At 40.5% G+C, this 72,089-nt stretch overlaps 1 protein-coding gene across 1 annotated transcript; it reads right to left on the minus strand.

Annotated features, from left to right (window-relative positions):
- Positions 1-4,727: 4,727 nt before the first annotated feature.
- UBXN2B (UBX domain protein 2B) lies at positions 4,728-19,811 on the minus strand. Its single transcript, XM_059815274.1, has 9 exons — positions 19,689-19,811; positions 17,464-17,564; positions 14,911-14,982; positions 13,605-13,764; positions 13,024-13,101; positions 11,515-11,624; positions 10,899-11,036; positions 8,415-8,576; positions 4,728-6,233 (listed from the first exon to the last, which is right to left on the minus strand). The coding sequence occupies exons 1-9, from the start codon at positions 19,809-19,811 to the stop codon at positions 6,071-6,073; spliced, it is 1,107 nt and encodes a 368-aa protein (XP_059671257.1). The 3' UTR covers positions 4,728-6,070.
- Positions 19,812-72,089: the final 52,278 nt, after the last annotated feature.

A 72,089-nucleotide genomic window follows, 5' to 3' on the forward strand; every position in this document is an offset into this window, starting at 1 on the left:
ATCACAGAATCACTAAGGTTGGAAAAGACCTGTAAGATCATCAAGGCCAACCATCAACCAACAAACACCACCATGCCCACTAAACCACGTCCCACAATGCCTCATCCGCACGTTCCTTGAACACCTCCAGGGAGGGTGACTCCACCACCTCCCTGGGCAGCCTGTTCCAGTGTTTCACCACTCTCTCAGTAAAGACATTTTTCCTAATATCCAGCCTGAACCTCCCCTCGCGCAACTTGAGGCCATTTCCTCTTGTCCTGTCACTCGGGAGAAGAGGCCAACACCCACCTCTCTGCAACCCCCTTTCAGGTAGTTGTAGAGAGCCATAATGTCTCCCCTCAGCCTCCTCTTCTCCAGACTGAACAACCCCAGTTCCCTCAGCTGCTCCTCATAAGACTTGTGCTCCAGACCCCTCACCAGCTTCGTCGCCCTTCTCTGGACACGCTCCAGCACCTCAATGTCCTTCTTGTAGTGAAGGCCCAAAACTGAACACAGTATTCGAGGTGCGGCCTCGCCAGTGCCAAGTACAGGGGCATGATCACCTCCGTACTCCTGCTGGCCACACTATTTCTGATAGAGGCCAGGATGCCGTTGGCCTTCTTGGCCACCTGGGCACACTGCTGGCTCATATTCAGCCGACTGCTGACCAACACCCCCAGGTCCTTTTCCACCAGGCAGTTTTCCAGCCACTCCTCCTCGAGCCTGTAGCGTTGCATGGGGTTGTTGTGACCCAAGTGCAGGACCCGGCACTTGGCCTTGTTGAACCTCACACAATTGGCCTCAGCCCATCGATCCAGCCTGTCCAGATCCCTCTGCAGAGCCTTCCTACCCTCCAGCAGATCAACACTCCTGCCCAACTTGGTGTCGTCTGCAAACTTGCTGAGGGAGCACTCGATCCCCTCATCCAGATCATCAATAAAAATATTAAACAAGACCGGTCCCAAAACTGAGCCCTGGGGGACTCCGCTTGTGACCAGCCACCAACTGGATTTCACTCCATTCACCATGACGCTCTGGGCTCGGCCATCCAGCCAGTTTTTTACCCAGCAAAGAGTGCACCTGTCTAAGCCACGAGCCGCCAGCTTCTCCAGGAGAATACTGTGGGGAACAGTGTCGAAGGCTTTACTGAAGTCCAGGTAGACAATGTCGACAGCCCTTTCCCTCACCCACTAGGCGGGTCACCTGGTCATAGAAGGAGATCAGGTTGGTCAAGCAGGACCTGCCTTTCATGAACCCGTGCTGGCTGGGCCTGATCCCTTGGTTGTCCTGCATGTGCCCAGTGAGCGCCCTCAGGATGAACCTCTCCATAATCTTCCCCGGCACCGAGGTCAGGCTGACAGGCCTGTAGTTCCCCAGATCCTCCTTCCGGCCCTTCTTGTAGATGCGTGTCATGTTGGCAAGCCTCCAGTCATCCGGGACCTCCCCCATTAACCAGGACTGTTGATAAATGATGGAGAGCGGCTTGGCAAGCTCCTCCGCCAGCTCCCTCAGCACCCTTGGGTGGATGCCATCAGGCCCCATAGACTTGTGGGTGTCCAGGTGGCATAGCAGGTCTTTAACTGCTTCCTCCTGGATCATGGGGAGTTTATTTTGCTCTCCAACCTTGTCTTCCAGCTCAGGGAGCTGAATACCCTGAGGATAGCTGGTCTGCCTGTTAAAGATTGAGGTAAAGAAGGCATTAAGTACCTCAGCCTTTTCCTCATCCTTCGTGACAATGTTCCCTGCCGTATCCAGTAAAGGATGGAGATTGTCCTTGGAAATGTTTCTAGCCTTTCAATACGAAACACACAGCAGAATTTCACAGAATCACTAAGGTTGGAAAAAACCTGTAAGATCATCAAGGCCAACCATCAACCCAACACCAACCCAACGTCCACACGTTCCTTGAACACCTCCAGGGAGGGTGACTCCACCACCTCCCTGGGCAGCCTCTTCCAATGCTTCACCACTCTCCCAGTAAAGAAATTTGTCCTAATATCCAGCCTGAACCTCCCCTGGCACAACTTGAGGCCATTTCCTCTTGTCCTGTCGCTAGTCACTTGGGAGAAGAGGCCAGCACCCACCTCTCTGCAACCCCCTTTCAGGTAGTTGTAGAGAGCGATAAGGTCTCCCCTCAGCCTCCTCTTCTCCAGACTAAACAACCCCAGTTCCCTCAGCCGCTCCTCATAAGACTTGTGCTCCAGACCCCTCACCAGCTTCGTCGCCCTTCTCTGGACACGCTCCAGCACCTCAGTTTATTAATTGTAAGTATGACTGGACAAAGGCAAAGTAAATTGCTTTCCAAAAACTAAGCCATCTTAATTTTACCCTGTTGTCTCAGTAGCAAAACCCAAATAAATTTGGTTTAATTAAAACAAATCTTACAGAAAGCCAGCATAACAATAAGAATTAAACAGAAAAACAGAGGATACAGAAGTTCATTTTCAAGGTTGGTTCATTCCAGTAGTTCAACTATTGAAAAATGTGGTTTAATTTCACTTTGAAAATACTGAACTGAGCTTCCAGCTTTGTACAAGCTTCTAATTCTTGTTATGCTTTTCTCTACCAAACAGTCCTATAATAGTTTCCCCCCCCTTCTTTGAAGTAACTGCCCACTTTAAATCACCTCATCGCTCTGTTTTCTTTCTGATAAGCTACCTGTTTTGAGCTCTTCTAAGACACTTAATTCAGCATTTCCATTGATTTTTTTTGGTCCTATCTCTAAAGTTCTTAAGGAGGACCAGCACCATGAACAGTATCAAAACCACCAATAACAAACACACGGATTAACATCATCTTCCAGTCACAAAGTCAACTCTGTAAACCTCAAAGGGGTGTAAATAGTTGTGCTGCATTGTTCTCCTACTGTCATCTAACTCCTTTCCAGGGCCAGTGCTTTCCAGGCTATTAGTGTCTCTCACAGTTTGTTCCAGATTTGTAACTTGGTATTTAGCTGTATTAAGGATGCAATTGATCTGATTGCTACAGTTCACTCAATGTTCATCCTAGTTGCTGCCTACTGTTGTTTATCATTGCACTAATCTTTGGGTTTTCAAAGTTTATTTTCAAATAATTGGTAAGCAGCTGAATAGTACCAGTCCTACTTTTAATCTCTTCAGGAACCCATTCCAACTATATCCATCCTGTAGAAACACCACAAGCTTACTGCTTTTGGTGTGCCATGAATTCAGTATTTATTATTCCAGACTCTTGCTGCTCACTGTCTCATCTGCTGATAGAACAGCGCATGCCTATGCTGAGAGGCCTGTCAGGCTTAATCAGCATGAGCAAGGGGAAGGTGCATCTCTCAGTCTATTCTCCCTGCACAGAACAATACAATTTAAAGATCATGGGAGCTTTAGCTTAGTGCAAGCAACTAAGGAGGGAGCTAGTAATAGCACCTCTGAGTGCTTGCATGCTCTTCCTTGGTTCATTTAATATTGGACAGATTTTCACCAAAGAGTGAGAAACAGCATGAGGTAGCTGTTAATATATGCCAATTGTACAAGTGTGTCCAGTAGTCTGATTAAAGCAGAATGTTTACAAACGTCTCAATGTGCTCCTGAAAAAAAGAAGAACCCAAAAACTAACAAGCCTGATTCTAATAATTTATTCTAGATAAAAACAAAGAAGCAAGTAGTATCCAAAAGAAAAAAAAAAAGCACAAGTATTAAGGTCCAGAGAGATTTTCTTAAGAGAAAACATGCAGTTTTGGATTATTTGGCTCTTGTGTGATAAAGGATTTCTGGGAAAGACAAGCAGAGGTGAAGCCTGAGCCTTTCATAAGCTGCCTACAAGAGCAAGTGACAGGTTTATTACCTGTATTTCATGGAAGCTAAGAGGAATTCCCAAGAAGCTCAGCAGCCTTGCTGTGATGGAAAGATCATCATCCTCTACCAAGCTCCTTCTCCCTTGTTGCAGTCTCCCTTCTCCCTTTTAACTAGTCTTAACTGCATATACACATAGGTCTGTACTCAAAGAACTGTTTCGTGCCAAAAATGCCAAGATGTTAGCTACCCAAGTGAGAATTTAATGTTAATAAAAGGTATGACATAAAATTATGAGACAGTTTTAAAGTACTGAGAAGCAGTGAAATATTTAAAAATGAGCATTGATACATTTTCTTAGTGCTTGACAAAATAATGTCAACTACTGGGACCCCCAGTTACTCTCAGCTGCTACTGAACACTAAAATTTACCAGCTATTTGAAACAAAGAGATTGTGATAATATGCAGTTGTGGTTTTTGGCATAATAAGAGGGGAAAAAAACCAATTTAGTTAACCACTGTCCTTCATACATCAGTGTTTAATTAATAATGGTCTTCAGAAGTCGTAAGCAATGTAACTTTACCTATATTGTGACCTGAAATATGCCCAAACCACAGACTGCCCAAGATCAATATCACAACACTGACTTCGGCCTTGCATATATAGAGAGAAGTGTTACTATATAGTATATGCATAGCAAGTGCCCATTCCTTTCCGTTTAGGCTTAAATATTTGGCACGCAACACAATCACCACTTCATCACAACATAAATTGGGAAGAAAACAAGAAGTGTTGCCTATGGTCTTTTTTAGCTTAAAACTTTAATTACTTAGCATGTGAAATGAATTATGATTAAAATCATGCAGATACTCAGATTACAAAACAAAATACTTCAAATACAATTGCACGTTTAAAATTTACTCAGTCAAATACCTACTTTGAGGTAAAAATGTAAGATTAATCAAATATACTAGGCAATTATAAGCTTACCATAAATAAATAAGCATTGATATTTTCAGAATAAAACAATCAGTGAAAACAGCATTTTTAACACATATAACGGTACAAGAGGTACAGCCCATTTACCCTCCTTCAGAGTGTGACTACTCATCTGATATAAAGCCACAGATACTATAAAACCGCATACCACTAAAACACAGCAGCCAGTTTGCCCACAACATAAGATTCCTACCTGCATACTGCAGCGTAGGGTCAAGTCATTTGAAAAAATATATAATCTCAAAGATTAAGGGGTTTAATTATACAGCTTCCAAACAAGTATAGTGAAAGCTGCACAACCAAATCCCCATTGAACATTACAAAATGCCTTTGGCCAAAATTCCAAATATAAAGACCTGAAATTCAGGTCAAAAATACACGACCAATTAACATGTCTACTTTTGTGCATGCAAGTGACAGCATAAACAAGTTTTGTGTTTGTGCACCTTGGTGTTTTTTGTTTGGGGTTATTTAAGTAACTGTTCATGTGAAGAATCATGTAGCTGCACAGGGTTCAACTGCATATTCAGGTTCAAAGTGACCACAGGCCTACTCTCATGAAATCTAAATCACAGCATTTCTCCAGATGACAGTGGTCTTTCCCATTTCTCTAACTTCAAGAAGAAAAACATTCATACTTATTTTCACCACAAGTAGAACAACTAGAATACAAGTAAGAACAATCTATTATAGTCTGCAATAGATGAGGTTTGCATCTCCTGAACTGATTCACTCACATGAGCAACGATACAGGGAAAATTACATTAAAAACTAGAATATAAACATTATACTGCACCATGAGACACTACAAACAGAATATACAAAAATTATATTAGGGCATTAATTATCTATCAACCTATTAAACAAAACACCTTAGTATTAATACAGCTTGGAAGGTAAACATAGCCTACAGGCTAAGTTTTCAAATGGCTGTTTGTCAATGCAGCATAAAACATTTCCATAGTGCAAATCTTACCAACTGTACGAAAGATACTGTCCCCTTCAGAAAAATGCTTCTCCACCCACCCCGCTCAAAATAATGAAGAGTCATAAAGTCATATCTCATTTCACATTTAGTACAAGATGTGGTTTGAAACATACTAACATAGGGAAGCTTAATTTTAACACTGAAAAAAGGTTGAACAATGTTGAGAAATTAAAACAAAAAAATTAGATATGCTATAGCTGGAAGACATGAAACCCAAAAATCTGATCTGTGAAAGTGGGGGAATAAAAAGACACTGATCTTTCCTTTTTTTCATCTGTTGGAAACATTGTATGACAATACAGCATGCTCCCTACATTGTACCAACAACTGTAAGATTACTTTAATTGCTGAAGAATCACAGTGTTAAGTATATCTGCTTCTTGTAGTGTCAGGCTTTCATCTGTTAGCTCTTTATTTGGAAAGGTAGTCACAAGAACAAAATCAGTTGTTGCAAATGCTGGACGAGACTGGATAATGAAATCTCGAATATCCTTAATCCTGTGGAAAGGATACGGACATGAAAACTGTGTATGATTCCATTTTGACATAAACCTCTGAACATTAGGATGATCAGAGAATACAAAACCTTCTAACAGACTAAACTATTTAATATGTCCTATTGATTTTACATTTCCAGATATGGATCAAATGGTTGTAGCCTAGAATTTTTTGCTTCTTGCATAAAAAAACCTGAAAAATTAAAATGAATGTTGTTTTATCAAATAACAGAAATAAAATTTGTAACATAGAAGTATATTGCAAACTGATACTTGGCACAGAAAGCCAAGTAATTTCAACACCAGCTGTCAAAAATGTAGCCAAAAAGGCTAAATTATTAATGGAAGGAGGAATCTTAAAATATATGGTGACAGTGATGAGAAAGCAGAGGGGAATTATTAATGTATTTCAATAGCAAGAGGTTTCCCCTACTTTCACTTGGCACTGAACTTCTGAACAATAGTTCATAAAACAATCACATCAACAGTGTAACAAGAATAATGTAGTTTTATAAGACATGGATGAAAAATAAATAAGATTTTAGAGATAAAAACCTGATATTTGACGTTTCTCTCCTAAGACAGTAAGTTGAGAACCAATCTTTGACGATCTATTGTAACTAAAAAGTAGGCAGATTTACTGTAGCCAAAAAAGGAGGGACTTCAAGTTTCTATCAGTCTTCAAGGCTTATGACACAAGCAAGGCACTTTAGTAGCTGATTTTGATCATACATATGGCAAGGATAACTAAAAACATTCACATCCAAGAGAAAGTTAGTATTGATTAAAATAAGCTTCTGTCAACACACCCTTGGTTACAGATGTCACTGGGAAGTTTACCTCTTCTAGCTTTTCCTGCAGACGGAAGAAAAAACATCATGGCTACAGAGGCTCCCAATAAGCACTACTGTTTATCTAAGTCACTTCTCCAGCCGGTGCTGTGAAGAAAAGATCTGGGCCTGTACTATCAGTGTACATTATCAGGTCTGCTAAAATATGAAAAATTATTGCTGTATCTTCCTCCCTATGGGCATCTCAGCTAAAATTGCCCCATTGTGGTCTGTGTATGTTGTCAGGTGAAGAAAGCTGCACATAGGCTCTGCCCTTATTCTGAGCCAGAGGGAAAAAAGGGAACAGGTGAACGCTCCATATAACAATATTAACATGGAATTGGGTCCATGCTAAGACCACCTCCAAGGCAAGATTCAAGCTCAGTTTCAGCTGTGTTCTAACACAATGGTGCAGATTTCAGATCAGGGCTGGCTTGAGCTCTGCTTGCTGTGAAGTGCAGGTGGACCTACTGCCCAAATCTCTGCCCTCTGCCCAAAGTTCTCTCAGCCACGCAGTGCAAAGCAGAGCTTTACAGAACCTTGCACTAACACAACCTCTTAGGCAAATAAATAGGGTTGGCCAACACCATTTGTGGCAATGCCCCAACAATGTCAATAAACCTGATGGCAAGCTCTAATCAGCAAACTACTAACAGATCTAAAAAACCCACCAAGTTCACACGCTGACAATTCCTAGGAGATGACCATCCAAAACAAAACAAAAATTGGTTCTCAGTATTATGTTCAGCCCACGTGCCAGAATTGCAAATGAGTATGTTATGTCCATATACCCTTCTGCATATGGGCTGCAATCTACACTTACATCCTATGTCATGTTTAGTCATAGTCTCAAGCATAACAAGGTAGAAAGCTGGAGCTCTAGACTACGGGCCAAAGTATTTCTCTGCCTGTAGTGTGGACTATATTCCAATTCAGACTATACCCCAGAACACCTTGCAATAAAGTGCCTTCACAGGGTCATCCAAGTCAGCCACATGCTCCTCCCAAGAACAGCCCAGGGTTGGGATGACTACATAGCGAGGCTGTCCTCATTTCAGTTGCCCTGAGAACAGTTATGGCTGGTACCATGTCCTTAGAAATCACAGGATGTAACTGGTCATGAAAGTTTGTGACTTTGCAGTTATTAAATATCTTGTGTTTCCAATTACAGAATTTTGCTTTGATAGTCAATTTATCAATACATCTATGTTATGAAAATGACACACAGCTATAACATTTAATTGGAGCTGTATTTTTCCCCTTTTTGCTGTCTTGCTGATATTCATTTAATGACAAAACACAAACTTATCAAAATAGTTATGGTTACCTGCATTGATGCAGAATCAATTTACCTGTGTGTTTGATTAAATCTTTGTATTAATCGGCTTCCATCTGCTAATCTAATTTGAATTTTAGTTGCTGGCATGGAATCATCAATCAGAACAGGCGCATTAAGAATTGATTTCTCCTCCTCCTCTGGGGAAGAAGGTGTGCTGACTATTTCAGGTGTAAGGCTAGAGGATTGAAAAAAATAAGCCAGATGTTATTAACGGCATCAAACCAGAACCGAATAATGTTTCGGTTGTCTTTTTCATTGAATGACTACCATGCATAGCTAGTACAAATGAGCAATGAAAATCCTCCCAAAGTTATCTGAAATAAGTATAAATACAGCTTTTTAAGTAGAGACGCAAATAATGCTTTTGTAGTTTCTTGTCAATTATTGCAATATTTCATATTTATTTTTCTTATAACTGTGCATATCATTACATTTGCATGACTTTAAATAGGTAATTGAGTACAAACAAAACCATCTTTGTTTATGTTTATAGAGCATGAAATGATACTAAGATTTATATATTGTACCCCATGGACTATATTAAAAAATAATCATGAACCATTACACTGCATTAAACTGACCCAAACTGCTTTACTAATTGCCTTCAGGAGCACTACTTTGTGATTCTGGGCATCCCCCACCCTTTTAGAGCACAAATGATACTGACAGTTAATTGATATCACCACATAGTAAGCTTGGAATTTTTTACATTTAGTATAAAAGTAATATAAATCTGATTGAAGATAACCATTTGGCTACTCCTTTCATTGCTTACATACCTGAGACTTCATAAACTACCAAAACAAAAATGCCACACAACAGGTGTGCACATATTCTTACATGCAGAAACTCCTCTCTTCCCTACCTATTTTCTTTAATCATCTCAGCAAGTGCTTAAGTGAAGTAGTTATTATATACAATGGTTCCCTATGTCACTCCTACCAGAGCTTACCACCTTTTCAGTTTTACTAAGCACATTTCCTCATTTTTGAAGAGATGAAATTTAGATTGGAAAAAAGCTAAAATAATTTATTGAATTAATTTACTTGCAGAAGCACACCAGTAATACCTTTTTTGGCAACAAAAGATATTACATGAATAAATGCAACAATGAACAGAAACCTAGAGGTATTTACAATGCCACAGCTAACATTAAGTCAGCTGGAAAAGATGCTATAAAGCCTATAATTGTTATGTGAAAAAGTTGATGATTGGCAGAGTTGAAGTCACATTACTGTTTACTCTTACTGACTGACTTAAGCTGAACAGAGATTATGCACTTTTGGACAAAGTAGTCTGAAATGTTCAGTCACAGGAATGAATTTTGGCACATTATGTATCAGTTCAATTGAATTGTACACATTAGAGCTTTAACAGCATCAGCCTACTCTTGCACCAGGACAGCAAATGAAACAGAACCAGGTATAAGCTTTTCTAAATCATTAAATTTCAGAGTTTTTACTACATTTATGAATTTTATACTGTAGTTGGAGTTGACACTAGAATTGGAGGAAGTGGGGGCTCCAGTCAGAGGTTGAAAGCTGAGTCCCTCCTCTCCCACAATCCAGGCTTTGCAGTATTATTTCATCCAGGGAAGCATGTATAATTTCTCTAGTTGGCTGTTTTTAAAATAACAGCTCTTACTATAGATTTTTGCAGCACCATTTGAAGTTTTAATCAAATCCTAGTAAAAGTTGAGAGATTTTGATACATCTTATTGCTCATTTATTTTGGATCAAATTTAAAAAAAAAAGAATTTATCAAATTATTTCTCTTTCTTAAAGCTAACAGACTTGCCTTGTGTAACTTACAATGAGTGACTGTTTACAAGGTTATATTTCAGGACAGTATTTCCGCTGCTTCATTTCAGAAAAAATAGCTGAGTTGCTGCCATACAAAAATACTTTCCATCTGCATTAATTCAAGCATCAGCCATATTGTTGCAATAGCATCTCCTATTCCCTTTGTGATGATCCCAGCAGTAAAACACAACATGCACTGCAGCTAAGCCAGAGCAGAGTATGTCCTTACTGGCCAGTATCACATTATGATTAAGTTCTGCCTGTTCCTCACTAAACAGGGAACTACTATTTGGGTCTGCTTCCTCTGTGCAGACAGAGTTTTTTCTCATGAAGTTTGTACAGTGCTGATCACCTTTCAGCTTCCTTTGCTCCTGTTTTAAACACAGCTGAAGTTAAAAAAAAAAATTATAGGCAAAATTATATGCAAGAACAGGCAGAGAAATCTGATAGTCATAACAAAGCACAAAGTATCTAGCAAATCTATGAGCAGTTCCAGGACTTAACTTTATTTTAAGATTGTATATAAACTTCCATAATTCCTGGTAACTCTGTGAAATCAAGGCTGAGACTTGTGGCACAGAATAATTCCATATTGCTTTTGTCATCTGATTAGCCTCTCTAACAGTCTCCTAATTGATTAAATCCACTTCTGAAATATCATATGAACACACAGCTGAAAACCTAGTGTTTTTTACCTTCCAAGTTTTTGCCCTTCTCCACTGAAAGCTTTGAATCGCAGTCTAGGCTTCACATATTCCTGTTCTTGGTGGTCTTCCATATCCAAATTAACCTGGCCCCCATGAACAAGTCGCTGCAGTTCCACAGGAATTTCCCTTAATTACAAAAGTAAAAGTTTCCCAATTACATTCTGAACTGCAATACAAAATTACACAAAAACCTTACACAGTACAGTATGAGTAGACACTATTAATATGTTTACTTTAGAAGTCATAGATGTCCAATTGTTTTATGAATTGATTTAATCCCAAAATAATAAATAAAATGAAAAACTAAAAGGAAGAAAAAAAGAAGTCAGTGATCTGACAGCCAAAACCTAGAATACACTAACAAAACATGTGAAACTTACAGCTGTCTGTAGCAAGTAGCATTCAGAGTTAAACCACCAGAAGGAACCAAAGTGTTCCAAATTTTTAAATGCCCCATACATCTGATGACAAATACAGAACATATTTTATGTGTACAGGCAAAGAAGAAGCCTGAGGCTTTTAATAATTATATACACGTGGAGAAAGCATTCTTCTTCACGTCACTTGAAAGACATACCTCAAAAAAATTTCCATTTTAACTTACCCTCTTTTAACAGACTCAAGAAACTGAGCATTTGTTGGGTCTGAATAGGATCTCAACTCTCCATCATCTAAACTGAAGCCATTCCTCCATAGTTTCAGCAAAATTTGAACCTGTGAAGCAAAAACGGTGAAATAAATAAAAAAAAAGACAGACAAATAAGGTATTTCAATTTCATATAGATTAGTTACAGAATTTTTGATCTACACTTAACGGATTCTGTAGCAGACCACAAATAAGATGCAAATGACAAAAGAACAGAGCACTGCACTGTAACTTCATTCTTAGAATCCTTTAAAAAAAGCAAATAATAATTATAGACTACTATCTACTTCAAGACCACTTTAACACTTGGGGAAAAAGAATCTCTTAATTTGCTATCCATGACATAACAGATGATATACAGTGACTGTGTAGTGATCTTCACAGTGTTCCAACTACTTTTAAAAAGCAGAAAACTTTTCTTGTTGATAAATTAAGAAATAAATCCATAAAATTACAAATTCCTGCTGATACACCAGTTACAGTGAAAACTATTCTTTCCTCAAATTATTACATGCTGAGCTCCAATGAAGTTGATGCTAGCTCCATTCAGTTCAAATGCCGAGAATCCTGAAAACCAGCCTCCTTCACTCCCTTCTTATTTTGCTGCATGCTTGTACCTCCAGCCAGAGCCTTTCACCTTCAGAGCCTGCACCTCTCTTCCCTGCAACTAATACCTTGCAGTCCAGCACATCTAGGCTTCCCTAGCCAGTAAAATTGACCTTTCCTTAGAGAGCTATCCCTGCCCCCAGTTATGGTAACCCCACGCAACAGGCTTCCAGCTTAGTGCAGCCAGCCATTACATAGAGGGTAGGATTACTTAAGGATTACTTAAGAGGGTAGAAGGTAGCAGCTCCTGGTGTGACATGAAAGCACCCCCCAGCCTGAACCACATCTTTTGGCCTGACATTTCTTGGTTTTGTTTCTAGATAAGCTTAACATTTGCTCTAGCCATTCACGTGGATGGCAAAGTGCAGAAAACTTTGCCCCTTCCCCCCCCCGCCGCCAATTCCTGCCTTTTAAGTGAGAGGAGAGAAAGGGCAGACAATTTTCCAAAAGCTTTAACCTACTGCTTCACCATTCCTGGAATACATCCATGCCCTCCAGTTTGAGATTGGCTACTTTGCAAGCCACAAGAAGAAACAATTCCTAACCTAAGAGGATTAAAATGTTAGCATAGCTAAGAGAATGTAGAACAACAGCTGGAGGAAAGTATCTGAAAGGAATGTTTGCTAAGAATTTCAAAGTAATTTACATCAGAAAATTCCACAATGGAGGCCTTAGGGGTATCCAATAAACATCTGTCCTCTGTGGACACTTTCACTTTAACAATTTCTACTTAACACATATCTAATATTTAGTTTTTCCTCAAAAACATAGTTACAGTAACACTGGCATTTCAAGCTGTGAACATGATTACGCACACATCTGTTGGAGATTCTGTTTCCTGCTACTCAGAATTTTACCTACATCTTGATTTTCTCCATATATGTATTCAGAGTGCTTTTGTGATGAGTCACCCAACCTATATCCACCACCAGAAAATGACTGGAAAAAAAAAACATAGAAAAGCTTATTGAAATAAATATCTGAAACAGTTCATTAGAATTCTTACCTAGGTGCAAATAAAAGCATCAGCAAGCTTGCTTCTGTGATAAAAAGCAAATACACTGTTCTAACTTGTTTATTTTCTAAGTGGAAAATTATACCTAGTAACCATAATCAGGCTAAGCAGGTTTTATGTGATGCTTTTCAGTTTCTAATTTGTACACTTTTTCAAACATTAGTAATTCAACAGATAAGAGATTCTGATTGGGATGCAACTGCAGTTTGTTTTTTTTTTTCAAATCAATTTAATTAAAAATAAGGCAAATAGTTTATCCCCACTTTATTTTCTAGAGCAAGCTACCTGAGCACAGATAATACACAACTGTGTTGATCAAATCCTCTGCTATTTGCAAACCACAAAAAGGAGTCTTTGCTCTCATGTGGTTAGATGAGTTTCAGAGAGACTAATGTAAATAGAGATCAAAATATCCTTTAACTTTTACCTTAGCTTTACTGAAATCACCAGATGCTCTTGAGGCTTCATCTAACGGGACAGCCCCATGTTCTTTTGCTTCCTTGAAGAGTTCAGCAACAAGTTTACTCGGATTATTAGAAGCCCCAGAAATCTGTAATCCCCTACATTCCGAGTCACCTGAATAAAATCTTCAGAATAGTAAAGTTCATAAGCAACAATGCTTTAAATGACAAGCATAATTTTCTTCTTCCCACCAAAAAAAATAATGAATGAACAAAGAGCTAAATTTGGCACAAAACCTTTTCGTTCTGATCTCAGAAATGTTCCGCTTGGTTCTGACCTTCCCAGCATTACTCCAAAGACATTTCACTAATAAAACTATCAAGCTGCCTCCTGGAACAGACCCCAGAGGTTAGGGGCCAAGGCCATATGTTTAAGTGAATGCAGTCCTGATGCAGCCATGGCTTTATACACCTCATCTTACATGAATGCCACCTGTTCCCAGAAAGACCAATTTCCTCAGTGTGTCCTGTGCATGGGACTGTGCCTGGCCTGGTTAGAACACAGATTCACAGCTAACACTACGTTGGCAGAACAAGTGTAAAACTGCTGTTGAAAACCTGAATACTGCCTCAGTTTGATCTAGTATACTTCCATTCCTGCCAATATCAGAAATGGAAAGTTTTTAATAAATTTAATTAACCTTTAAAGATATTTTTAAATCTGCAGAAACTGCTGTGAAAGCTGATTTTTGTTCTTTTTCTTCAATGCAGCCCCATTTCTTTTATGATGTCACATAACTGGCAATCCCTCAGTATCATTTCTCCTTTGTACATAAATCTGTATTTATTATCCCAATTGCCATTTATATGGAAACTCTTTAATTACTAGGTTTAAAAGAATGATAGTAGTAAGAAGATGAAACAAGAATTCTCATAAGAATTTGTAAGAATTTTCTTGAAAGAAAGGAAGGAAGTACTCAAATATTTGAGTAATGGATACACAGAACAATTCAGGATATCTGAGAAAAGGCAAAAAAGCTTTTGAGTCCTAATGTAAGTTACAACCTTTACATCCACACAGTCGTGTGTTAAGGCATCTACAGGTCCTAGATCACGACAGCCTGATTCTGCTAAATACAGTTTTACTACAGCAGTGCACAGCTAATACTTACTCGTAAGTCATCACCTAGCGTCTCTGTAGTTACTAGCTCTTTGCAGGATAGACTTAGCTCACACACATTTTGAAAAACAGGAGGGAGCAAAGTGTGAATGTCACAAAAAACCCCATTTACTTTCACAATTGTTAAATGAATTTTTTTGTTTTGAAAATACCTTTGGTTTTCTTTGTCATCGCTCATGCTTCTCTCTGGTTTTCTCAACCTTCTAAGAGAATCAATTTTAAGACTGCCAAGAGAATAAAAGAAAAAGTTTGAAGATGACTGGTGCATACACTTCACTAAGTACTTCATAGCTAACTTCTGAAACTACTTGATTTTCAAAAACTAAGGATATGAAGTTGTTGGATTTTTTTCTTCTCACCATACCGTTGTTTTGCCAAAGCACATAGCCACAAATGCTTCTCAGTGAATAAGCAGGAAAGAGCACATGTATGGCAGAGTAATTTTGCAGTAACAGTTGGACTAGATGATTGTTGTAATCCCTTCCAACTGAACTATTCTATTCTAGCATAGGTTATGCAGAATTCTGCTTTACGCCACTGGTGGTCCCACAGATAACACAGGTAATATGCAAGCTCAACAGCTGCTTCAGAATCCAGCTTACCAGAATTAATTACACATCAAATTCTTTCCACATTTTAGCTGTTTTTGTCAAGAGGCAGGTTGACTAGTGAAGTCAACATTGCCTTTCTTTGATGTCCTGAAGCCCCTGTCTATGAGGATCCTAGAAACTAAAAAGTAGTAGTTCTCACTTCTATGTTACACAATTTTAAAAATACATTAAATGGCAACATCACAAAGACTTTCAAAAGATGATTAAAATGCAGAATCAGATTCTGTTTTATGATAGGGACAGACTGATAACCTATCACAGGACAAGCTAGGGTTGTTAATTTGCAAAATGCCAGGAAAAGCTGTACAGATACATGCTTTTATCCTGTAGCACTTGATGATAAAATTCATTAATACAAGATGTATATAAGGTAGCCAACTACCATGGGAGAAGAACACACATACAACCTGCTACATGAGTAATGGAAGATCACTAGTTCAGATTTATGCAATTTGTCTGATTACCTTTGAAATCAACGTGTAGCAGAGCAGATCACTTTTTTAAGTATCATTGTTGATAAAACAATGTAATGCTATATCCCAGTGAAGGATCTGCCTCCTATTGCTTTCTCAGAAAAAAAAAGTACTGTTATGGACTTAGGTCAATGGGCACTAGAAATGCTTTAATCTCTTCTATTTTCTTCCTTTGTCGCATTGTAGGTTTTGTGAGGCTTACAGTTTTGTGCCAATAGCCTTAAGTTTCTTAAATGAGCTTACACAACGTGACAGCATATATAATATGGCATTTGTTCCAGCAGGGCCCAGAGACATTCTTCTATACCTGCAGTTGTGGCAGGCAAGTCAAGTAGATGACTATAAGAGCAGCACTATGTTCCTTGCAATTAGTACACTGCACACCTGAGAGCAAACTGAAGTCTACTAGAAAAAATTCTCATTTTGGATACCATGCAAATAGCAGCCATCTCGTCTTTCTCAGACAGATTCCAGTATGATTGCCAACAAAGAGCAAGTGTTTGCCAACAGCTATCACACTGAAGTATTCGAGATAGTGTATTGCAACTTTTCCTTCAGTTGGAGTGGGAAGTTGTAATTTCATGATATGTATTGGTAAATGGAGCCGTTTGCTTTATTTGTTTATAAACTGTGTTCTATGTAGCTGATTAGTCAACTTAGGTGGTTTTACCAAAACAAACAAACAAAATCACCAAAAAACCTATTATTTTCCAAGTGTCACGTATTGTGCTAAAATCCCTCTTCCTGAAGATCTGCATTTGCAGATGCACTTGAAGCACAGCTCTGGTGACTAAGAAGTTTTCTGCTGCTTAACCTCCATTAAAACAGAGATCCATATTGGCAGTAGCAATTGAAAGACAAGCCAAATGCAAGACTTGTTATGGCATCACTGACAGTAATGATTTAAAGACTTCTTTAAAACAATTTAAATAAAAATTAATTAAAAACTGGCAAGATTTCTTTATAAAAAATTTAAAACTACATTGAATCTTCAAATGCTATCTGAACTGCAAACATTGCAGGCCAGCAAAACTTGGGTTTATACATAAATACACGTCTTTCCTTCCACCTGCCAAAACCAGACAAATTCATTAAGAAGCCCTTCTTATTTCTCTCACCGCATGTGAGCCTACTAATGAACCTACTAAAAATCTTTCAAATGAATATTTGTCTTTTCATGTTAGTTACTTAAATAGTACTGACTTAAGTACAACACTCAAAGCAGCTCACTTGACAAGTTTCACACAAACTACTGACTTGCTGAATTTTGAAGCAGCAAAGAACTGCAGTATTTTTCTGATATAGCACATTTCCAAATTCTGTATGTGTAAATGAAGAGCAACACTGCATTTCTCTTACAGCATCTTAATTTTATCTTAGCTGAAGTGGGTTTAAAGTGTTTTGGAATACCATATAGTACAAAGGCTCCTAAATAAACACAATTTAAAAAGCATTCTGAGAAGACACAGACTACGTGTTATTACAGCGATTCACAATTCCAGATTATGAACTGCTGTAGATTGCTTTTTACAGAAGGAGGAGATCAAGTAAGTATGATAAAGTTTTGTAAGCTAATACAGTAGCTATTCAACACATTTCTGAAGAACAAAGCACGTCTTACCTCTGTGATATTTTTGTATTACTAATCTTTGTAGTTGTTGGTTTGTCAGGACACAATGACTGCCTTTTAGCTTCATCTTCATATAACTCTGCCAAGGCCAACTGTAGGAAACAGAACTCTTTTTAGAAGTCTTGTAACTCTAGAACTACACATGGAACAGAAATAAGACAAAAACTAACGCAAAGTGTGTGCATCACCAGAAAATTAGAAACATCAACATGAGAAACCCCAACTACTTATCTAAATTCAACTTCCTTTCTGCTTTATGAAAGAAACACAAAATGCTTAGTGCCACTGTGACTTGGAACTTGTGCTCTGCCTTAATTTGGTTCACAGTGCTTCACTAGCTACATTCAGCCTGTATTACAAGAGTATATACACACATATATATTAAGTATCATCTCAATAATGTTAATAAATTGAAATAAAGTTGCTAGGTATCCCTCTGATAAGACTGGGAAGCAAATAATACATTTTACAAACATTTAACATAGAAATGGAAAAAACGTAACTCGAATAAGCTTGTACTAGAGTTAAGATCCAATTCAGCCTTGCTGGCTTGAATTCAAGACATCATTGCAAATACTTTAAAAAAAAAAAAAAAGTTTTTCACAAAGGTTCCCAAATGCTGCCATATCACTGGCAAGTTCATTTTCAGGAAGTTGTGTAAGGCACATCACATGTCATTTTTAGCAATCTTATTTTTGTCCTGAATAATACCCTACTTTGTTTGTCAAATCATCCTTAATTTTGTCCCCAAACGATTTTGTTCACACTGTGCAACTGATATTAACATTTTCTCATATACACCAGAATAGGTACTAGGCTACAATTTCATTACAGTTTTATGTAGAAGGACTACACATTAAAATAAAATGAAAAATCATCCGTCCTTCAAAACACACTGCTATGAACACAGTTATTAATCCCATATTATTGTGAGGCACTTTCTGCAGGGGAAAAATGAGCTGAGGAATTATGCCCATTAAGAAAATTAAACTGAGCAATGAAACAGCTCAAGAAAACTACTGAAGACCTCCATTCTATCTGAAGATATAAGCAAGTATCTTTTAGACATGTAAAGCTGATGGGATAAGTCATACACAACAAGTCCATAAGCAGACACTAAAAGGAATAGGCAAAGATCTACCCTGTACCATCCCTAATCCAAAGACTTGAGGGATGCTGAGGGAGCGCAAAAGGGCATGGTCAGGCTTCTGTACATTCCTTATACCGCATGTCTTACACTGCCACAACAAATCAAGTACTGAGCTAGATGGATAGATGGGATGGTCAGCTACTCTGACTCAAGAGGGTACTTCTTTGGTTTTAACATTTTATCAGTAATCGATCTATCAAAAATGCCCGCCTGCTTCAGTTGACTAAAGTCCTTATGAACCAAAAGTATTAACACAGACTTTTTGCATACTGTAGCAAAGGTAATCTCAACAAGAACCTATGAAAATCCCAAACAGAAATCAAGAAAAAAAAATATCCATCTTTCTCTGTTAATTACGTACAATTAAATAAAATAGGTGCAGTTTGAGTTACTAGTAGTTTAACTTGTTTTCCAAACAACTTGTTGCTAAAATATTTTGAACCTTCATACAGTTTCAAAGTCACACACAAAAAAGGAATACTGCTAAAAGTGTTTGCAATTAAGCATTTAAGTACCAATGCCGAGTTACATTCGTGATCCCACTCTCTTGAAACTTTCCCTGTGTAAACCTGGGAAAAGATGTTGTCCTTAGTCTTACACCACATTTGCGGAGACTGACATTTTCATGTGGGGAAGGACACTCCTACCAAATAATCACGAAATACAATGGCGCCAAAATAACTTCAAGTACATTTAAAACCCAGCTACTGAAGTGTCGGGAGAGCCCTTCCAGCTCCCTGGAGAGCTGACCACCCCACACCCTGACCACCCACCGTTTCCTAAAGCGCCTAGTCCTCTTTCAGAGGCGTCCTTCCCTTGCCAGCCTCAAAAAGGGGAATAAAAGAAAGAAAAGAAGACAGCAGCCTCTGCTCAGAGGCCCGGCCCTGCCTAGCTACGGCGGGGCAGCCCCAACTGGTAAGGAGAGGGGCGGGGGAACCGCACACCGCCCGCTCCCCCGAGGAGCGGCCTGGGGGAAGACCGGGGGCGCCCCCGAGGGGACACGGCACTCCGCCCCGCTCGGCCCCGCCCCGCCGAGGCAGCGGGACGCCCATCCCCACCCGCTCACCTGCAAATCCCGGGCGCTGGGCGGGCGGCCGCCGCTCCGGGGCTGCCGATCCCGCCGGCCGCCGTCGGCCGCCGCGGACACTTCCCCTTCCTGCTGCGCGGGAGCTGCCCCGCCGTCCGCCATCTTCCGAAGGCGGTGGCGGCGGCGGCCGAGTGGCGGAGCAGGGCGGGGCGAGGCGGGGCCAGCGCCGCGAGGCTCTTCCGCCGCCAACGGCGGCTGCCATGGCAACAGGAGGGGGCCGGCCCGGCGTAGCCCCACCCACCGGGCCGTTTCCATGGGGACGGCGGGGCCCTGCCACCACCGAGGGAGCCGGCCTCACGGCGGGGACGCGCATGTGTGTCAGTGTGTCTGTCTGTCTGTCTGTGTGCCCTCAGCCTCCCTTGCCCAGGAGGGATGTTGTGCGTATGTGTGTCACCTTGTGCAGCAGGGACCCAGCCATGTCCCTCCCAGTGGGCATAAATGGGACGGTGGGTTTGCACACGGCCTTGTCTCAGCACCCGGCGATGCAGAAGGGCTTTTGTCCCCTGACAGGCCTGAGCCAGCCTGGGCCTTGGGGAAGACTGGCAGCCCTCACTCCGTGGTGCCAGCCCAATGGCCAGAGTGTGCCTGTGGCACCAGGGAATTTCTCAGTCTGCTTTTACATGCAAGGCTTTCTGCAGAACTATAAAGTACCATTGATGATGGCTAAAACCGTACTGGGTTGCTCACTGAAATGCTTAAGCAAACTCAGAGGAGAAAGCGGTAACAGCCTGGCAAATGCTGACTCTGGGTGCTCGAAGTGGTGGCTCGTGGGTGCCAAAATACCAGGCTGGTTTAAGAAGTGTGAGATTTTGTCTTCTTTCTGACTCTTACATCTTAAGCATTAAAAACTTCTAAATGTGGAAGTTGAATTTGTCACTTTAATCTTATGGGTTGAAGTACTCTGAAACTTTGGGAAAAACGCTGGCTATCTTGTCATAATTTTGTAGTCAGGTACCAAACTTGACAATGTTGCATGTCAGAAATTAAAACTAGAAACTTAGAAGTAAAAATTTATTTAAAGATCTCTGCTACCTCTAATGTGGTGGGTTAACCCTGGCCAGCAACTAAGTGCCCACCCAGTTGCTCACTCCCCGCCAGTGGGGTGGGGGAGAGAATGAGAAGAGCAAAAGCTGGCAACACATGGGTTAAAATAAAGACAGATTAATAGGTGAAGCAAAGCTGCATGTGCAAAAAAATCAAAATAAGGAATTCATTCACTACTTCTCATTGGCAGGCAGGTGTTTAGCAACTTCCTGGAAAGCAGGGCTTCACCACACATAACGGTTATCGCAGAATTACAGAATTGCTAAGGTTGGAAGAGACCTGTAAGATCATCAAGTCCGACAATCAACCCAACACCACCATGCCCACTAAACCGTGTCCCACAATGCCATGTCCACATGTTCCTTGAACACCTCCAGTGATGATGACTCCACCACCTACCTCCCTGGGCAGCCTGTTCCAGTGTTTCACCACTCTCTCAGTAAAGAACTTTTTCCTAATATCCAGCCTAAACCTCCCCTGGTACAACTTGAGGCCATTTCCTCTCGTCCTGTCGCTAGTCACTTGGGAGAAGAGGCCAACACCCACCTCTCTGCAACCCCCTTTCAGGTAGTTGTAGAGAGCGAGAAGGTCTCTCCTCAGCCTCCTCTTCTCCAGACTAAACAACCCCAGTTCCCTCAGCCGCTCCTCATAAGACTTGTGCTCCAGACCCCTCACCAGCTTCATTGCCAAACACCGTAACCACGAGCATCCCACCTTTCTCCTCCTTTCCCTGAGCTTTTGTTGCTGAGCATCACGCTGTATGGTATGGGATATCCCTTGGTCAGTTGGGGCCAGCTGTAGCAGTTGTGTCCCCTCCCAGCCTCTTGCTCACCCCCTGCCTACTCGCTGCAGCGTCAGAGTGGGAAAATTAAAACCTGGATGCTATGCAGGCACTGCTTGCTTAGCAATAGCCAAAACACTGGTGTGTCAACACTGGTTTAGTCACAAATGCAAAACACAGCATTTATGGACTGCTATGAAGAAAATTAGCTCCATCCTAGCCAGACCCAGTACAATGAGCTATTGAAATTTTGGTTGAACATTTTATGTGCTAATCTGCAGTGAAATAAAAATGAGTGCTATAGGTAAGACCTGGAATGACCCTAAATATTACTAATGAAAACCAAGTAATGTTTTCAGTTTCCCAAGAATAAATGTAAGACAAAGAAAGAAAGAAGGCAGTGAAAGAAATCCTTAACATAAATTCCCAGCAGACATTAGCATTTGCCATTTGGATTACAGGGCAAGACATCACGACAACCAGGCTGACTGCAAACATTATGTTCTTTGATATAAAACAAAGGCTTTTATGTATAACGGAAAAAAAGTATTGATAATAGTACAAATAGGAATCAATGGATCAGTTTCCAATTCGATATTTCATCAAGATGTGGATCCATAGTATCTGCACATAAATAAATCGCTGCCCTAAGTGAGGCCCATTGAGCTGACTGGCAGTTGAAAAGTTTTGTAATCCAAACTGCTGAATATGCAAGTGATTACAGTTTGCAATCAGGATTTCATCTGGAATTGTGGACTGACAACTAAAATCACTAGTTGTCTGGCATTCACACATAATGCTCGGTTACCCTCAACTAAGCCACACAGGGGGACTCTGGTGACTGTGACCTGAACACTGAACTGAAATACCTGTGAAACTGCAGCTGCAATAACCAGCTAACCATCCTCAGTTGTTTCTAGCGCCATTCAGCAAAAACACCAATCGATCTCTCTAATCAATCTTTCTAGACCCTGTTGATGATAGCTTACATTTCACCGCTGGGAACGGTGGTTAATGGAGTTGGGGTCACATGGGACCTTTTAAGTCAGACTGTTAAACTGTGCACTTAGTTTGTGCCTTTGTAGTCAGCCAAACGCTTGGCTAGTGTGTCGACAAAACGATCTGTTTCAGCCCATGAACAAGAGAAAAAGCAGTGGTCCGCTACCCAGCTCCGTCTCAAGAGTCAATGCTACCTGCTCGACACTGATGGCAGTATTGTTCTTATGGAGGATGGAGATATGAATGATTGGGGTTTTCTGCAGAATTTTTTGGGGCGTTTGACAAAGAAGAATGGCACCACTGGGGTTATATTTTTTATATATATATATAAAAAATATATTGCATATGTAGTACATTTCACATAGCTCCCATATTCTAACCTATAGAAGCTGATCATATATACTTGCAAAGAACTCTTACACTCTGCTTTATTTAGGGAAAAAACCCAACTGAATAGAACTAAGATTCCCCTTCAGTTGGCTCCTGTACTTGAAGCCTTCATACGATGAATATGTCAAGAATAAAAATGTAGTCATGTGTTGTTTCACTGAGTCTTCCTTGGATTGATACATGGTGGGCAGCTGTTGTCCACGTGAAAATATCCTGTGGTGATACAGACTGAATTAGCAGAGAGGATGTCTAAACTGTGATCGCTTTAAAAGCCAAATAACTTTATTATTAAATCAGTTTTTTATAATGAGCTGTCCCATATTTTGACAGGCGTATCTTCCCTAAACATTGGCATTATTCCTGTCTGACTCTTTCTGTGATTGCCTCCTCTTTGATTAAGGCTGCCAACAATGTTTCAAGAGATCACCTGAATACAGATTAGCACATAATTTTTTCTCAGTGAAATTTATATAGTCACAGACATCTGGAAATTTAAATCTCTCTATCCCAAGCAGCCATTTTAATTTGCATAACATTATTATTGTGACCAATGTTTTCTCACACAGCTGTAGATTCAAAACAGTTAATTACTATCTGGCAGCTCTAGTTCCTTAATTGAAATTGTTCCTGTATTTTTCTTTATGTCTGAAATACTCTTCAATTACCCTAGATATTTTCTTCCTAGAGTTTAAAACTAGCAGCATTTACAGTCTTCTATTTGGGAGTAACTCAGGTAATGGATAACAAGTCTTTTATTTTCAAAATTTCACTGCAGTCGGTGCTGTCCAGAAGCAACTATATAATTAAAATTCAAGTAAAAATAACAAAACACGATTATTAAAACTCAACCCACGCACCACCCTAAATTTTGGATGTAACTTAAGAGAGAAGAAGGAAAGAAGAATAAAGTTAGAACAAAGATAAAATTAATAGTAGCTTTCTTAGAAAGACGTTTAAAATAGAAGCATTGTAGAGGCTTTAAAAAGAATGACCAGGATAGGGATAGACAATGAAATATTTTTAGGTTTATAAATGTTAAAGGCACAACCAGTATAAAGGGCTTGGAGGCTGAGACAGAGACCTGAAACTTGACGTGATTAAATGCTCATTGAACTGAGACTGAAATAAGACTGGCAATATAATCCCAGGTCTTTGAGCTTCAAGGACTGGTCATGCCACATGAAATTTACTGTGTAAACAAAAATGACACAAAAAATTTAAGATACAAACCAATTACATACTGGCACAATGGGATTACCCCAAACCTCCGGAACATATGGGAGACCTTTTCATCTACTAGGGAGCACATAAACGTGGAAGGTAATTTTCAATAACCTACAAAACAGGAACACAGGTGTCTTCAAATAATAGATAAAAAAAATATATTTAACGTGACAAAAGTCTTGGGGTTTATATCTATCTATCTACCTAGAGAGATAGAGAGACCAGAGGGTTTAATTAGTTTACTTAGTTACGGTACATTCCTTAGCTATCTGGCAGCCTGTAATCTGCATGCAGTCTGTGGGACCTTCTGTACAATCTGCTACCTTTTTCTTGGAGGAAATAGAGAATAACTGTTTGGATTGCGTTTATTTGTCAACCACCTATTTCTGCTCTTCAAGGAAAAGCCTCCCGTCTTCAGTACTCTGAATTCGGAGTAGTAAGAACGGTCTGTCAGCAATGTTCCTAGATAAAAAGGGTTCAAAGGAAAATGTCTTCTGGCAGAACCAGGACAGCTGTTGATACTTTGATGTGGTTTTCATGAGTGTTCCCAAAACTTGAAGTTGGCTGCTGTATTTTGCTGAGTTTTCACTATATAAAACTAAGCCTTACATAGAAAATATCTTTTTCTTTTGATTTAGCTTTAGTTTAGCTATGACCTGCCAAAACAGTGAGAGATGCTGTCTGTACTGGGGATGGCCAGGATTGGATTTCCAGCAGCTCTGAACTAGGAGGGCTAGCAGTGGAAGGGAAAGCTAGAGGTAGATATTGCCATGATGTGCACTTTGTCATTACTCTGAAAAGGCACGATATCTCTGCTGAAACTCTGAGAAGTATCTGTTGTAGAGATCTGGTACTTGAGGTAGCTGGAAAAGATGTTTCAGAGTTCAGGAAAGCTTTAGGAGTGAGGTTTTTGCTGAAATCTCAGGACATCAGTAGCTCTTGAGAACATTCCACCTTTTGATACCAAATTCTTGCTAGAGCTGCTTTGACAATTTGCTGTGTCTCTCCAGCCTTTAGACTTTGAACACCTAATTTATAATTGACTTGGCTTCACATGGCATTTCTGTGGTAAATTTCCAGGCTGAAAATATAGTGGGTTTTTTTTTTCTAACAAAACAAAACTGACAGGAGAGTTTGGAGAATGAAGATCTGTAAGATAAAAACTTTTAAAGGCACTTCTGAAGTCACGGTGAAGTATAATATTTCGTGATGAGAAAACTTGTCTCTTTCTTACTTAAACACCAAATGAATAAGTACTGACAACATTTTTATTTAAATTCATTTGCTTGTTTTCTGCCAAAAATGCATAGTCCTGTAAGACTGGTTTTGTGAGTAGTGGTCAGCAGGTAATTCCCTGGTTTTATTGCTTCTCCAGGAGCTGCAGTCCCATGGAGCTTGTGCTGGAAAGGGAGGGGTGCAACAGTCAGGAGGACCTCTGTGCTTTGGGGTTGTGGAGTGAACTGTGTTAGAGGGAAACTTCCCACAGAAAATAACATAGGAACAAGAAAAGGTTTCGGGTGAACACAATGGGTTGTCATGGCCCATGGTCACAATATACCAGCTGTTTTGCAACTGATAACATTGTATGATAAATCAAAGGAAATTTCTTAGGGGCCGAGAGATTCACATTTTTATTTTAAAAAAAATCACCACCAAAGCAAACAGAACATAGTCCATTAAAAATATATCAGTATTACTAATTTCTAAAGTTCTACACTTCTCAAACTCAGTATGTTAAAATACTTTAATAGGCTTTTTGTTGTTGTTGAGGTCTAATGTTCTGCCATTTCATCATCACTTCAACCTAGAATTTCTTTGGCTTAACTCTGCAATTTGTGTTGGATTTTGTTATAGACATTATATTACAATAACTGCAAAACAGCAACAGTGTCTTCATTTTCCCATGGCTTTTTGGTTGTCTCCAAATGTTTCATCACTGTCAATGTTTTTTTTGCTTGTTATATTTACCTAGGATATTGAAAAGATAGAATAACGTATCATTCAGTTATGGGATCTACAAGTGACAGGTATTTGGCTTTTATTTGACAAGAATTGCAGATGTGCAAAGTTTTCTAACAAAACAGAAACAGTAGAATAAAATGAAAGATGAAGAGAGAAGAGAAATGAGAAAAAAATAAAAACCCCGAAACTATGGCTCCAGTTGTAGCATACAAGAGCAGAACTGAACTGCTTCCAGTTACAGTGGACAAAACGAGGCTGACCGCTTCAATACCTTTGAAAGGAAGATACAAGTCATTTGGATCCCTGACAACCTTAGCATTGCAGTTGACACTATGTGACCAAAGGGTTCAAGAACACACAGGAAAGAACAGAGGGATTTAAGGATATCAGACAAATCTCCCACATACAATACACGTGAAATAAAAAGCAAAATAGATATTTTCTTGTATTTGTAAGGGTATTTTTAAATAATTTCTGTCTATTCTTCCTGTGGATGCTCTGAAAATCAGGATATTTAAATTAATCCTGCCAGTGCAAATGTATGTTTACTTCATTTTGGTGCCATAGTAGCCATCCCTTTGCCTCCCTCAGGGCAACTGGTGGGTACAGAGGCAAAGTGCAGAAAAAGACAAAGGTTTCAGAGGTTTGATAGTTGGTCTGTAGCGCAACAGATGCTTCAAAACAGATTTAAGAGATTACAGTAGGAAAGCATCTTGGTGAGAAAAAGCAGTGAAGGCATATTTACACTGATGCAAGAGCAAGTCTACAAGTGGTGAGTCTGCAACAGACCTCCCACCGCTTCTGCCAGGGGGGAAGCTGCAATAATAAGTCAAACTGTTCAACAGAACTAAGGCAGCCAAATTCCCACAAATCTGTATCCTGCATTCCCTGTTTCCATTTCTGCCTTTATACCTCCTTCCATTATATCCCTCTTCAGTTCCAAGCCAAAATATCAGGTTCTTCCCTTCTCCCATCCTCCCTGAGGCCCTCTTAGTACCTCCAGCCCCTTCCATAAGTGCCGTTAGGTTTTTTGTGTCCCCAGCACCCTTGCACTGCAATGTCCCATCTTCCCTGCCATGTCTCTTAACTACCTATTTTGACCCATCACTTGGACCAGGGACATCATCTGTTGTGGTTTGTCCAGAGCTGCATGTATCCTGCATGGCTGGCTGCATCCCAGATGAATGAACAGACTGTTATCCCTACGTTTCCCCTCTTCTGATGCATGAATAAGTTCTCTCTGCTTCACTTGGGCATCTATTTGCTAGATTTGGATATCTAGCAAAAAGAAAGTAGAATTCAACTTCAATTTAGTAAAAAAGTTGATACATTTTATCAGCTAATAATAGAAGTGGCATGAATTTGATGACCTTTGAAATGTCTCCTGACCTGGAGTTTCTGTATTCCTGATGCTTTTAACAGTAGTACAATCTCATGCCACTCTCCTGGCAGTCCCTTCAGGAAAATAATGTGCAACTAGCAGTAATTTAATGTGTTTAAAATGCAGAGATGTATAGGCCTTCTGTAGATACAGCTGCTAGTGTCAGTCCCACACGAACTTTGGCTTGCATTTGCATTTAATGCTAGCTGTCAGCTTGGTAGACCACCTATTGCAATCAATGGAGAGACCTCAGAAGGGTCGTTGATGCCTCTTTCATCATTGACTGGATGGACCCTCTTGATACCTATTAATTTCATTCTGGGGTTGCTAAGGCGCTTCAATCTTAGCATGACACATACTGTACCATTGCAAGAATAGCAAGGGGGAGTTTCTGGTACAAGCTGTGGCAGTCATATCTGGTCAGACCCACTCAGCTGATTGGGGACATTCTCCTGGACCTGACTGTTAGGTGAGATGAATCCTTCCTTTGAAATGCTGGGACTATTCACAGTCACAACAGGTAAAATGAAGTGTGTATACAAATCTTTTCCGAATCATTCACTGTGCTGATGAATCCAGTTTTGATTCAGTTGCAAAAATATGATGGACTAGATTACATGTGAAAAAATTATGCAAACCAGAAGTCAACTCTCCAGCTCCTCTCTACTGCTTTCACAGCAAGGTTTGCCTAACTCAGGATTTAAGAGATTTGGATAAGCCTCTTATTCTGTTCTCCGTGCAACAGATAACATCACCACAAATTGTTCTGTGTGGTCTCAAAAGAGTTTAGGAAACAACAAACTTTCTTTCTAATGCCCCCAAGTATTTTTAGAGCTCAAATGAAATGAAAAGGGAAAACTTCCTGACAGCATTACAAAGAAAAAGGGTGTGTGGTACCAGTAGGTGGTGCTGATGCAACAGTAAGCAGGACCTGAAGGCTCGACTTTAAAGCCAATACTTCAAAACTTCCTCCCAGCTGATACCATTACTACATCACTTTCTAATTTTTAATATTATCATCTTACTGCTGTGGGGGCTAAGAGCTGTAGCTATGTACCAAGGCAACACAGTACTAAGTTCTATATACATAGAGAACAGAAAGACAATATATAGCATTTCGTTCCTCCACTTGTTCGTGCAAACAGGTTAACAGCGTGTTATGTGGCAGTCATGGGAATTCTCAGAAGTTTTGACAAAATGCTACCAGCGAACTAAAGGTCAAGTTGAGGTGGTTTCTCTACCTTCAATATAGTTCACACCTATGGGAATACCTCTCTATTATCGCAAACACAAAGAGACACGTTGAAACTTGGAGTTGCATTGTATGGCAGGCACTTGAAAAAGAATTTGTAGAGAAATAGTCTCTGCATAGAATAGCATCCCTGCCACTTCAAATTGTTATCTGAAATTGGATCATTTACCCTGTAAATTATTCAAAGAAAAATATATTGCCAACAAAGTGCTCTTAATATAAGTGTCTCATGGTTAGCCAGTTGTGGAAAGCATCAGTTGTTCTTGAGTCTTTTTTCCTCCTGTCTGTCAGTGCACAGCTCTACCATAGGTTAAGGTGAGGTGTTTGTTAGGGAACATCAGTTGAAGTACAGTTAACACATCATAAGGAACTTAATTCCAGGAAATACTAATTTGTTCATTAATTTGCTAGTAGTAATTGCAATTAATGAATTTGTTAAATTTCTGTCTCTTATAAGTAGAATTATACACAGTTCTAATGCTTACTTTCACATTATTTGCACTGTTATAAAATTTTATTAAGTCACCAGTTCTTTTGGAAGCACTAAAATTTTGACTTTTTTAAAATAAAGATTCTAGTTGTAGAGTAATGCTCAGAAAGACACATCTAGAAAAAATTAGCACATTTCAGCTGTGTTCTGGACCTTGAGGGATGCTTATTCCTTTTGGTCTTCATTTCTTTTATCATTTTATTACTTCTTTCTTCTTGGAACACAGTTTGACCTGATCTTTTTTTTATTTTGGAGAGTGAAATTAGAGCATAGCAGGGAACATGGGCAATACTTCATCCCCATCCACTTAAGCTTCTGACCTTTAACTCAGCGCAAGCTCTAGAAAGTCATCTACAGGCATCCTGTCCATGCAACCTCTCCTTTCATTTCTGCATTTTGCATTTCTCATCTTTGGCAGTTCTTTAATCTTCCCTCATTACTGAAACAGTAAATGGAAGCAATGAGGAGGGAAAGAAGAATTAAAGGAGGTGAATAACAAGAGGCAGCTGTTGGCTGTTACTCAGCAGCCACAACAGTATCTTCTAGGCACTTACAGACAAATGATAGAAATCTGGATCTACAAATCTCCTTCCCATTAATCTGCATTAGCAGGGACAGGTCGTGGAGTCCTAGAACCTGCCACACCTTGCAAGCTGAGAGATGATGAACACCACCTGTGTTGTTACAGTATATGTGACCTTTGGGAAAAGGCATCACCTGAAAAATGTGTGTAAAGAAAGAATCCTGGAAAAGGAGATGTCTCCAGTGAGTCTTTGAAGTGCTCTGTACAAAGCAAAAGCACAGGAATGCCAAGAAAGGTCACTTGGTATGGCATAAGTTGGTAGATTGATGCTTTCAGGTTTCTGCAAACTAGAGCAGCTGGGAGTCAACTGCAACTTATTTTGGAAGTAAAATGTTTTTCTTCCACTCATTTCCTTTTTTAGTATCAGTTGTGGCCCTTGCTCAAATCAGGATGAAAAATTAAAATCTTGAAAAATATTCATGAGCAAAATTAAGTAGGGCATTTATTTTTAATGATTTCTTGGTTGGTTAGTTTAGATAGCTTGAAGTAGCTTGAATTTCAAAATAAGTAACCTAGAAGAGGAGAGTTGGAATCTCCCAATTAATAAAGATGCTAATAGATATTTTGACAGATTCAAAATGTGGTGGGTTTTCCCTGAAATATTTTCAGGAACAAGTGTTTGTTGAAACCAAAGCCCTTTCCTCACTAACATGTCAGTTCTGACAATCTGGCATTTTGTAGTCCAAAAATCACTTGAGTGAGAAATTTCTGCCCAACTGTATTTATAACAGGGGAGGATTAGGCAGTTCTGCAGTCCTGCCTCATTGTTCTTCTTCCCCACAGATGACTCTGAAAATACTCTTGAGGTTCTCCAAGTTCACCTAATAATCTAGTAACTCATCTCTGAGTGAAGGCACTATCTTGTTACCTGCCTTGCTGTGGCACTACATTTCAGATTGTCCGATGTGAAAATATATTCTTGTCAGATATGGCTGTTAACAAGTTGTAGTCTAGCTAGTGAAAGAGTGTGGTAAAAACAGTCCCAGGATGGACAGTGAGGGAGGTTTGTATGTACCCTGGTGGTGCGTGAAGCTGAATGTCCTCTCATTCACCACTTATCGGTGAAGAGCTGCTGACTGCTACAGCACTGACAACCAACATTAGCAGGACTTACATTGCTAAAAGAATTGCTGAATAGTCAACTCATGCTTTTGTACTGATTTGCCATTTAGGAGCTACAAGCTGTTCATGGGTCAGCCTGCCTTCAAAAAACAGGTTGTTGGGAGTTACCTCTAGCCTGTTTATATAAACTTTGATTCCTCTCTTGACTTGTTTTGCATTTAAGCGAAAGGCACTTTCAAAAAGGACTCTTGAACACTCATCATTTTCCAGTGTACTGTGTAATGCTACACGATGAGACACCAGTACAGGCAAAACCTTCCCAAGACGGATATTCAGAGGCAGTGCAGTTATGATGGAGCCAAACTCCCTGGAAAGACTCTTCCTCCTGGAATATTTTGCATAGTCCAAATCTCATGTGTGGCTGCACAAGTGGTCAGTGGCTATAGGGCATTTTTGCCCCTGTTTGAAACTACTTGATATTACATGGTATCAGCTTCTTATTCTTTTGGATTTTTATTCAATTTGCTGTCAGAACTTTGCAAGTTTGGGCACTATTAGAAACAGTTGATTTGTTAAGGGATGCTTTTATGTATCTCTACACTTGTGACTGTGGAATTACATTCAGCATTGCTAGCTTCACCACGTAGGTGGCATTGGCCCAGGAGCAAAAGATATTAGCAAGCCACAGCATCTTCAAATACATTGACATTGGTCTAGCAGAGTCAGAGCAAATGCTGTGGGTGAGCTCAGTCAGGATACCACTTCCAGGAGAGAAACAATAACAAGATAGAGATCTTTCATCAACAGAGAGATTTCTTTTGTAGTGACACCACTGGTGCATCATGGCTGTGAAGCAATTACATGCTACATTTGTATTAGGAAACAAATGACCCGATTTTTATTGTGAAAGAAAAGAAAAGGGAGAAACATGCTGAATTACCCAACAGAATATCGCTGCATTAAGGAATTAAAAATGAGCACATTTTTGGCCATTGAGGTACCTTTCTGCATTTCTCTTATCAGTAATGATATTAAGCTCCATTTGCTTGTCTAAATAGACCCTAAATTTTCAAAACTCCCCCACTTCTGTCCAAATGTGAGTGGAATATTGGATTGCACAGTTGAACTTCTGGATCATTTCACTCATCAGAAGCTGCTTTCAATGCTAACCAAGGAGGACACTATGTGGAATTCATATTGGAGTGTGGAGGCTTGATCGTGTGAAAAGTGTATGGTGGTTTAAGGTGAAGTATGGATTACAGGATTCAGGATTGTGATTTGTGACTTGATGAGTTACTACACATCAACCACATGGTGATAACTGTTCATGTGTGTTCTTAGTGTGTGACAAAAATAAAGTATCATGACTTAGATTACCCATCTTTAAGTAAATATTGTAACCTTACAAAAAGTTCAAGCAAGAAAATTGGGGATTTTGATTTAGGTTATGATACCTTAGAAGGGGTTAAAAATAAGAGTACTGAAAGAGGCATAATGTAACAGGAGCGGTTCAGTCATCAGAATAATTATGCTGGTAGCACAGTCCAAAACTTTTTCACATGTAGACAAACTTTGAGAGCCTTTAGGTTGTAATGTGATCTGTATGGGTTAGCTATTCCGACATAGTTAATTATTGTACCTTTGTTACAACTGAAGGGGAAGTTCGCTAGAAATCGACAATCAGAGACTGTACAAAGAAAAATTCAAAATCTGAGCTCTGTGAATCTTGGGAAGTTGAGATTTACAAGCAAACTTTCTTTGTTTGTGTTTTAATTTACCAAAGTTATCAGTTACTCCAGTATTTCATGTACTTACCACCACATCTCTGAGCAAAGTCAACATGTCTATCCTCCCTGCAATAGAAATGAACTATATGACAGAGAGGCTGATTTTTTTCCAAGTCACTTGAGTGGCTACAGTCACAGAAAAATGTCTAATGGGATTTAGGGGAAAAATGGGGAAAAATCTGGTCATAAGTGATTTGCTTAGGATTACAGTGCAAACCTGTGATGGAGACTTGAACTAAGGTTTTAGTTAGGTCTCTCTGAAAAAGTTCACTTCCAAAGCATACGCTAATATTTACCAATTTTTGCAATTAATTTATTTCATCAACTTCTGACATAGTATAGATTCTCTTTTGTTTTGCTTTTAACTTTGCTAAAATTGAAGATGAAACAGCTTCCCTCCTGTTGCAACAAACTACCTCATTGCATCCTGGAAACTTACTTCTAATGTAGTATTTCTAACTTTGTTCATTTTCTGAAGATATATTTAACTCATTTGTTCTTTGACTTTGAGAGACCATGGTATGAGGTCAGTACTAAGAAGTGGTCAGAATTTTAAATGGAGACTAGAGACTGGGTCTGTCTGTTGACATTTGAAAAATCTGAGCTCTTCCATTAACTGTATGCAGTACAGGTCAGTTAAAAATTAAGGCAGGATGGAAGTAAATTACTTCCTTCTTCATGGTTTAAGAAAAGGAAAATTAATCTGAAATTGAAGGGTTTTTTGAAAAAACAGTCTAATAGGGCTGAATAAATTAAACTGACAGACTTTAGTCATTACACATCTTCCTGTGTGAAGCATGGAAATTGGAAGCACGGACTGTGCATATTATGTTAATACTATTTACTCTACTTGGTATCCATGACGTATCCTGGTGAGTCTAAGCTACAACAGAATTATGCCTTACAGAAAAGAAAGAGAAATAAGGTTAATGAAACGGCATCTTGGCACTATAGCTAAGTAAAACACATCTCTGACTAGAGTGCTGAACAGTATTTGGGGTATTCATGAGCTGTTCTGCAGATGCTATGGCTCACATTAGCATGTATAACACCAAATCATCCTGTCAAAGAACCCTTTTTCTGTTCAACAGCATAACAAGGCATTGATTGTGATTGTTGGATTATAGAGTCTGTCTACTGAGATTCGTGCAAGATGTTAAAATGACACAAAGAAGGGCCATATTCTTCACTAGAACCCAGAAGTGCAACTTCCATAAAATATGTTGTCCCCAAAATATAAGGAAAGACTGTACATTTAGAACTGACTTTCTGTTTCATTATGCTTTAGTATTCTGGAGGGTCTTACATGGTGTTTCAATTTCACAGTAAACAAACTTTTCTGTTCCACCAAAAAGATGTTTATCTTAAAATAATTTGCAGAAAATCTATTGATTTCCCGCAGGGTAGAGTCTAATTTTGTCATACTGAATGACATCCTGAAACCTATGTGAGTATTTGAGAGTAAGCAACTTCTTTTCAGGTAAAGATGAGACAAAGTTAATGAGTATTTTTTGTCTGCTGTATGTCACATTGATTTCAAAAGAACGAACACCAAAGCACTATTGGATATTGAATCATTCTTTTATGCTATATAATATAGATCTGATGTAATACAGAGCTGATACTGCAGGAGTTAATTACTATCTCTTGGGTTATGGCTAGCCTCTCATCCCCCATTATGCTGTTATCAACTAGTTTTACTTTGGAAAATTTTAATTTATTATAGTCACTAGAAGACTGATTTAGCATTAGGTCACTGATACCACACATACGCAAACTGTGGTATGGATATACAGGTGATGCTCATGCTCAGGTGTCAGCACTATGGTGCCATGTGCAGTTATATGTGGTGATTCTGAGGATGAAACAAGAATGACCTTATTACATGTGCTTCAGGGTCAACTCCAAGAGTCACAACATTGCAAAGACAGGTGTGGCCATGGCACTGGGAGCCACCAGCTCTGCAGTGTGCCTGGCAAGTCCAGTTGCAGCTTTATGGGAGAATGACATGCTGAAAGGACTTGTACGCCTACTAGCGCTAACTGATATGCCATGCATGCACCTTGCTGTGTAGTGAGTGAGTAGATCACCATTGCTCAGCCCTGCCACCAGAACAGTACATCTGAAAGGATGAGAGAGGTTGCTCTCTCCAGCCAGCTGCCTGCACTTGCTCCCATCTTCCCAGACCAGTGCCCAGGGTTTCCAGACCAAGGCTGTGGCAGAGATGCTCTGCAGCATGACTGGAAAGGGGCAGCAATGCCTTTTCCTGGCCACAGGATAAATTTTCTCACTCTGGAAATGTCACCACTTTATAAAGAAAGTGTGTTTTCTGACACTGAACGAAGTATAGGAGTGTTCCGGCAAGAGTGAAATGGTGAAAAAATGTCATTTCAGAAACATTGAACTGTTTTCATTGTAGTTTTTTTTTCTCCAAAATAAGGCACGACAACCATTTTCCCCTACCTGGGTACCCAGACGCATGGGCAGACAAGGCTGTTACCTATTAAATAGGAAAGTCCTTAGCTGGTGTTGCAAACTGTGAGAGTTCCAGATAGGTCAAAGGACTGGCCCAGAGATGTGCAAAAATACAGAGAAGGGTGAAAAAAAAAAATATTTAATATCAGTAAGTATGGTAAATGGGAGATGGGGAGAGGTGGGGAGATATTCTTGTGACTTTAAGCAGGCCAATATGTCCCTAAGAGAGGCTCAATACTCAAGAATTTGACCTGAGAACAACCAAAGTCATGCTTATTTCTGCAAATAGCATATCTGGTGCCAAGGAAATTTCTGAAAGAAGTTATGAAGCTGAGTACATCAACAATTTTCTTGCCCTTGGTGTGCATCTTGAAGGTTGTGTTATGATACAATTTGGAAGTGGATATTTCTGCTGAAAGAAAGTAGAATTTTCTAAACCATTGGTCACAGACACAAAATGACCTAAAATGAAAGTGGAATGATGGCTCTGTTGCAACGTAATATATAAGAAATCGATTTAAAAGGGATACAGAAAACTATTTTGAAAAAATTCTAAAATATATTTTTAAATTAGACAAAAACTGGCTTATGAAATTATTTGCATTTAGCACTGTGGAATGCAGTGTATTAATTTATACATTACACATTAATATTTCTGTTTAAACCAGCATAACATATTCTTAATTTTCTTTGCTGATCAAAATATACAGCTGTAATAAATTTGGGGATGAGAGGAAATTACCAAGTTCCAGAAGGCTGTTTCACAGCATGCTTTACCAAGTGAAAATTCAGGCAGAGCATCTAGAGAATCTAAAATACAAATTCTCTTTATGAATAAAGCTAAGTGTGTTACTTCATTGACTTCAGATTCAGCAACAAGTAAGACAAAGTTATGGCTGGATGAATGTACCATATGGAAAGAAGAAAAAACCCAACTCTAATTAAAAATAATATAGACCCCAGGATACTACATTTGTTAAAAGACATGGAACAATAAAGGAGTTTAGGTGACTACCTCATGGGAAACCAGGGAGACAGAAAGACCTTTAGGAACACCTCAGATACTCTTGCAGCTCTGTGACTTAGTGATGAATATGCTTAATATATACTTTGTTGATTTTGCCATTTCATTTTACAATTTCATTTGAATGGGTGGCAGGGAGTCCCAAAATTCACTTGATAAGAAACATATTATTGCAGAGGAGAAATGTCTGAGAAAGAAATAAGATTATGCAATATATGTGTCACTTAGGAGGTTATACTCTAATTAAAAGAATTAATCCTAGGCAAGTTTACATAAGGGGAGAAATGGTGGAAGCTCAGTGTGTTTTTGTGCAATGCTAATTTTATTGGACTTTATGGTTTCGTCCAGACAACATACGTGGGCTGAACAATACAAACCAAGGCTGGAAAAGTGCTGTGCATCTGCCTCGCTTTGTTCTGAGAAAGTGACAAATATGTTTCCCACCAGACTTCAAAAGACCAGTCTAAGTGGTTTAGAGATATGAAATCCTGGAACTGTATAAATACACATGAAGTGTTAAAATAAAATGTTTAAATCCAAATAACAGGACCTTTCTATAATCTACAAGTATTCCACTACATAAACAGACCCCCTCAAAGGGGTGGAGAACATAAAGGGAACAAGTGTCCCTTGAAGGAAGGCTTTTGCAGAAAGCTGGTGTTTGTGTTAAAATTGCTCTTTAATTCAGACTGCACCAATCTGACAAGCCTCACACCACTGTGTAAGACACAGCAACTGTTTATCGAGCAGGGAAAATGTCAAAAAGCAACATGATTTATTTGCCAGAATACAGGAAAGGCGCTCAACACTACAATGGGCTTGACCTAAGGGCCTTTAAATTTAACAAGAGAGTTTTATAAGTCCTGAGCAACTACACCTTCAGGAAATCATGGGGAAGAACAAGCTACTTCATCAACCTCTCCTGACTATGCTGGTGCATTGCGTATTTTTTTCTCTCTAAGCTCCATCTGGTGCTGGTAGTAGCCAAACGCTGATATTCTCATTTGCTTTTCTGATTGAACAAAATGAACGATTTTCCAGCCCCATGTCCTCCTCTTACAACAGTACCGGCAGTGGCGTTAAGGGTCCTCTATAAGCGCTAGGCAAAACCCTGCATCCACACACCACTGCAGTCGAAATGCGCCATCTGAAGCCGTTCCACCTGGCTGTGCTCCAAAGATGAAACTTTGGGCAAAAGAGCTTTGAGAAGTGAAAGAATTGTGGGTTTTCTTCTGCATGGGGCAGTTTTTTTAAAGAGGGAAGGACTCAGGACATTGCATAGGGATGTGAGGCTCTTCCTTTGAGAAGGTACCCATGCACTGGAAAGTAATACAGAGCATCTTTTTTCTCTTGGCTGAAATAGAAGGCGCTGGACTGTGTCTCTAAGGCAGTGGGAGCTAGTGGAGCTGAAGCAAATAGTCAGGTGCCGGAGGGAAATCCGAAGAAATGCCAAATCTGGGGGTCTGGCCATGTTGTTGTCTGGGCTGCACGCAAGAAAAAGATATACCTGGATGAGGTACAGTGACTGGCATTTTCTAAGCATCAGGGGATTTTGGATGTAATATCTTGCAAACCCTCAGCAGCAGGCCTGATTCCCCTAGCTGCCCTTGAAAATCCCAGCCACTGGAGATATATGTTATTTTTGGAGATGGATGGAAATACCCTACCTACACTGTAAATATTATAGCTCTGAAAACAATATAATGAAACCTTTCAGGTGGTCCAGTCTTGTCTGCTACAGTGGTTGGATTGAGGTGGGGGGCCTACAGTTTGAGGCCCCCTGCAATGTTTTGTGTTGATGTAACAGTAAGTGTTGGGCCATGCAAATGCATACAGAGAAGAAATGCCTGCTGTTTCACTTTTCCCTAGGTACATACAATGCATAAATATTTCATCTCTAAGTGCTTCATCTAGCAGTCTTCTCTGTGTTTCCTTTGTGAAATATGGTAGGCCAGAGGGATTTGTCCCATGAACCACCAAATGAACCCTGCTGCTCTAAGTGATCTTTCAGATATGTATTACTTGGATTTCTTTTTTAAGTATTATGATTATTTATTCTATAAGCCAAATTTATCTTGTGTTATGTCTGATCCTAGAGTCAAGGTAGGTCTGAACCGTGACATTTTAGCAATATTTTATTTTATAAACTTAAGGCTAAGTTTGGTGAATCTAACTATGTTAAAAAAATACGGTGAAGAGAATGGGTAACTTTTTTGCCTCTTCTTCCCATAGATATTTATATTGAGATACACCAAAGGCAGCAAAGCCTTAAAAGCCCATACAACAGCCTATTCTACACTGTTCCAAGAATATGTCATGTGGTTACATACTGAACAGGGCTGTGTGCAATAGAGCAGACTTAGCTGAGATGACTGGAGAAAATGTTATCATTAGCTCTGTAGGCAAACAACGTTAGGAGACAGAAAACACTTGTGGAAGCCTATATGATTAAATCACTACTTGCTAGTCACGATCACGTTGCATGTCATGTCCAAAAATATCAATGCAGTTATTGAAGGTAGGACTAACAAAGAATGCAAGTGCCACATCTTAGAGGGGGGAGAAAGTATCAGACTTATCCCCTCCTGTTTTTTACCAGGCTAAGAAAGAAAAAGTTTTGATTAAAGGAAATGATATCATGGGACTTTTCTAAGCAACATTCATCATACAGAATAGAAAGTTCAGCAGTAGAAATGAATCAAAACGTCAAGTAGATATTGTTAGGAAGTCTAGCTTTTGCAGAAGGTTCCTCATGATTTCCATACTAATTAACCGATAGAAGACAATCCTCATTCTCTGGCAAATTAAAACACTTTAACAACAATCACTGTGGGCTACAAGGTACCATTCAGTGACTTGTAATGTGTCACCATAGGTCCAGATTCAGTCTCACTGGACAGTTGGCTCTGCCACCCAACACAGCTGGACTGCATCTGTCCGCCAGCTGGTAAAACCCATGTAACACTGGGCAGCAGTTCCTGCACTGACCCACGCAAGCACTTGGGTTCCCATGACTCTGACTATGCAAGAACCTCCATTTTGTGATGATGAGTTGTATGTAAACTGGTATATTAAAGACGCCAAGTGTCACTGACTTGCTTGTATCCACAGTGCTTAATGTTTGGCTCCTCTAGAGCAGATTTTTCCGGAGAGACCCCACTGAAACAGTTCAAAGCAGAGCAGGCTAACAATTAAGTAACGTGAGCATCCAGGGCTCTCGTCTCTAAATTCACTTCTGTGCTCTCTTCTGTTTAGCATTATAGTCCTGACTGTACAGTACAAAGCAATTCAGTTACGTTATTCCAGTCCATATAATCTGCTACCTTTATCCCATTGTAGTGTCCTACTTGGCATGTTACACACCGATGTGTATGTTATCGTTGCTTGAAAGCAAAAAAACAAAGGGACACATTCCTCACTGCACTGCATGTATTATTCAAAATATTTGTATGTGTACCCAGATACTGAATAGTACATAAACAGATGTGTCAAAGGTATCGACCTGTGGACATTATCAGCTGTCAGAAAAAAATATATACATGCTACATAATAAAATTTGGAGAAACTGAATCAGTTACCAGGCAATGCTTTTAAATGTATCCATTAATAGTGATGAGATTTTAAATTCTTTCTACTGCCATGCAATGAAATGAACTGTACTGGAGCAAATGTAATAGACAGCAGAGATATAATAGGTATTGTAGCCTCTTGTGAAAGGAGATGGTTTCCTTAGCAATAAGAATGATGCCAGAAGAGTACCCTTTCTCTTCTCTTGCTTTCTTTTCAGTAAATTCTCATGTTTACTGGCTTGCATGAAGAATCAAATATCTACTGTCTAGCTTGAACTGACGTGAACAGATGCAAAGTGAATAGATTTCATACTGATTAGCCACTAGTAAATTTTACGAGTTCAGGCTCTCTTTAAACTTAGAAATATTAATCACTTTAATGTTAGCGTGAATTTCCTGATTGATGCTATGGGAAAACTTTTGCATTAAGTAACTGGCATGACATTTGAAATGGTGAGCATCAGCATATCGTCTACACTGATTTCAGTTCCCATACGATTAGGTCACATAAATGCATTTAATACTTAAGCCAAATTCTCAGTTTTCGTATTTGGAGGAAGTGGGTAAGAAAGGATTCGTAGTGTCTCCCTATCCTAATAGCTATTAGGAAATCAATACCTTTCAGATACTAATTAATTTCTGTATTCTTATGTGGAAGCTTTTTATGAAAAACCATGCAGGATTTCTAAATTCCTGATTCTCGTAGGACCTGATTCTCATTTACACTGATACCCAAACACTGTTCTGGCAACATGAAAGAACTTTAAACCATATTCATTTTATTCTTGAGATGATATAAGAAAAACTTACTTGTTATTCCTGAACACAAATGAAGTATGTTCTTCATACAGATAACTTATAAATCTATAATACAGATTTTTAAAAAATAAATGAGATTCTGTGTTAAAACAACTATATACAAATTTAAACAATCTGTATTGCTCTCCTTGAGAGAAGTAAACACAACCAATCCTCTCCCTGCATGTCCCTTAGCTATAACTTGTTTGATTTAGTTATGAACCTTAGAGCACTGTGTTACAGAGGTTGTGCAGTGCTGGTTTTTTTAATAATGATCACAAAACATTCTAAACAAAGCTGAGGTGTGCACTGCAAACATCCCTACTGTATTGAAAATATATTCAAAATTGTATAGATAACACATTCTGAAAGAACATGTACCTTGTGGGGTGAATAGGGCAAGGAGCTAAAGAAGATACAGGTAACAGCAGAAGGTGTACAAAGCAGAAGCAAAGTCACACTGAATTGTAATGCCATGAGTGGTCTGCAGTGTTGATGGCCAGGAAAAGTATTTTGCTTCCACACTGAACCAATAAAATAGCAGCTTGATGCATTAAAAGCACAGTGAATGACTTAAGACTACATGCGATGTAAATGCATACTTCAGTATGAACCAGAAGCTCCCATAACTCAATAAACATGAGAAATCCTGATTCCAGTTTTTCTGAAATGCTCGCTATGGCTGAAAATACACTGAGTATTTAAGAGCCTTACATTATTATGTTCTCATTCCTGCCATAACATGTCTGTGTGTGGCTGAAAGACAGTGATATAATGCCTTGTTGGGCAATGGGTCGGATGGCAAACGTGTAAAGTGCATTGGCCCCTGAGCCTTTGAGACACTTAGGAAACAGTCCTGCTTTTGCGGTATGAAGTATAGATGAGTTTAATTTTAAAAGAAAGCTTTCCCATGAAAATCTGAGCCACGAAAATCCTAAGGGAAATGATCAAATCAATATTATGTCCATCAGTTTCCTCTTTTCCCGTGTGCTCCATCTTCCAAACCAGCTTGGAGCAGACTCCAAGATTTGATAAATTCAGATGAAGTCATCAGTCTCAGAGCCCCTCAGAAGAACTTAATACAGGAGTTGCTGTTGATATTACTCTGTTGCATTTGAAATGGTGAAGCTGACAACAGCTCAAGCATGTTTCAGGCGGTGCGAACGTCTCTCACATTCCATAGAGGTCATTGAAGTAAAGTATTTCCAATACAACGTTTTTGCCAGGAGTCTCTATCTGATAGTTTCTTTTTCCTGAAGATGGACTTCAGCTTAGACTTCTCTGGCATGACATTTAAAAGTCATAGCCCTTGATGGTTCCAGAGTTAGTTCACCTTCGTTTTGCAGGCTCTTATTCCATGGGTTGAAGGCAGCAGTCATTGCTTTTGAGTCACTTCATCAGAGAGATTTCCCAGTTTGTGTCCATGTGTGGATATATATCCTCCATTATAGGGGGAAAAAATTGTTTCATTTTTATGGTTTCATTAGATAGAAGTCCAAAGCGTTCTTCAGCTCTCTGCTTTCCATAGGACTTCATTTTCTCTTTAGCCATCCAAAATTACATTGTAAGTCTATTTGTTTTCTGATGGGGACGGTCTTGATACAAGAGATAGCACAAGCTTTATATATGCTCTTAAAGATGCTTCTCCTCTCTTCACTTACGGTGTCTTTTTATTTCCTAGTACTCCCATGCTGTTCAAGTGTATTGTTGATAGTTGTTGGTACTGTGATTCGTACTTTTCTGAGTCCATTAAATATTAATCAAAGAAAATTTTTTTCTGAAGAACACAGACAATTCTATAGCTGGTGATTTTTGGTGTTGCAAGTCATCTAACACCAGCTTTCAGTGCTTTTTCTTTTTTCCCTGTCTCTTTACTTTTTCTTTCCCCCTGCATTGGGGTTGGCCAAGGATTGCAATGTCATTGCTGTATCTATCAAAAATTATGTGAGAATTAATCACAAGAATCATTTCAGACCCTAAAAGGGATGTCCCAATTTTATATCACCTTTTTTTCTCCCAGATATTCCACCAGGAATTGTGGGATATACTGTGTGACCAGAGGGTGTCCTAAAAGGGCCTTGAAAGGACCTGTCACACTGAGTGAAGAACGGGGTAGGTTCACGCAGTGAGGCATTTTTGCCAGACAGTGTTACAGGAAGGAGGGCGCTATGCCTGGTGTGTCACCCCATAGCAGACCCAGACCCAGATGGCCAGTCCCAACCCAGCTCATCCCACATGAAAGCTTCACATGCAGCTCCACGGACCTTCACGCCTCCTCCTCCTCCTCCAGACTGTCCGTCACCTGCTCTGCTTGCTCCATAGGCATTTCTGAGAGGTAACTATATCTTTTTATCATCTCTCTGGCTTCATTGCAGGCCTCACTGACTTTAGAGTTATTCTTCTACCTCCAGCTCCAAAGTTTCGTGCCCTGTCCCAGACGGTGAGAAAGCAGGCCACTAGCCCCACTGTGGAGGATACTGGCTAGGTGGAAGTGCTATGGCTCCACTGATCAGGGGAGGATGCAGCAGCCCATGGGATGACTACACACAAAACATGGGGCCCAGGCATGCCTTCAAAAGCCTAGCAGCTTTCAAAGATTATGGGTAGATTAGTCCCCTTCCACAAAGCTCATTGTTGAGGTCTTTGGAGAGGAAGGAAGTTGAGGACAGAGGACAATGTGTCGAGGCGCTGTTGAGGCTGCTCTGGTGGCTGAGAAAGCATAGCATTGGTGAAATGTTACAACCCACCTGTGGTGATGCATAAAATTCCCTTTCTGCCTTCTCAGAGAGTTCACAACATCATGGGAGAGGGCTCGAAGGGAGTGTTAGGCATTACTTGCAGTAGTGATAGTGCTTAGGTTGGGTAGTGGCATTTCCAGGTCTTCAGATGAAACTTTAAATATCACAGCTGGTAGCATTTCTAGTATCAGTTGCTAAAACTACTGTGATAAAATGAGTTTTCCCTTCTCCCTTCTGCACTGGATAAATTGAATTCCCTTCAGCTTGCTACATGCTGAATATTCAAGATCAGACTTCAAAAGCTGTGTTTCTGTCTGAGCGGCACAAACATTAAAAATCTCCTGAGTGATATATGAAGTTGGTTCACCTTTCTGTCCTTGGCCATGATTTACCTGCCTCCAAACACTGCAGCTGTGCAATACCACATGAGCTACCTGTCCTCTTTCACCCTTAAAGTAGCTATATGTAAGTGCTAGGGGTTGTATATCATTAAAATACACTTTGGCATTCTTTGGTGTGTGAGGACCTATGGATATGCATTATTCAAAAAAGGAAAAGCTCTTCCAAGACCTAGCTGCTTGCCTAGACCTTCTGGAAAGCAGAGGGACCTTGCACCATAACCGTGACTCAAAGCAAGCATTCTCAGTGATGTTGTCTGATGCATTGCATTTAGCAGGCAAAACTAATACAAAACTCTGACTAGCACAAAGTTACAGAGCATTCCTGTCACATGGCTTCTGCAGTTTCTCTGTTGCCAGTGTCTGCCATATTTTTCCCATTGTATAAATATTTGTTTTTTGTATAAGCTCTACTTTCACCACTGGGCTGTGTTTAAATCCACTGAAAGTGGATACTGCCGCAGTGAAGGCAATGGGAATGCATTTTGATATTATGTGAGGAAGTTCAGTTTCGGGCCACACCAGTCCTTTGCTGAGTGTGATCTGTAATATTGCCTGCGGAGTTATTCCTGCCTGGCAGAAGGACTCTGTTAGGATGTGATGTTATTACAAGCTCCTTTTTACCTTCACTGTCATCTCAGAGGGACAGTCTTTTATATTCCCTCAGACTTCCTTAGGAACTAATTTATCTTTGCAGAGCTTGTCCTGCTCTTTGGAAGGCAGAGGCTCTTATAATTAAAAATCTGGCTAGGAACTGTTCTGGGGCAAGATATATCCCTCCAGAATGAGATTTTTTTTAAAAAGTCTAAAGAATATGTTTTGTCTTCCTCTCTTTTTAAAAGCACTTATCCTGGCGATTAATTAATACGGTCTGGGAGCACACAGCAACTTTTATCTGAAGTCTCCTATTCCAGGCTGAGGTAAGTGTTCTAATGAAGGAAGCAGGAGTGAAGCACCAAGAAGCACAATTTGGGACAGATAAAGCTGTGCAGGTCAGAGAAGATGCCACATGGGGTAAAAGCAGTTTGGGGGAAGGAAGCAGCCACTGGAAACAATGAAGAAGCTCCTTTCTGAGCAACATTCACAAGGGAAGAAAAATTGCAAGCAAAGTGCTGAGTGGGATTAGAGCAGTCCTCGGGTCCAGGGCCTAAAAGTTCAGAGCTATATGTCACTGTCAGTACAGCACAGCTAGCTGTCTGTACGTGAGCTGGGTACTTCATGTACAGCTAGGCATCCTGGAAGTGCCTGCGATTAGTTCTTTCCACATGCGGGAACATCATTTTGACAATGGAACCTAGAAATTGAACCGTAAAATATATTTGTTGAAATGTAGAAATGAGCTTTCCCCAAATTATATAAATTGCAAACGGGCATGAAGGGGAGCTGATTTGCTACATGACTCAATATCCAGTTTTGGGAAACTAAAGAGGATGAGGCTTTTGCTGGGTAACAGGATCCTGTCAGAAGCCGCTAGTTCACAAGCGCTGCAGTGAACCTTATGGTTCATATGGTCTTGTTGTCTATGAATCAGGGTGTTAAAATCTGCTAGCCTTTTTTTTTTTTTTAACTCGTGGCAACAATGACGTATCAAGTTAGCTTTTATGTCTAACACAGTTTCCAAATCAAAAGAGTGAAAAGCTCTCTTCTACCAGGGGTTTGCACAGAGATGAAACATGCCAACAAAGTAGATAAGCAGATGCTTTCATTGAAGTCCCAAGGCTATGGAAGGATTATCTCCCACTACCTGAGTCAAACACACTGCAGTGGAATAGGGATTCTTTGTATAAATGCTGAAGTGTAAACTAAAGGCTGCTCTCACCCCCAAAGCAGCCGAAGTGCAAAGCTAACTCAGCTCCATTTACTGTCGACTGGGCTTCCTGAAGAGTTGATTACACTATTAAATTAAAGTTGCCTGGACTCATTCCATGGCAGCAGTGACAACTGGAACCAAGTATCCAATGTTATACTCTCTTACCTGGTAAAACAGGTGAGCTGCCTGTTTGGAAAGGTCCTTGGCTTATACCGTCTCCCAGACTGTGCCTGGGAACTGTGAGAGAAAGTGCAGCTCAGACAATGCCAAAAACATGCCAGAGACCCTTCTAACATCTAAGAGTATAGATGATTTCAGTCCCTGTGCCTGGGAACTCTCCTCACTGTCACTTCACTTACTGGGAGAGAGGTCTGTGTACAAGTATATTTTTTATGGCCTATAAATGTGTATTTTTAAAGGAGGCTGGGGTTACACATAACATCTACAGTGAAATTTGGAACAGCTTTTTCATTCCTGGGTGACTATTTAAATGGTTTACTACTGTCTCTGATGCCTAGCTCTTAGGCTGAAGTTTTCTGGAAGTCCAAACAGATGTAGGGGCCTCTGTTAGCGGAGAGACAATTGCAGCTTACTAATGCCATGCAGTAGTTGAAGGGGAGTTTATAGTGCTGATTATTAGATGGACAGACATACATACTGGGATAGCTTTTTGTTCTTCCTAACAAAGCTAGTCCATGGAGCAGTTTCAGACGACTGTGTTTATTTTTTCCACACTGTGTTGGCTTCCGTTACTCATAAAATATCTTGGAAGAAGATCTGCTTTAGAAAATAAGCAAAAGTACAATTAAGAACTAACCTAACTTTTCCTAGTAATATGTATAGGGAAACAGGTAGAACCTTGAGAAAAGTTAAAGGTGAGCGGTTGTGAATCTTCAAACAAAATAGACATTTTATCCATTAGATTAACAGCCTTCCTACAGGAATGTACATATGTTAAAGTAGTCTCAGGAGGGCTGTGATATTATTCCTTGCTAGCAGCAACATCATGCTGTGAATTACAAGTAAAAACATAATTAAGACGGAATATGAAACTACAAGGTTCACATAGGGCTCTTGCACATATAATATTAAGCTTTCTCCGGACACACCTAGAAAATACCAAGAAAGAACTAAAAAAAGGCATACATTTATATCTAGGAGTTATTTCAAATGGATCACCTACTTGTGTATATAAATATATTTTAATTGTGTTTTTCTGTGCAGAAATTTAAAACAGCTAAGCATACTTGCATGTCCTTAGCTGTGTGAAGTTACGGTTTACTCATTCTCCACCAGCTTCAATGCTGTAGACAAAGAAAGCACTGTTTGTCTTTAAGTCACTAGTAGGGGCATTGAACCATGCCAGTACATTGCAAAGACAGATTGAAGTTATCTTTGCTATTATTCAGGATGTGACATGGAGATGAAAAAAGTTTCTATATGCAGCATGTGTTGGTGTTTATATCCTGACATCACTCAAATCCATGGCGAAATTCCCATTCATTTCACTAGGGCAAATACACCAACCAGGGGCTCATTTGGAAACAATTACAGGAACACAATTGAAATTGATCAAATTAAACCAGATTAAATCTGGTTTGATTCACCTCAGCTGGTACCCACCAACTTATCTTATAATAGAACTTGATAGAGAAGATCAGAACTGTTCATTTTAATTAAAATAAACAGATCCATGTAGCTGGAGGAACTGTCTCATTCATCATTCTGAATAGCTACCACTTCTGGTAGGCTAGGTTTATAACTACAGCTATCAGAAGCCCAAATAACATCAGGTGATCATGCCTTTAAAAAACTTGGTATGGGGAGTCTGTATTGAAATCATACCAATACAGATGAATTCAGATAGGTCCAAATGCTCCAAGTTCAATGTACACAGTGAGGTTCCAGTCTGGTAAGCAAATAATCACTTTAGCACAGTGCACACATGTAGCCTGCCCATTTTACTCTGAGATCAGACAAAAGAGTCGTCCACAGACCCCTGAGGCCTGTGGCAAACCTCTAAAGCATGTTGCAAGGACTGTAAGGAGATAAAGTCTTCTCTTAGATGGCTTAAATTCATCAAGTGACAGTCTGCTAGTTGAAAAACCTCTGAGTTAGCATTTCTGAGCAGTAAGTGGGAGCTCCCTGTTCCCTCCATATTTTGTTGGGTCCAGCAAGGGGCAACTATTGCAGTAGTGGAGTTTTTGATAGCCATGCATATAGGTACATGTTATACCATGCTTTGTCCATAAAGAGTTAACAGGCAAGGTTCAAATCTTAAGTAGAGTAAGTCTTGTTGGTAAATTGTGAGCATGTGTCTAATTGTGGGCAGGATCGAAGCCGAAGTTAGGAAAAAGGCATGATTTCAGTGATCTCACTGTGGCTGCATTTAGTGTAATGACAAAAGCAATTTAGACCACGGAAGTTAAGGGGTTTTATTGACTAGATAGATCACGTTGTACTGTTCCCATGAGGTCCTGTAAGCACACCATCAGCCAGCTAACGTGGCTAGCAGCAAGCGTAACTCAGACTGGATTTAATGAGATATATGTAAAGTACATTCACAAGCAGGTTCAACACACAAGGTTTTTTGTTTTCCCCAGGCTTCTGACAAAGCCTGTGACCAGCTGTGAAAGTTAATTGTACGTTATGTTGTAACTGGCTGGGGCTGGCAGAGAACCTTTAGCCTGTGGTATGTTTTTGTCCCTTGGCAGCAAGAGAGAAGGAGGGAAGGTTGAATTTCATTTCCCCCTGGTTTGATATATCACTAGTATGGCAATGTGTTGGGACATGTTTTTATGTTGCAGCGAGTTGCAGATATGCTCTTCACCATTTTGTCTTTTTGCTTCCGTAAAGGGGAATATAGATTGTTGTTGGTTCAGTTTCATACACATTCAGCCCAGGTAAATCCTGCAATAGTGCTTGCCTGGTTTGCCACTGCAGTAAACACTGAAGGAAATTTTCTACATTATTTTATATTCTTAAAAAGGGCTTGTTTTTCTCATCCAAGACATCATTTGCCTTTTTTTCTGCTTTGGTGATTTGAATTTTAATCCCAGCTAATTTGCCTTTGCACATCTTATCCTCCCTTTATTAATACCACTGTGATACTCATCTACTCCGGGTAAGAAGCTGGTGATATTTACATTCTAAACCATCCTGTTTGGGTTTTATTGGTTGAGCTATTTGAAATCATAGTGGGCATTTTGAATAGTCTGCTCCAACAGCAATTATTAGAATAAAATTATTTATTACAATCAGATCATTTAAAGTCTCCTTTTCTCTGGCCTTGTGTGTAGTCCCTGCTGCAGCTTCCTGGAGACTACTCAATCACATCAAAACCGGAAGAGCAGTTAACTTTTTTTCCTGGAGTTTATATTAAGAATGTGCTTGGGCATTCCTTATCTCATGGTGGGTTATGAGTTTGTTTCTTCATTCCTGCGAGCCCATTGATTGGCTTGTCTTGCTAGAATGGGTGGGAATGAATGGATCAGGTGGAATGGGCACATTGTCGGTATTCATTTCATTGTGTTTCAGAGGCATATGTTTTTTCTTTCATCAAATCAACATTTTAGCATTGAGCAGCCAAAAGACACAGTCTTTTTTTCCTGCTTCCTAACACCCCTAAAAGATCAATTTTTTGTGAATGCAAGTTAAATGTTTACAAAATAGTAATTACAATAGCGTGATATGAAAGCTACAAGCTAATTCAGTTGAATGCTTTTAAGTGATGAATTTTAACATATTTCACTGTGAGAGTCTCTATTGTAAATCACTTTTAACCTGACCCCTTACTATAGATTAGTCAGGCATCATCTGAGGGGCTTTACAAATAGTATGCTCAAAATGATCAAAGGCGGAATAAAATCAGGCCCCCAAACCCACGGTCACCTGATTTAAATCTTATAAAAAACCAACAGGCTTTCTGGTTGCATTTTGAACCTAAGCTGTATAGTCATCAGTTTGATTGAAAGTGGATCCTATTAGACTGGCTTGGGGTTTTTCTGTCTGATTTTGGCTCTGTCTGTCTGCTTGGCCTCTGCAAACCTATTTAAGCATCTCTCTCACAGGGCTGGGCTGAGTTGCTCTGGGCAGCGTTGGGACTGAGCTCAGGGGTTCCACACAAAGGATGTCACTCCTGGGTCTAATTTGGTTTCGAAAACACATCATTTAATTAAGCTGGTGCAGCTTTAGGAATTAAAAAAAAGGCGGCGGCTGGGAGCAGCAGGAGCTCTGCCTGGAGGTGGCAGAAGGGACTTCAGGCCTAATTGGTCCCTTCAGCAGAGAAATAGGTGCCTTGGGCTGAGATCACCAGCACTGTGGGCACCTTGGTACCCCTCTGTGGTCCAAGTCCTGCAGGTAGCTCTACCCAAATACCAGGGATAAACGTTCTGTGGCTGGTCAGTGGCCAGAGGATGGTGTCTTTCAGGGATTTCAGGGGAAGTGTAGGGGTATGAAAAGTAAGGGCAACAAAGTTGGGGGGGGAAGGCTGTGGGGCTCACAGGAGCTGTGTTTCCAGTGTACAAGCACAACACTGCTGGATGGGAACCACCTTGTGTTTGCATGCAGGCGTGGAGCAGAGTTTTGCACTCCAGCAACAGGGGGGAACTTTACAGGGGCTCTTACAAATTTATCTTTGGTGGGACAAATCTAAAGCTCCTCAAGCACAGCCTGCATTTGAACAGATAAGCATACAATCCTGCGAGACTGGCTGGAAGTCCATTTTGCACACGCTGACATCTCCTAAGAGTGCCTACAGCCTTTCAGCAGGTGGCACTGGCACTGCATGTGTCCCAGACTGATGTACTCCCAAGAAGCATGGATCCCGCTTGCCATGAGAGTTGCTTGTTAAGCAAATGGCCTGCTGCTGATAAGGGGATGCTCCGTGGCTGCCAGCCCCTAGAATGGGAAAGTAATTCATCTTCAGGTTAATAAAAATTGAGGCTTGTAAGGGTGATAAATTGCTCATTAAAAAGTTACACTGATAGTCTGGTCCTAATAAAACTTTAGCAATTCTCGTCCACTGTGATACTGCTACTTTCCTATAGGAAGCTGATAAAATGATAACACTGTTCCTGGGAAATGATGCTCTCACAGTAATTCAAATGCAACACTTCACCACAGCTACCTTTTAGTGTTTTTGTATGAGAACTATTACTGGATTGTGTATTTCCCGTGACTGTTTTAACTTTTGCCGATTGGCAGACCCTCGTTCTTCTCTGAGCACATCCCCAGCTACATCCTGACTTGTACGGTACTTAAGATATTTTCCCTTTGTCTGACTTTTTTTTCCTGTTCCAAAGATTTGCAGTTGATAATTTCCCAGATTCTCTCCCTCTTTGTGCCTGAGCCCTCTTCACTATCATCTCCTGCTGTTCATTCATGGCAATGGCTGGTTCAGTCCATGTTCTGCCTCCTTCACACCTGCTTCATGGAGGTGCTAATACTTCTTTAGCATCGGTGAAGAAACATTCCAAGTAGCATTATCTCCACTGGACAGGGATCAAGCACTCTACAGAGCTGCCTATCCTTGATGTCCACCTAGAAGCTTTGACCAATATAGGACATGCTCAAATTCTTGTAGATAAAGCGAGATTCTGCAAAATCACGTCCGCACTGGCTGTGGATACAACCTTGATCTGGGTTTAACCTGCACATTTGATTGTCTCGGCTTCTTAGTTATAAAGTAGAAATCCAACACTTATCAGGTAGGTTGGGGTAAATTTGTTTAAAATTGTGAGCTGGCATAAAATGTTAAGTAATTTAGATGGTCATGGAGAATTTAATCTCTAAGGTAGCTTTAGAAACAACTCTGAGCTAAGTGAAAAACTGAAAATAAAGAAGCATATTGGGGTTCTCTGCTGCTTAAAGCCTGTACCATCAAGAGCAAGTACCATCAAGAAATTACAGAATTCTTGTTTAATATAATACCACCATGACTATAGTTAGCACCCATAGGATAAACTACAAAGTGGTGTTAAAAATTGAATCATCAAGGAGAAAAAAACATCCGGGTTATTTCCTAATGGGGTCTTCCAAACAGAACCCTATGTAACCTCTACTCAGTAGGTACCTAACCTGCAAAAAATATTTGTACATTGAGTGCCCACAATACTGTATAAATATTATACATGAGCAAATGATATAGTATATGCCATAGAAAAATGCATTTCCTTCCATATATTTCCTATTACTAGATCTTTCCACAAAATTTCAAGTTCCAGAATAAAAAGTCAAAAACTGTCAAATAAATATGTCATTAAATACTCCAAAATATCTCTCTCTTGAGTTACAGCTTCAGATTTCTTATAAATTCCATAAATTGAATTATTTTTATTTTAGTGCTCTGCTTCCTGTATTAAATGAGGGAAGAGGAGTCACCATAACAACTGTTTTATGACCAAGAAAAGCAGCATTTTCTTAAAACAATACATCTATCAGGCATGATAAATATATATTTGGGGCTTATTGTCAAATGTTGATGGCAATTACATAAGTGTTGCCACAATAAGAGCAGATGAAGAAGCAGGCCAACATCTTATGTCCCAGCACCCCCAGGGCCACAATTCTTCCTTCTTTTTATTTTCCACACCTTATATGCACTTAACCAGGTATATTCAGCAATATTTCTACATAGCACCACATAGTTCTAATGTTTCTATTTTTTCCTAGTGCAATACCAAAAAAAAAATTACACGGCGCTGACGAAGTTTAGCAGAGAGTGAGATCAGTTTCTTTCGTTTCAGTTGGACCTGGATTTCTTGGGCTATTTGCCTACGTGGAAGAGCTGTCCTACCAACCCAGGCATTTTAGGCAGGTGAGTAGTCTTAGAGGATGTCAAGGCCTGGAGCTTTGATGTAATGTTAATGTTTAATATCACTACTGAGCTTCCTGTGTTAAGGTCTACGCAGACACCTCATTATCCAACACCGGTGCCTTCTTCCCATTATTAGGAAAACAACATTTGTTATAAATAAGAAAGTAATTGTATCACAGTTGGAGTATTCCCTAGTTTATTCCTAAGTTTAAGTGTAGCTGGATAGAATAATTACAACACAGCAGTGTTGGTAAACAAAACTAATTTACATATAATGTCTCACTCCATACATCCAGAGAGCTGTCTTAATCCCTTGCGGTATTTTCAGTCACAAGTTTATGCATGTAATAACAATAGACCTTTTTATCCCTCAAGTCTTCCATTTAGCCTCCTAAGGCAGATTATATCTTGTAGCTTGTCGGCATGACAAGGAAAAGGCTCTAATCAAACACTCCTGTAGGCCGTTATAGTACATAATAACAGGGGCTTTTGATGGCTTTATCAGACGTGCATCAGAAGGTTCTCTTTCAAAAAAGGAACAAATTATTTCAGTTTAACACAAAGCTTTGGGATATACGTTAGGAAGGCTAGAAACCAGGAGACAAAATGGAGGGACAAAACTATTATGTCTCCAGTGACACATAATAATGAGGTTTATAATATATGCTGTTTAAATTGAAATGCTCTCATCACTGATTACCAGAGTTTTCAGCATGATTTCCAGGGCCTGAGCTGGGAGCTGGTAGCATACAAACTTCTGCAAATTCTGTTGTATCACTTGAAGTTTAAAAGCTGCCCAGAGCTGCACCACTTCAGGGGGTGATTTTGTCAGGACTTGCAAGATGAAAAACAAAGACCGGGTGGAGGAAGCCAGTGTGCCAGCTCCCTTGAATAAAGCCTGAGAGACCACACAGGGTAGTGTGGGCTGCTTTTGAGCCATCCTATAGAAAAAGTAGCTGTGTAGGGTGTTAGATCATCCAACTGAGCTGTCTCTAGCTGGAGAGGTAGTCTGGTGAGTTCCCACAGTCACTGAAAATCTGTCATGTACATGAGTATGAGCAAATGTATGCTCATCATTCACACGTGTACATTTTTGCTGTAACTTTGCTTACAGATGAAAGAAACAGAAGGCAGAGTATGCTGTGCACACCGCAGGTATGTGGAAGAGCACAAATAATTTCACAGAGCAGTGAAATTATGTCAGGTCGAAGCATGAGCTAATGAAGAGCAGGCTGTTGTGCCTTTGAAAGAGGCTGGTTTTGCTATTGTAAGGATTTCTTAAAATGTGGGTATCTCTTCAGCCTCTCTACTCTTCCTTGGACAGTTTCTCTATATTTTCTTATACGAGGAAACAATGCAATAGTTCTTTAACCCTGTGATATAATACATTTTAGAAAGATCAATACACTCTTGGTTTTTTAGGAAAAGATTGGCTATATACATGCAATTCATTACAGCTTGTCTTCCTGCACAGAAGAGTAGGTTTTCCAATGTATAACACTCCCAAGTGCTGATTTATTTTTTTTTTTAAATCCACACATAAAATATTAGAGGCAACCATTGTTTCCAGTTCAACAATACATGGTTTGTTTATGAAGAATTGGAGACAAGCACTTGCCAGAGACACTGGGTAGTGGTGTTCTCATTACAGTCCAGACCGCTAGGAAGTTTGCTAGCCAAATTCCCAGAGCGCAACCACTAAGCAAGCATGTCTGTGAAGAAGCTAAGGAGCAATACCGGGGAACTCTGGCATGTGTTGCATTGTCTTATACCAGCCTGAGAGTTCAGCTTCAAAATACATCACAGGAGGCCAGGCTGATGCTGCAGAAGGGGTGCACCTACTTTGAAATCTTACAGGCAAGGTAAGATTTCACACATTATACAGTATCTGCACACACTGTATGCCATCTGAGCACATATCAAAATCCTGGGACTGAGCCAACCAGCTGGTGCAGCTGTGGAGGCAATGACAAGGTTGGTGTCGCAGCAAAGATGCCATCGACTGACTACATTTAGTTAGCACTCTCAGCCAGTGGATTAATTCACAATTAGCCAACCATCTTTTAATAATTTACTCACCTTTTCCTCTGAGCTGAAGTGCAGCCATGATAACCCAGGAAAGAAGCGTGATGGCTTCAACAAGTACAAATGCAATCTTGAACAGCTTAATTAAATAGGGAAGGTGTTATTCATTCCAGTCACATGAGGCAATATTCACACTGTAATGAAAACCATAAGAATAAGCCATTGTATTCAACAGGATAAGCTCCTCAAGAAAAGACTCTCTTTATATCACATTTTGACACTTTTGGAAATATAAATTGGTTATGATTAACTCTAGAAGCGTTGCCTTGTCTTTTGCAAAACAGATGAGTGGATTTAGGAATCCCTCCAGCAGCAAGGCAGCCAAGGGCTTTGCTACTGCCAACAAATACTCCACAAGTTCCTCCGCATTGCTCTTATGCTTGACCTCACCTCCAACCTGCAACGAGGTCTCGTGCTCCCTCTCCCTCTCTGTTGTGTCTTTTTTCACTTGCCAGATACTCTCTAGGTTTGTTAGAATTTGTTTACTTGTTTCTGAAATATTAACGAGCATTGCCCAGGGATGACATCAAAACCAGCAGATTGATTTCGGTTGTGGTGCAAAGCAGAGCTATGGCTCCCAGCGCAGCAGGCAGGAGTGGGCTTGCAGAGGCAGACTGTGGCAAGACCTGCTCCATGCACTGCTTCAGCCTGCAGCTTGGCACTGTGGTCGGGATAAAACCAAACAATGCCTCAAAGAAGGCAAAAGCACAGGGAACTGACTAACTAGCTTTTTATTTCATATTTTAAATGATTAGGTGCGAGTGGCTAATAGTACAACCGAACCAGAGAAACACAATACTCTGACTTCTTTAATCATGATTCTGGTAGAACATGATGAAAAACCCCTCAGTTTGGCTCACTGCCACCTATTTCTCCCTTAAAATCAAGCATTTCTAATTCCTTTACCAGCGTTGAGCACACCCAGTGCTGCTTTGGAAGGATCCCTTCTCCAAGAAGATAGCATCTTCAACATTTGTTGCTTAGGTATTTTGCCACCTGCGATGCTCATCTTCACATTTTTCCTGTTCCTTTGTTTACCACTAGCACAACTAAATAAGCTTCAACTTGTTTTTGTGCCCTGCCCATGAATTATTCTAACATAAAATACCAATTCCAAATCCTATTGTTTTCTATCCTACATACTGCCCAAGAAGTGCACGTAATTCACATTCACCTCTGATAATGTGACTTTTGCTATGGGAATAAAAGCTCCAAAGGTTTGTGATTGTTACTCCCTCATTTTTTCCCCAACTGTGATTGTTCTGCTTCAGGCCTGTCAATAACATTTTCTTCTCCAAGGTAGTGCCTTTGATACACAATCTGATTTTTTCATGGCAACTTGTGATTCATCACCTTTCTGCTCATGACAACATGGTCTCCAGGGCATTTTCACTATGAGTTTCTAACATCTTCCCAAGACGGGGTCTATTTTTAAAATAACAAAATGTTTGCTCAGATGTAGAAAAACCTAAAATAATATATTTGATAGAGATGAACTTGTATAAAGCTGAAAAGGAAAATGGTTTTAGCAGTGTTTGCTTTTGCAGATTTTTGTCAGCATTCGTGTTTCCCAGGGAAACGCTACCGGTTTAAGTGCAGGAATTCATGATTTTCTGAAATCTCAATGATAAATATGACAACTGATGCTTAAGGAATATCTATTACCCAACCCAATGGAGCTATTTTTGTCCTGAAATAGACCATGCAGCCAGTAAAGCTTTATGGCTTTTAATCGTGAAATTTTTTTTCACCTTGTCCTTGAGGGACAACAAATACAGCCTTATTACCAAGAGAAGCAGCCTTTCCTTGGTGTGACAGATCAAGAATTTAATCATATGCCTTGAAGCTTTGTCAAACATTCTTTATTGCTGTGTTGACAATGAAATACCAAAAAGGTTCTCAGAACACTAATTTTATTTTACTTATTTGTTTGGATTGGTAAGGAATGACAATAGAAATAGCTAGTTTTTAAACTTAAATATCAACCTAAGCAAATAAATGACCCTTATATCACTGGGAGAGGAACTATTTCCAGAGAGCCTGCATGTCAACCCAGGTGAGAAGGGGGACAGATCTGAAGGCAAGAGGGCCGCTAACTTTCTCATAGAAAAGGTCCCATTCAAGTGTCTTTACCCCATAATTTGTTCACTACAGAGAAATACTGTCACTCCTCAAAGCTGAAACAGGCACTCAGCTCCTTTCATCGGTGCTTCATGCACAGCAGCATGTCTGCTACATACACAGGGACTACGGTCTGGGAGGCTGGATCTTGCCACAGCTCTGTCTCCCAATGTTTGCTATCCATTACTCACCCCATTTGTATTCCGCTTCATCAATAAGCATAGATAAAAAGTTTGTAAAACGTTTCTGGAGTAATGACATGTGAAGTGATGCGGTTTGGTTCCCAGGAGATGTGTGTGAACTGCCCCATGGACTTGCTGAGGTTTGCACTGAATCAGTGGTAGCTTCCCTGGTCAGGCATGCTCCTAACAGCCTTTTCCTCCTTCCCCTCTCCTCCTCCGGTGCTTGGAGGTAAGGTGGAGCTTGCCAGCTTCTTGGGTGTATGAATGTTTTACACCTGTCTATTTCAAACTTTTGCAAAAAGCAGCTGAAGTTCACAAATACTGAGCCCTGTGTTCAGTCTGAGTCGACTTTCCTGTTAGAAGGAACTGTTTCACATGGCTGTTTCTGAGGTCATTTGGGATGAAAGACTTCATTGGGAGGGAGAGCTGCTTCAAAAGGCACAAAGTTACTCCTTTGGGAGCGCTGCTATCTGAGATGGTCTCAACAGAGAACAACAGATCCTATTCAAGCAGGCTCTGGGCTCAGGTTCAGAAACTAACCATAGCTTTAGACCAAACCAGAGCACTGAGTTGGAACATAGCCAGGTTCAGGAAAAAAAATTGGCTACAAATCTAGACCTGAGAATTGTAGCTCAGAGCGTGTTTGAACACACAGTCGTCCTTACGATTCATTGCATTACGAGCAAGCAGGATATAGGCAAGCGGCTGCAGGCTGCTGCTGAGCGCACTTGGTCATGTGCTGGGAGAGAGACGGCAGCAGCAGTGGACGCTGCCACCTACCACGAGCCCTTTGTGCACAGGGCCTTGGTAATTCGCACACACATGCAAATACAAGGATACTACGTTTGGGTCAAGAAGCCCTTGAGCCGGAGATTGCTGGAGACAATGCTGAGGGAGTGCAGCAGGAGGTATTGCTGCCTTCCCCTTGTTCCTGTACCCTCCCAAGACAACTGCTACTGGCCTCTGCTGGAAATGAGACACTGGACAGGTGGAGCTTTCCTCTCTCTCAGTACCGCCACTCTTAAGTGCTGAAATGCAAAGACATTGTTTAAGGTATAAATGCTTTGCAAAAAAGCATCACTGGCATGGTGAAGGAGGTATACCAAGGCCAACTGCACAGGCTCTGCAATACTCTTTTGCACTACTTCTATGGGGATTTGGGGGATTCTGAGTCTCGGAAGTTGTCCCTCTGCCAGTCTTTCTTGGTGGCTTCCTTCCCATGAGAAGGGAGAGTGAGCTGTGCTCTGGTTGTTCATAACTGCACCAGGGCCTGGTGGGAGCTCTGGCCAACCAGTGTAAGGCAGAAAACGCTTAGCAGGCTTGGCTCGGTACTGGCTCCTGCCCCCAGAATGATGTCACGGGGAGAGCTGGGGAATACTGCTCCAAAAAAGAGACGACAGGATGCATTTTCACACAACCTGATTTTCCCAAGGAACTATAAGCACAGTCTACTTGGTAGGTTGAATTATTGCTGGAAGGGGGCTTGTGCAGGTGGACAAACACTTCTGTCATTTAAAGTGCACTTGAAATTCTGCAAAAGACAGTAATTGCTCTTTCTTTTTCATTTCAGAAAGACAAGATACTATTTAGTAGCTGGTAGAACTGGCTACTGGATGGTATATTCTTTACCAGCTCGCTTCAGCCCCTTTGTAAGGGAAAAGAGTGCTCTTCTGTACTCTGGGTGACTTCCCTGCCCATACCCCAGTGCAACATATGCTATAAACAAAAGAAGGTCTTGACCTACAACAGTCACCAAAATCATAGCTGAGATGACTGTGTCCATCCAGTCATTTGTAACAGCAGAAAGAGATTTTACAGAAAAAATAGGCATTGCTTAACAGTCATTACATGACCATTATCTGCACTGTAAATGTGGTATAAACTATAAACCAAATGCTGAACATTGTTATTTTCCTAAATAATAAAAAAAAAACCCCACTTTTTTATAATATGCACTTAGAGATTAAGGTAAATTTCTGCATAGTGACAGAGATCTTTATTTTCACTGAAGTTGGAAATGGAAGAGAAAAAGCAGATTAGCAGTCTTGAAGTCATCGTCTTTGTTTTTCCTACTTTGTCAGTCTGATCCAAATCAATATGTTTTTCTGCTGACTTCAGTGACGCTGTGTCAGGTGCTTGCTGACAACATCAGTGTCTTTTAGCTAAGCTAGTACTTATTTACCCCTGGTGGAATATTTTAGCTAAGGTGGAAGCCTCAGTCTTAACCTCAATATCCAGATCTAATTGTCTATTAAACAGTGATGATGCTGCCTCCTTCCAAAAGTAGTTTGAGATTTACAGATGAACAGTGTTATGAAAGAATCATAGAATCATAGAATCATTTAGGTTGGAAAAGACCTTTAAGATCATTAAGTCCAACTGTTAACCTAACACTGCTAAGCCCACCACTAAACCATGTCCCTAAGCGCCTCATCCACACATCTTTTAAATACCTCCAGGGATGGTGAGTCAACCACCTCCCTGGGCAGCCTGTTCCAATGCCTGTCAACCCTTTCAGTGAAATTTTTCCTAATATCCAGTCTAAACCTCCCCTGGCACAACATGCGGCCATTTGCTTTTGTCCTATCACTTGCCACTTGGGAGAAGAGACCAACACCCACCTCTCTGCAACCCCCTTTCAGGTAGTTGTAGAGAGCGATAAGGTCTCCCCTCAGCCTCCTCTTCTCCAGAGTGAACAACCGCAGCTCTCTCAGCTGCTCCTCACAAGGCTTGTGCTCCAGACCCCTCACGAGCTTCATTGCTATTACAAAGAGGATGGTGCCACACAGTCACTATACTAATTACTACATACTCAGGGCTATCCCTACCATTACTTGGAATTCCAGGGAGCTGCCTCTGGGAATGAAGAATGAGACATTGCTTGTAGCACAGCAAAACTGAAAAACACAGTTCTGGGGGAGTCAACCCCAGCAAACCCTTTTCTGAGATTACAGCTGAAATAACAGCAACAATTGGTAAACAGGCATTAATCAAGCTAGCAGATTTCTCTTAGTGAGAGTAATTAGCTACTCTGCCAGCTTCCAGTCTTCTCAGGAGTGGTGATTGGCTGGTAGAAAATTTTCATGGCAGACGTATGAATGTACACACCCGTACACAGATCCTGACCAGATTATAAATTAGCTTCGCCATGGAAGTTTCGATGCATAAAGGCTGCTTTTAGAAAGAGAAGTGCTCTGTACAAAGCCACTTAGTGTGACGTCTCAGTTCCGTGGATGGCAATGGGACCTTTTCCATCTATTTTTATAAAGCTAGGATTTTATCTTCAGTTTTACTCACATGTATTCTCTCTCCACAAGCCTAATCTTCAGGGGGTTTTGAACATCTGTCAGATTCAAGTGGCAGAAGGAGATGGGCTGGTTTTTGCGCAAAGAACATATTTTTAGTGCATTCTGCTAAAGCCTGAATTAACCTGACAACAAATATACCCGGATATCCGCAACTGAAACAAGGGCTAGCTCTAATTTTTGGGTCTCTCTGCAGCCCACCCATAACGTGGGGGAAAACTCATGGGATTACACTTCCTCCATACATGAAGTTACTCATAGATACCTTTACTGGACTAATCCCTCAGTTTATTTCACCCTAAAGGATACTCCCATGCTAAACCGCAACAGCAGAATCCATTTGATGCAGTGGATTGGCAGCCTGGGACAAAACAACTATAGAAGCATAAAACAGAAGGGACAAGAGAGTAAAAAGACAAATATTTACCTTCTGTGGGTCACACTTGCAAAGACTAATACTTCTCAACAGCAAGTAGTAATTCTGAATGCCCAGTTTAAGGTTGATGAAAGAGATCAGATTTTCAGAGGTCTGACCCTGAGCACTGTCAGACTCCTCAGGGAATTCTGCAGCTAGGATATGAAAAGTAAGGAATTCAAAATCACTAGTCGCCCAACAGAAATGTTGGACAATATTTATGAATTTGGTCTCATTCCTAATATTCAAACCTCCAGCTGAGTTTATTTTTAAGACTGTTCAATTTCTCTTCAAGTGTTCCTCTCCTAATTTCTTGATCTCCTGCTCTCTTGGCTTTTTTTCATTAAAGGAAAGGACAGATAAATAGCAAAGATGAGGGAGCTCATTTTGCATGCAAGAAAATGCAGGCCTGTTGTTGACAGTGTCTTCAGTGATTTCTACAGGTTTCTCTGTTGCTTTTGTTACTGTTGTTTAAGTGCTGGTGTGAACAATCCATGTAGCTGGAGGAGGAGGTGCCTAAAATACAATCCACAACTCTAATAATTGTGTAAGATCACAAAGATGGCACATAACTGTATGGAGGTACATTCCATTGTAGAGTGCCAGTAATATGTAAAATGCTATTTCCCAACCATACTTCTGACGTATCAAAGAGTTTTAAATTACTCAGATTCAAGGCTGTACAGGTCTTCTACCTCTCTTGTAGTCAGCAGCCTGTATGTATACGTGAATCAAACAGTAGAGCTAAAGTCAAAGGTCTGAGTCTTGCAAAACAAAGCTATTCAAGGACATTAAACCTTCGCAAGACTGAAGCCTGACTGGAAAACCCAATGGATAATGGAGTCTGTGTTAACCAGTAATTTCTGCTGGAAGGATTTGCAACTCATCGAAGTAGAGGAAATCAACTCCTCTGTGTCAGTGTTTTGTACAAACTGCTTTGTGCGTCTGAGCTTTCAATTAAGTAGACTAGTGGTAGAGTCAAGTTAAGTGCCAATTTCATTAGATTCTTTCCTTTTTTGTTTACCTTAAGGGTATATATAATTTGTATTTTTTATTTACAATGGAAGATGAAATAATGAAACAACCTTTAGCTACTTCCTTGTGAAAAACAAATAGTTGTGTAGCAAGCCCTGCCTTCTCCAATATTTGTAAAGCTTGGTAAGGCAGGGATTCACGTGTATGTGCCTAACACTGCAGATATAATAAACTGTGCTTTTTCTGAAAAAACATGTATATATCCTATGAAAGCAGGAACAGAAGAGAGGCTTTCTGGGGTAGGTCAGAATCACTAGGAGGACCAACTGCTCCAGAGTTTGAGACAAGTGTTTATGGCACAAAGTTGTGCTGTGAGAGATGCCCAGTCTAGCCCTGCATGAACCTGTTGAGGTAGCAGTCATGCCTAGCTGTGTTAAAGGACATTGTACCAAAGGTAAAGAAGCAGCACCATTTTCTGCTGGGCTTATCTGGCTATTCTTCTTCTCCAGGCTGAACTTAGCAGGACATTTGTTCATTTTTGAACTCTCCCTTTCTAGCTCCATGAATATCGTTCACTTTCTGTGTAGTGGCACAACTTAAACAGAGAGATGGTGAGTGTCTTGCTTTTTCTCTATCTGACATCTACAGCATCAAGATTGCGACATTTACTGGGAATTGGTCAATGTGTGCATGAACTATCTCAGCCCAGGAGGACCCCCAAATTCTGGTTTCCTACTTCCATTAGCCATTAGGCTATTACCTAAAAGTAGAAATCACTGTTACTGTCCCATCTGACATATTTGCAAAAGAGTGACTTTGTTTGCCATAGAATAATTATCAGCACCACATTTGGAGATGGGTGGCAATTTCAGATGCGTGGTTTTGTATTATTGAGGCAAGATTCATTGGGAGAGTCAATATCTTTTGTTAGATCAGCTGATGGAGTTGGAAGAAAACCTGATGTAGTTGAAAATAAAAAGGTTAGGAACCTTTCTGCTCATCCTAGGCAGGATTTGTGTGACTCTGGGATCCCAGTTTACAAATAGTCTGTATGCTAACTGTAGGTTTTGGGTTCCTTTCTGGCTGCATAAGATAAGAGCTTAACTTGATTGTGTATAAACTTGTCCACATGGAACAGACAATCTTAAAATCAGAGAGGAAGAATCATGGGAACAGTGAATACGGTATCCTTTAAATTTCTCGTGCTAAAACAGATTACACTTTATTTTGTATTACTTTATTAGGAAGTAATAAAGGAGGGCTAAAACTCTGGGGCTTTGCTAGTCATACTGCTAGCTATAACACTGCTCATAACAAGCCACATCTGCTGATTATGCCATTTTGAGTGCTCTCTCCCTTCCCCTCTTGCTCCCCTCCACACTCCCATACCAGCATCTGTAATTAGCTGTGGCCTTCAGCAATAACCACTGTCTCCCAAGCCTACCTTCTTCCCAGGGCTTTCAGTAGCAGTATCACTTAAGGGTCTCATATCAAGTAATGGAGGAAATTTGTCCTGTCCATGTAATAAGTAGCAGATAATTACTAGGCACAGAGAAGGAAAGAGGGAGATTGGAGAAAATTAAAAGGCAAATACTCAACAATGAAAGAATAGCCAGGGTCCAGCATCTCCCTGAGATGGGCTGGGAGCACAGAAGGAGGTTGTCGGGTCAACGATCTCCTCGTAGCACCGACACGCTTCCCATCCAATAAGCCACAGCCCGTGCTTAATGTCTCATGTATCGTTGTGTAAGATGTGCTGTTAATTTCCAAGGAGTGAGTAATAAGAACAACTCCTACATGCACACACACCCCCATGCAGGCACACTGGAAGGCAGGAGCGTCCCTTCACCATAACTGCCCTGGAGGTGTTTCTTTTTAAAGAACCACGCAGTGCGACGTGTGGCAGTCCTAGCTGCTGCTGCGCATGCCCAGTGCCTTTATGGGATACAGCTTTCAAAGGGTACAGCTCGTGGCCACACATAGGCCTGTTATTCATCCATAGAGAGAAGAGGAAGTGAAAGGAAGTGATAAAGCACAAAAAGCAACCTCGATGCATACATGCAGCTATGGGCTCTTGCTGCACTAGGATACCTCCATGCAAATCCTGCCTGGCCCAAGCTTTGGGAAGTCCAGCAGAGGCCGAGGGAGTTGCTCTACTTCCACAAATCACACCCTGCCAAATGTGGGGGGAAGGACCTTTGGCAGTGAACACTTTATCAGCAGCAGTTTCTGCTTGCGCCTGCAGCTGAGCCCCGTCCGCCAGCATGGCTGGCACAGCTCGCCCAGGGATGGGAGGCAGCACAGCAGGGGCGAAGGGAGGCAGAGCCATTCTGGGAACCTCTCAGCCTTTGGTAGAGCCGTCTGGCACGACTTGCTGGGACATGGGATATCTGTGGCATCAGGGGACCTTCCCACCCTGCAGGGAAGCTAAACTCACCTGGCTTTTGGCAGCGCACCAGTCTTCAGAGCTGCCAGAATTAAAAATGCGTAGGGTTTAGTGCAATAAGCTTGGCTGCTGCCAAGCACTAATGGGAAAAATCACACAAACTTCTGGTATTTAATGACGAACAGTCTTCATATTCCCATTTTAACTGGACAATGGTCCCTTGGGAATCGTGGCAGATAGGCAGAGGCCTCAATAGGAGCACCGGGCTCTGTTACAGCAGCAGATGACTGTGAGTGCCATCGGAAACACGCTCTGCCCCACTTGTGCAGCAAAATCAGTCAGGTTGGGATGTAATCCTAAGACTGGCTTCACTGTTTTGATCCAACATCCCCCAATCAGTGCCATGCGAAGGAAAGTGATGACAGTTACAGGAAAGTGGGACCATATTTCCTTTGAGGACTCACTCCTTCCCCTACGAGGTATGTCAATTTGATGTTACTATTAAGTCCTGTGACTGGTACATGTCAAAATGTTAGTGCTCACTGTTATCATCTTTGTATTTCTCAGCAGAAGGCTGCTTACAGAAGTGACAGTGATTGCAACTTCTTGTATGTGAGACAAACATTGCTGTCTTACTAGAGAGGTTGGCATTTTTCAATCAGAAAAAATATTTGAAGGAGACTGTGTATTAGAAGGGCATTAGTAGAGCTTTCCCACTTAAGACTGACAGAAAAGCCCTGAGAATACAAAGGACAACACAAGGCAAACATCTGTTCAAATAAAGGGAGTTAGCGAACTGCCTTTTGTTGCATTGAAGTAATATTCCACCTATAAAAATCAACCACTGTGTTTCTTCCCACACTTTATACCCTATTCAGTTCTCCTTAGGATTATGTTTACTGCTAAGTTTTTCTTGTGTCATTTCTTTTCATAGCAAGCTAATTTGTGGTTCCATGTAGCTTAATCATATTTTCTTCAGCCGCCTATTGACAATACTAGCCTGGGACGAATAAAAAGCCATCATTCAAAGGAATAACATACCTTCTTAACACAAGCTGACATAGGAAAGCAGGCTAGGGCTCAGACAATCCCAGACCTGCTCCATTAAGAGATGACATATTTAACAATTGATCTGTCGGACCCCACTGGAAATAATGGGCCCTCATCACGGCGGGAATTAGCGCGCGCGACAGGTGATTATGTTCTGGAAATGTTCCAATGCCAGCTGTGTTGCTGCACGTTATTTGTAACCTCTGTAATTGTGGCTTTTCAAAACCATTTTTATTTGGAAAGCCAGTATAGAAGGACAAAAAAACCCTACCACCATTTGTTCAGGGAAGAAAAAAATCAGCATATCAAAGCTGAACAGTAGTGCCCTGTTTTCTGAATTGCTGGCTTAGACTCCCTTATTCTAACAAAACCCCAAACCCTAATGTAATCACTGTTACATGTTTCCCCCTTTCCTCATAGTCCAGTTACAGTTCCTGCTTACAAATGAATGGACCAGCAAGCATCTGCTTAATGCCGCGAAGGCAATTCCTTCTGAAATATCAAAACAGTTGAAAAGCTGAGTCTGTTCATGAGGGTTGCATGAGCAGTAAGAAAGCAGTCTTCTGTGTGTCTGGGTGTTGAACCAAGCAGGAGACGGAGAAATGAGCCATCTAAAGTTGCTCCCAAATGAGCTTCATGTGTATTTTCAATTGCACGTGCTTTTAAATACACTGGCACCATAAGGCTGTGCCTAGAATGAGCCTGAGTAACTGCATGAGCCCACTACGACCAGCTCTGGTCCCTGCTGCTCCTCTGGTTAGGTCACTGCTTTTGTCACACCTAATCACCGTTCGATCAAAACCGCCCATGGAGAGAGGATGTTGATTTCCTTTGCTTTGTACAGAGCAGAGCAAACTTTTGGTTGCTACATGAATAATAATTCTTTCATACTGTTCATATTGCTTGCCTTGGCACTTTAGGAAAATTCTAGTCCTTGAATTTCTTTCCTTAGATCACGTCTGAATATAGATTTAGAAATTGGTGGGAGAGGGTTACTCTGCCCCCCAAAATTGCAAAAATGTCCTGCCCTTTATGCAAGTGATGGATTACTAAGGCAGTAATGTGGGTAGTTATATTCCTGGTGGAATAGATAATCTAGGCGTGAATCACCTTTTCTCCACTGCTGTATATTCAGAGCAAGTACTTTTATATCTGACATCCACGATTTCTGAAACCACCGGAGAAAAAAAAGTATATGAAAAGGAGTCACATGAGAAAGGAAAGAAGTTTTAAGAGCTTTCCTAGGATTTTTAGTTGCCAGGGTAACCATTTTACTTGGTAATCAATATGTTTGGTATGTTTCCATTGCTTTGTGACTGCTCCCACAGACAACATTGAAAGGTGTTTGGGGAAAACATTGGAAGCAAACACAACTACAAACTTTGAAAAAAACTGCTTCAGATATGAGAAAAGGAAATAACTTATCCCCCAAATAGTCTAAGGCTGTATCAGATTTTCTTGAGAAGTAGTGGAGTAATTTTCTTTAATACGTTTGCAGGATTTGAGAGGATCCTTTGGAGTATATGAGTTTCAGTACCATGCCTGCCAAGCTGAACAAAAACTACAATTTAGTTCTTTCCATGTTAAATGTATTGCATTGTGCCAATTATTTTGTGGCAATCAGTGAAGCCCTACCTTTAAGTGAGCAGATCCTAAGTTTAAAAAACCACATAGAAAGCCCACAACCAAGCTACTTCAGCAAACCAGCTGAGCAACGTTACCTATTTAAATTTATTTTTAATAAGACATTGCAAGTATTAGGCACTGATCCAATGTATCTTCTTAAGAAATTTAGGAATATCCCTATGTAATACTCATGTAGTGTTTTCTCTCCGAGCCTTTTGGAGTGTTTTTGTAAATACAGGTAAGTATTATTCTTATTTTAAAGGCAGACATATACTGGAAAAAAGCAGTAAAATTATTTCCTCAAAGCTTTCACAGCAAAGCAGGGCATGATGTGTTGCTACAATCATGACTTATTCCTTTGTAGACATTTCCATTGCTCATATCTCTGCAGTTACATGGAGCAGAAGCTTATGACCCAATCCCTCTTACTTATCTCCTCCTGCCCCATTTCTTTTCTTTCTTGGGCTGCTGCATCACAAGGACCTGCATCAGACGTCTGTGATGAAGCTGACCTATGTTAAAGAGGTTGCATGACCTAAAGCCTTGTGTTTCAGAAGGAAAACTGCAAGGGAGCTTTAATATGCTCGTCATTTTTCAGAGCCTCGTCCTACCCCCGTGTTCTGAACAGCTTTTATACCCATGAGACATCAAAATGTTAGAAGAACTATTTATTCAGTTCAGCGTATTTTTTCTTGCAGCCTTTTCCAAACAGAGAATCTTCAAAAACTTCACAGCTCAAGATAAAATTAGAAACTGCTTTAAAGATCTTGCTGCAGAGATGGCGAGATTGCAAGAGAGAAGACATAAGGAGGTATGTCAGAACAGAAAAGGAAGAAGTTTTTATTAAAATGAACATCTGTACAGATGGACATTTCCTATAGCTACAAGGCAAAGAGAAAGGGGGAAAATACAAAAATACTGGCTGTTAATAAGTGCAGTGGGCTATTGATTTTATCCATTGGCATTTACTTAGTTCGTAAGGCATCCTTCCATTTGTTTCTGGACAGTATTGTGCAGATTTTGTGGTATCTGGAGATACCCCATGTGGAAATTTCTCTGTACAATCAGTTCTTACTGCACCAATCCAAATTTTCTTTCTCTGAAAAATAATCAGAGGCCTTGGCAAATTTCATGCTTCTGAAAGGTGACAGAGGCCTCTGTCATTGATCATGCCTGTGGTAATCGGTGGTGTGGTAAAGACTGTTCCCCTCCTGGGAAGTGCTGCAAGGTAACTCTGAGATACTCACGTCAGGTGTTTGCTTCATCTGTGGTACTTGTCTTCCTGCATCTTACATTATCTGTAAGTAATAACTACCATTGTTTATGTTTTCTATTATAATTAATGACTCCTTTTGTGGCCATACCGGTGGGACCAAGAGCTCAGGTACCATTGCCTGAGGAAAAATAAGCCTGCAGAGCACAAGGCTGTCATGCCAGTATCTGTTGCTTCTGATAAAGAAAAGGGAAACATTATGTTTGCAAACCAAACTGTAAAGGCTTCCCATCTCTACTCAGGAAAAAGGATGGACAGCACGTTCACTGTGAAGCCACAGATGGTGGTCTCAGTCAGCTCCCTCCAGGCAGGTCCACACCGCAGCTCCTGCACCCAGCATGCATCCAGCTACGTGAAGTGAATAGTGGGGCTTTTACATAGTGTCCTGCAAAATAACCCACACTTTGAGACATTTGGCAATTCATCTGTGCTGACCCCTTTGCTGTGACAGCCAGAACACCAGCAGTAAAGAGCTAGTTTCAGAGCTGGGTTGGATACATTCATGGTGTTTACAGACACTGGCAGTGTTAGGCTTCAAGCCCTTACCAAAGTATTTCTTTTTTGTTCCTTAGACCTGCAACTCTTAATGACATAAGATTTGTGAAAAACTCATCTTGCATAAAGAAAAGGCAGCAAACGTACTTTCTTATCCTCACACTTGCAAACACAAAAAACCCCCAGCCCTTTCCGCCATAATATTTTTTTTTTCAACTGCATGGTCAAATTCCTGATGTGGAAGCCTCATTTCATATTTTTTCACTTCTTCAGGTTGACAATGCTGTGTTAAAGTCTGTTCTACCAGCAGGAAGGAGCCAGCAACTTGGTGGTACCAATTTTTTCAGGTCTCACCCCTCTTGGCCACTCTTACAGAGAGGATGGGAATGTGGACAGGGTACGTCTTTCCCTCAGAGACCCTCCTAATGTCTGATTTCTCTGCTGCACCACATGCTTGTCTATACTAGATATTAATTATTTAAAAGTACATATTAAACTAGAGTTAGGGTTGAGAATATATACCAGTATGTTAAGGTAATAAAACCTTATGGGGATATTATAATTATCCCATAAAGAAACATGACAATCCCAATGACAAGATGAAGCATAAAAGAAATGAAATTAGGTTAGAGATAGGGAAAATGTCTCCATATAACCTTTATGAGGCTCTCTAGTGAGATCTTGAGAATTAAAAAAAGAAAAGAATATCAGTTTAAACTAAAGTGTCTTCTTCATAAGCAAGCAATCATTGCTTTATGTTCCTATATCATTGAAGTACAGTATACGTAAACCAGACTAGCTGGCGGTGGGCTAAACTTAATTAGTACTCTGATTGCAAAGGCTGGGTCAGCTCTGTCTTGGTTTACAATGCTCTTCAGAGCCAGGTTGCAACACAGTGGAAGCCGCAGTGAAGGCATAAACATGGCTTTTGTTTGGATGAAGCTTTCCCAGACTTGTTGAGAGTGCGCTCTGCTAGCTCTCTTCTGTTAGAAGAAATTTCAGTGTTCACACTTGACAGTGTCTGTTGTCTGCAGATGTTTCTTAATTGTTTTCTGTTTCAACAACACCCATATGAGACTACAAAATGAAAAATAAAATGAGATTTGATTAAATGTTATAAAAAAAAGCTAAGCATGAAATGGAAAGATTTCATGAGTAAAGCAAGGAAAAAATAAGTCACAGTGGGATGTAAGATGGCTAGATTATTATGACACACTTTCATTTCCATATTGCACTTAAATTCAGCAGTATTGTGATACGCTGACTGTACAGCTGAGATAATAACAATATCAAACTCAATCAGACTTCATGGGTTCCAACCTTTCCAAAGGCAGCTTGCAACTGTGAGATGATGTGGTTATCCATGGAACTGCAAAGCAACCTGAATGTACACAAAAGGGGCATAAATTTCCCCAAACACCTGTGGTGGTTGCATTAAGTTGGAATTACAGGTTGAGTGGGATGTAGAAGAACCATATGCAGGAAAATGAAAAAAAAACGAGGTGACTAAATCAAAATAACTTTCCTCTGTGTCTGTGTTTATGTACACATGCACGTGTGCCTGAAGTAATGAACGGCGTGTTTGTCTGGAGGAGGAGGAACAGGCCAATGCCCACCTGGTTTTGACATTGTGTTCAGGTACCAGGTAGCTATCAGCTCAGGTTTGGCTAAGCTCAGAAACCAGCTCAGTTGTAGCCACAGTTCAGTATCCCGACTGATTTTGTGTTAATCCCCGTCTTGTATATTGATTGCCATCTGTTCTCACTACTGTTTTTCTTGTTTATATCCACCCTTTATTATTCCATATTGCATTACTCTCATTTATTAGTAATGTCAAGATTAGTGTCTTCACAAGACAAGCACTACACTTCCTTTACCACTCTCTGGCAGTGCTGTTCCTCTGGTTCTGCCCCATTGCCATGCGCATGTGTGTTGGGGTATCATTTTACTCATTCTTCAATTACTTTTATTCTCAGGATGAGGCATCCAGTGGACTCCCTGGTTTATGTGATATATTATATTACATATATTGTTCTTTATTATATTATACCATATGACGTAGTGCCTTGCAGCAGAAGGGGACTCATCTTCATTCCCCTTCTGATATTGAGTTTCTGTGTTGGTTTAACTTCCTAGGTCAGTTGAAATGTGGCAAGGGGGTGATGGGTTTTACAGAATCACAGGATCATTAAGGTTGGAAAAGACCTTTAAGATCATCAAGTCCAACCATCAACCCAACACCACCATGCCCACTAAACCATGTCCCGAAATGCCACGTCTACACATTTTTTGAGCACCTCCAGTGACGATGACTTTTCTGCTGTAGGTATTGTATGTTTTGCTATGAGACGAGACTGGGCTGCTGCACTTGAGGCAGGCAGAGCCCTGGCAGGGGGGGAGAGAAGGCAGCAGGGGAGGATGTTTGTGGAGCCTGAGCTGGGCTGCTCAGTGAGAGACACTGCAGCAGGGACTCTGCCATGGCAGCGGGGCTGGAGGCTCCTGAGCAGGGCAGGGAGGGCAGAAATGCGGCCAGACCTCAAAGGTGATGGAAAGAAAGAGGTTCTCCCAGGGAGAGACACTGTGTAAAGTTTCTTGCAATTAGGAAGCCACTAGAAGTTGCTAGCCTGCGAGCAAGACTGAAGGAAAGGACCTACCCTGAAGAACAGGGGGTTGGGGATGTGGGGAGGAAAAGATATGTTTACAAGACTTTTTGTTTTAATCTGTTTCAGATGCAGCTGATTCGGGTTTCTTTGGCTGCAACACTGACTTTAGCTTGTCTTTTAGTGAAATAGAGCTGCAGAGACTGAAACAGTTGTCACACGCTCACCAGAAGGAAAAGGTGTAAGCAGATCTACCTCAAAGCGCTGCCTCACGTCGGGTCGTGTTGCATTAGTTTGAGTAGAAGTCCTTTTTCCCCTTTTCGTATCTAATTCAAAGCCTCTGTATTATGCTCTGCTTGAACAAAGCAGATGAAATCCAGCCAGGCTTTCAGCACAAAAGCAGTTCACTGCTCCAGAAACCAACATCAGTCCTGGCACTGTTTTTCTCTTTTCTTGGTGGTTTGTGCATGCATCTAAGTACTTAAATCACCCTCAGCTCCCTGCTGAGGACCCTCAACTAGAGAGAAAGTCACTGCAAGAAATCAGTCTCCCTTCGGTTATGTTAATTATTCTGATGGAGATACAGATGAGGATTCTCTATGTGTCCAGACTTTCTAGTGCAATTAAGTGCTATATAGTGCTAGGGATGTCAGCCACACAGTTTACTTCAGTCTTAGCCCAAGCTATTCACTGACCGGTTAAGCTTAATTTTCCTTAGCCCAGAGGTAGCTGCCAGCTCATACACTACAGCTAACTGCTGATTTTTCATCTTTCTCTTCACATGGAAGCCCTGAACTTGTTTCTTTTCTATAACTCATATAGTTTAATTTTTTCTTTCTCCCTTCCTGGTCCTCAGAGCTCTGATGAAAGCTACATTTTAGGTCATGACTGTTCTTTGTACGCCTTCAAATGTGAGGTTATTAGAGCTATCGATCAAAACACATGGTAAATAAAAAGTATGACTCTCCCTGGTGCTAGATATAGTATTATTGTTTGCCACCGTTTACTTTACCCTCAGCCAATTCCACGTACCTTTTAATCTCTGTCCTGCATGCTTCATTCTGTTCAGGTGGCATGTCACATCGACGTGCTAATGAGCTTGCAGCTCAAACAATGCCACATATGTCGCTAATATAAATGCTAAGCACACGTTTGCATGCAAATTATGTTTTGAAAAATGGGCTGATTATCGTGAAGAGAATCAGGAATGTGCAGATGGCCACTCCGTCCCCGTCCCGCTCTCGGCGAGGTGACCCCTGCTCTGTTGTGCCACGAGAGCCCAT

The sequence above is a fragment of the Gavia stellata genome, chromosome 3, assembly GCF_030936135.1.
Source record: "Gavia stellata isolate bGavSte3 chromosome 3, bGavSte3.hap2, whole genome shotgun sequence".
In the NCBI taxonomy this organism is placed as follows: Eukaryota; Metazoa; Chordata; class Aves; order Gaviiformes; family Gaviidae; genus Gavia; species Gavia stellata.

Excerpts from the sequence above, each read along its gene's own strand:
- UBXN2B (XM_059815274.1), bottom strand. The coding sequence starts at position 19,811 with ATGGCGGACGGCGGGGCAGCTCCCGCGCAGCAGGAAGGGGAAGTGTCC. Across the intron at positions 13,765-14,910 it reads GATGACAAAGAAAACCAAAG|ATTTTATTCAGGTGACTCGG; the intron begins GTATTTTCAAAA and ends ACTATTCTGAAG. Across the intron at positions 11,625-13,023 it reads TATATGGAGAAAATCAAGAT|GTTCAAATTTTGCTGAAACT; the intron begins GTAGGTAAAATT and ends TTTGCTTCACAG.